The 72089-nt window shown below is 38.3% G+C and overlaps 4 protein-coding genes and 1 long non-coding RNA gene across 6 annotated transcripts; 3 read left to right on the plus strand and 2 right to left on the minus strand.

Moving 5' to 3' along the window:
- The first annotated feature begins 21065 nt into the window (after positions 1-21065).
- Positions 21066-22439, plus strand: LOC131001801 (uncharacterized). Its single transcript, XM_057928394.1, has one exon. It carries the CDS (start codon positions 21399-21401, stop codon positions 22365-22367), a length of 969 nt encoding a protein of 322 aa, XP_057784377.1. The 5' UTR covers positions 21066-21398; the 3' UTR covers positions 22368-22439.
- Positions 22440-36491: 14052 nt separating this feature from the next.
- On the minus strand, positions 36492-39392 carry LOC131001802 (uncharacterized). The gene is made up of 3 exons (XR_009094036.1): positions 39131-39392; positions 37346-37426; positions 36492-36721 (listed from the first exon to the last, which is right to left on the minus strand). It is a non-coding gene; the product is annotated as an uncharacterized LOC131001802 (long non-coding RNA).
- Positions 39393-41242: 1850 nt separating this feature from the next.
- On the plus strand, positions 41243-43867 carry LOC131001803 (cytochrome c oxidase subunit 6a, mitochondrial). Of its 2 annotated transcripts, XM_057928396.1 has the most exons (4): positions 41243-41501; positions 41815-41921; positions 42025-42067; positions 43587-43867. In XM_057928396.1, exons 1-4 carry the CDS (start codon positions 41381-41383, stop codon positions 43619-43621), a joined length of 306 nt encoding a protein of 101 aa, XP_057784379.1. In that variant the 5' UTR covers positions 41243-41380; the 3' UTR covers positions 43622-43867. The 2 variants fall into 2 exon arrangements, with proteins under 2 accessions (XP_057784379.1, XP_057784378.1); XM_057928395.1 differs by having other exon boundaries at positions 41262-41501; positions 42025-43867.
- Positions 43868-44575: 708 nt separating this feature from the next.
- LOC131001804 (uncharacterized) lies at positions 44576-47758 on the minus strand. Its single transcript, XM_057928397.1, has 2 exons — positions 47342-47758; positions 44576-46833 (listed from the first exon to the last, which is right to left on the minus strand). The coding sequence occupies exon 2, from the start codon at positions 46819-46821 to the stop codon at positions 44734-44736; it is 2088 nt and encodes a 695-aa protein (XP_057784380.1). The 5' UTR covers positions 46822-46833; positions 47342-47758; the 3' UTR covers positions 44576-44733.
- Positions 47759-67748: 19990 nt separating this feature from the next.
- LOC131001805 (cysteine desulfurase, mitochondrial) lies at positions 67749-69501 on the plus strand. Its single transcript, XM_057928398.1, has one exon. The coding sequence runs from the start codon at positions 67900-67902 to the stop codon at positions 69262-69264; it is 1365 nt and encodes a 454-aa protein (XP_057784381.1). The 5' UTR covers positions 67749-67899; the 3' UTR covers positions 69265-69501.
- The last annotated feature ends 2588 nt before the right edge of the window (positions 69502-72089 follow it).

The following is a 72089-nucleotide window of genomic DNA, read 5'->3' on the forward strand; positions in this document are numbered from 1 at the left end:
ATTGCCATACAGTTCGAGACAAATTTTTGCAAGGGGTGGTGAAACCTTTTCATGTCAAGAACACACTCCAGCTCGCGGATGTCTTAACTAAAGCACTATCTGCACCGGCTCTGCGTAGTATCATGGTCAAGATGGGTTTTGGGAGCATCTATCTTCCATCTTGAGGGGGCCTGTTGAGAATATTAGAATAAGGGTCATGCATGCTGCATGCACCCACTATTAAATAAGCCTAGCTGCATCTAGATTAGTTATGCTGAGCTGGCACCATGCGCGGTGCGTGTGTGTATTTCCTGTGTGTATTTCCTTTCCGATTGTATCTAGTATATAAGTGTTAGTTGTGTGATGTAAACTCTTGATCAATATGAAATACACTTTACTTTTGCTGCAAGCTTTCTTTTCCAGTTAATAACCAAAGTAAACGCACCATAATAATAGATACCGAGTTATTCAATATGTTGTAGTTGAGGAGCTTATTTCTTGATTGAATATATCACTACGGTCTCACTTCAATATGGAAGACGGAGATGGCAAACGGGTTCTAGTATAGAAAAATTCCTTTCTGGAGACGGTCCACCTGAGCTAGAGTTGAGGGGAGAGTTCAGAGCTAAACTAATATGTGTAGCTAGGGCTGTCAAATCTTGCGGGCCGGGCCAGCCCGGCCTAACCCAGCGGGCCTGGGCAATTTTTTGGGCCGGGTCGGGCCGGCCCAAAGTTTCAGCGGGCTTCGAAAAATGTAGCCCAGCCCAGCCCTATACGGGCCGCCGGGTAGGTCGGGCCTAAATGGACCAAAAAATTGATAAATTAATAAATATATTATATTTTTTTTTACTTCCAAAAATTAATAAATTAAATCAAATTTAAAGAAAAAAAATTGAAGACAAATTCGATGGAACAAATAACAACCTCCAAAATAATAATACAAAAATATTACTCCCTTTCAAGTCGAAATAAAGTAAAAGAACCACCAAAATGTTGAAAGCTTAATCACGTTCGTAAGATACTGAATTAGAAAATAATATATTTTTATAGTGATTAGTAAACTAAGAGTCTAAGACTAGCATAATAGGGAAATATAATTAAATGATGATTTAAAAATTCTAATTGGCTAATTATTACTTATAAGACTTATTTTAGTTATTATATTGGAAAAAACACCTATTTTCTATAAACTAACCGACCGGGCCAATTTGGCCCAAAAGCCCGGCGAACTTTTTGGCCCGCGGGCCGCGTGGCCCGACGGGCTGCATGGGTCGGGCCAGATAGGCCCAATTTTTTTGGGCCTAAAAAATCCTAGCCCAGCCCAGCCAAAACTACGGGCGGGCCCATCGGGCCGAGCCACTTTCGGCCCATTTTGACAGCTCTATGTGTAGCTAGGCTTGCTTGGAGAGTTCAATCAATATGAGTAGCTAATTTCAATTAATTGCATTTATTACTTGTTGTGTGATTTGAATAATGAGTTAATCAATTATCTTTAATTAAGAGTAACTTAATCACCAAATTTTTACATCTCAAAATAAAGGAAAAATAAAAGAAAGAGAATCCCCTACTAGTGATTCTTTTCCATTATTGAAAATAACAGCTATTGTTACCATTTCTCTTCATTATTTAATTCTATTTCCTTTCCATTCATCTACTTAAACCAAATAAGCACTTAGTTATTAACATGCCTTAACAATAAGTAGACCTATGTGATGGTTTAGTGGTAGAGTAATTAATATATGATATCAAAGATTTTGAGTTTGAATATATTGTGACCAGGGTCGGCCCTTGTGTAATTCAAGCGGGGCAATGGCCTAGGGGATTTAGACCCAATACTAATATTATGCCCTAATAAAAAAAACAAATTATTTTCCTATTAACTCCTAAGTCAGTGGCAGCAGCATGAAAAAAAAATTATATTCCTAATTCTTAAACGGTAATGTTCGCAAATGGCTCTCTCATCTTCTCTCTCACTCGACTCTCGTATCTCACTTCTGTGTTCTCTGACTCTCTCTCTCTCTCACTTTGTCTGTGCGCATGCCTCAGACCCCTTTGCCTCTTCGCTCTCTATCTCTCTTCGATGCAACAAATGATCGGAAAATAGTTAGACTTCTCTTTGTCGGCTGCCAGAGTAAACAAGTGGAAAGGGTAAATGTTTGTCATTAACAGCTAAAGAGTCTTTTAGGATTAATTATTTTATTGTTATAGTGGATATTGTTATTTTATATTTAAAGACTATATTTGAACAATTAGTAGTTTTTGAAAATATTTTTGCCTTTTCGTTTAATAATAAGATGCTATGTTCATTGTAAGAATACATTGCATAAATGTTGTGTTAAGCTTCAAGTCTCAAGATGCCCTGAAACACAATGATAAATGTGACATTGATGCTAAAGATTTATTTTCTAAATTAGAAGTGCTACAAAGGTCTTTAATTAATTAATTCAACTCAATTTAAATTTCATTGGTCCGGCGTCAAAAAATAATTCACTTTAATTTTACATAATTTTTTTCTTGATTGTCGATTATTAGTAATTTTTTTGCTATATTTAGCTAAACGGCCAGTCTCAGCTCTACAATTTTATGGTCTTTGAAGCTCCATACAAGATGATGCTTATAACAATTATGTGTATTTTAAGTTCCAGACTTCCAGATAAGATGATGCTCAAAACTCAGTTATAGTCTTTCAAGTTTCAAACGAAATGATACTTAGATATCAGAATTGGTCTGTTAAGCTCCAAATAAGATGATTCTCATCACTTAATTATAGTCTTGCAAACTCCATACGAGATTATGATCACAAGTTAGTTATGGTCTTTAAGCTCCAGACGAGATGATGCTCAGAAGTCAAATATGATGTTTTAAGTTTCAAACGAGATGATGCTCAAAGAAATATTTCTATTCTCCAAAAAAATAGTAACATTTAATAGATAAAAGTGGTCGAGATTAATACCATTTCACATATTGTACCACCAATTTAATTTGGTCAAAATCAAATTAATTGAAAAAGTAATTTATATACAAATGATTTCATATGTTACAATTATAAAAATAGTATAAGTAATTATAAATAAGAACGTAAATTGATTCTTCATCAAATTTCGACCAATAGAATAATATTTTTCTAAAGACCTTTTCAACCTTAACTTTAGGCGCATGTTTGGTCTACATCTAATTCTAGGGCCAGCCTGGTAAAAATGACTTGATGAGCTATCGAACAAATCTAGAGGAAGTACATTTGTTTCGCAAATGTACATTCGGCCGTTTAAATTAATGCGTACTCTAAAATTTAATTTTGCAAATGTACATTGCATGTGCCCATCAATAGTACAATCTCCATAATCTGATATTGTTGGGATCTAAAATTTTTACTAATTTAGAGAAATATCAATATATCCATAAATTTAAGAGCGGATTTTGAAAATACCTACTTTCCTTTAGTAAAATTAAAAATTAGTCACTAAAATAAAAACTTTAAAAAATACATTTACTATTTTATCCTTATATATAATTTTTTTACAAATATCCACTGTTCACTGGTTGTGAATTCAACTTGAATTCACAACTGAATTCAAGTATTGGTTGTGAATAACAAGTGTTGGTTGTGAATTCGCGTGAATTCACGACCAACACTATTTCAAGTTGTGAATTCACGACCAACACTATTTCAAGTTGTGAATTCACAACCGATAAAACTTGAATTCACAACCAACACTATTTCAAGTTGTGAATTCACAACCAATAAAACTTGAATTCACAATCAACACTATTTCAATTGTGAATTCACAACCAACGCTGATAATTCAGTTGTGAATTCATAAACCTGGTTGTGAATTCAAGAACATTTGTACAAAATTGCGCGATTTTCATCAATTTCTTCGTTACTTATATGTTTTTTCGATTACATTCAAATTGAATTAAACTTTTCCTCAAATTTCTCTTCATTTAGAATCTCAATCTCTTAAGAGGTGATAATTTCTTTGAATAAAAATTAACCCTAATCTTCAAAAATGCAAACTGCAATATCTTTTCATTGCTCGCCAGAAGTGGAAGGCCTGGGAGAATCGCTTCAGCAACCAGAAGAAGAAACGTGATGGAGGCGGCGGCGATCAGCCGCGAAGGACCGACTAGAGATGAGAGAAAGAGGAGAGAGAGAGAGGAAAGAGGCAAGAGGAGAGAGAGAGAGAGAAATGAGAAAGAGAGAAGAGAAAGAGCGAGGCGGCGATGGTGAGGCTCGAGATCTGATCACCGAGATCGATGACCTTCTCCGGAGCCTCGACCATGACGAGGGGGCGGACGGAGGCGGAGGTGCGTGTAGACAGAGGAAGAATGAGAGAGAGACGCCGAGATTGGAGATGAGGAGAGGAACGCGCAGCAGCAACGCCGATGTCGCCATGGCCGCCCTCGGCCGCCACCGCCGTGCTCTAGTCTATCTGCCGCCTCAATCGTCTCTGTGAGAGAGAGAGAGCACGCGCTGGTGGGGGAGAGGAATGAGAGAGAGAGAGAGGAGAGAGCGTGTAGAAAGAGAGAGAGAGAGAAATGAGAGAATGAGAGGAGGCTAGGGTTTGCCCATTTATATAGAAGGGTAATTTAGTCCTTTAACACAAAAAATGGGTATTTTTTTAAGTTTTTATTTGAGTGGGTAAAATTTATTTTTACTACATAAAAGTGGGTACTCTTATATATTACCACTAAATTTAATCCGTGTAGTTTTAATATCAACTAGTATGCAATATTATATACTATATTGTAAAAATAATATTTTATTAATAAATACAAAAAATCTAATTTATTACCTTTATTAAAGTAATAAAGAAATATAAAAATTATAAAAAGTATGCATGCATTGTGTGTGTGTATATATATATATTTTCAAATTTTATGTTTAATTTTGGTAAACTTTCTCGTCGTGGAGAATTATGTGGTCGAATGAAATCCACACCCGCCGCATTGGGCTCTCCCGGCCCGATCCTCCTCATCCTTCAGTCAATCGAACAATCAGCCCTTTTATCCCTTTCCACCTCGGTCAATCGAATAAATTATCATTTTTTAATATAAAAAATGTCATTTGCATGTATTAAAATGAGTGGATTTTGAAAATAGCCACTTTTATATAGTAAAAATAAATTTTACCCACTAATATAAAAACTTTAAAAAATACCCACATTTACCATTTTACCCTTGCATATAAATTTTTTACAAATACCCACGAATTCACAACCAAAATTTATTTTGGTTGTGAATTCAAGCTTTAAAACTCGAATTCACAACTGAATAACAAGTATTGGTTGTGAATTCAAGTTTTAAAGTTTGAATTCACAACTATAAATAGTGTTAGTTGTGAATTCGCGTGAATTCACAACCAACACTATTTCTAGTTATGAATTCACAACCAATACTATTTCTAGTTGTGAATTCACAACCAACGTCGGTAATTCAATTGTGAATTCATAAATCTAGTTGTGAATTCAAGAACATTAAATTGTGAATTCATAAATCTAGTTGTGAATTTAAGAACATTAACAAAACAAACTCACATCTTAACAATTTTTGGAAATTTCTCTAATTTTTACTGATCATCTATGCTCCAATTAAAAAACTCCCCCAAACACCCCACTGCTGTAAAAAAACATCTCCCACTCCAAACCCCACCAACCACCTCCTTCCATGGCAGAACACGTCTCCTCTCCCCCTTTCTTCCTCATAGGAATTCCATCATTATTTCACCGGAACAAAAATTCTATTTCGTCGGGCGAAGAATCAGGTTAACCAATAAACCAATTGTTGCCTTCCTCGACGATTTGAACCTGGTAATTGAAGTCAACGTCGGCGCTGAAGCTTTTGGCGGAGATTTGTTCGTCGAGGCGGAATCAGGCGAAGGCGGCGTAGGGCGGAATCAGGCGAAATTGTAGTCCATGGACTCAGGCGAAGGAGGAAGTGGTAAAATTGCTCGTCGAAGGCAGAATCAGGCGAAGGAAGAAGCGGCGAAGGAGGATATTTGCTCGTCGAATGCGGAATCAGGCGAAGGAAGAAGCAGCGAAATTGCAATCCATGGACTCACCGCCGTCTTCCGCCCTTGGTTGTCGCGAGATCAACATCGGCGCTGAAGCTTTTGGCGGAGATTTGCTCGTCGATGCACAATCAGGTGAAGGCGGCGCAGGGCGGAGCGACGGCAAGTACATCTCCAGCTCCGCCGGAATGAGCAGCGGTGATGGCAGAGGAAGATCGACGGCCGGCGGTGGCGACGCAGGAATGAGAGAGAGAGAGAGAGAGAGAGAGAGAGAGAGAGAGAGAGAGAGAGAGAGGAAGAGAGATGAGATTTGATGTGGGTAAGTTTTAAATTTTAATCATAGGGGCACTTTAGTCCTTTAACACAAAAAGTGGGTATTTTTTTAAAGTTTTTATTTGAGTGGGTAAATTTTAATTTTACTATAAAAAAGTGGCTACTCTTATATATTAACTCTATTAAAATTGTCATTTGTAATATATCATTGTTTTTTATATGTTTCATTTATTTTTATAAAAGAATACATATTAGTAAATATACTATATCATCCATATTTAAAAAAATAATTATTTACTTTTCTATTTTTATGTAGAGTAAGATTTAATAATCAATTACTTAGATGACAGTACTGAAAACTATAGGTATATATGCACATGACCTATCGTGGTATACCACGCAATATATATGAAGTATGTTACTAATCTAATTTAATAATATTAAAATTTAAATTTTATTATAATAAAAATTTTCTATTTTTCTTTCCATCTTGCAACATAAGTATTTATTTTTAAATTAGTTAAAACTTAAATTGATTATAATTTAATTAATTTTTTAAATTTGTTAAAACTTAAATTGATTATAATTTAATTAATTTTCTACATATTTTATACTAGTACCAAATTAGTGGAATTTTCATAACCTTTTATTTTAGACGCATATTGCAATTTTTATATCTACAATAAAATTATACAAAAATAGAAAAAAAATGTTCTTTATGCAAAAAGGGAATAAAGTCTAAACATTCCAAAAAATTACAATTATCATAAATTAGTATATTTCCAAAAAGTTGACTGTGGCAAGTTTTTTGTTCGTTTATTTATTTATAAATAATAGATATTTGTATACATTGGTTCATTTCTTTTCTTTTTCCTTTTTCTCAGTTTTTACATGAGACATATTTTTCTCTATTTTTAATTAAATATTGAATATGAATTTTAAATAATAAAATTTTGTTTAAAAAAATGAAAAATCGTGAAAAGTGCTTTAATGTGAGTGTATTGATTGATTAACATTTTTTTTTATTACATGTTCTTTCTTTTTCGTTGAAACTGCCAAATATATTTAGAAGTGATATGTATTTTTTTTTTAGAGAACAGACGAGCATAGTATTATTCCAAATCAGAACGAGCAATATTCGAAAGCCAAGTTGGAAAATCCGACTTCCAAATCATTACATCAGAAGAAGATAAAGCAAATCTAGCGAGCTCATGAGCCGCTCTATTAGCCTCACGACGAGCATGGTAAAACTCCAACACCATCTTCTCACGTGCATGAACAAAAGCCTCATAAAAATCATCGCATAACGAATCGGTTCCATGGTGAGAGTCATGAAGCAAGTGAATGGCCAAGAGGGAATCCGAGAAAAGGATAACCGGCCCCAAATCCTGTGATAAACAAAAACCCACCGCAATCCACATCGCATGCAACTCACCGAGAAGGACCGTTTCCGTGTAGCCAATCGGTTGAGCCCCGACTGCAACAATCGCACCATTGGCATCCCGGAGAATAAAACCCACTCCCAAGCGTCGGCCCTACTCCTGGTAAGCGACATCGACATCTAAACGCAGGACGTCCCGTGGCGGAGGATGCCAGAAATTCAGACCTTCAGGCGGTAGGACACTTTCCTCAATCTCCACGAACAGCCTAGCTTTTTGAAACTGTTCCAGCAGCTTACTACTGGAACTCACGTCCACCACACCCTTCTCTTTCGGATTCCCATGTTTTAATTCACAAAACCAACGCCAAACCATCCAAAGCATAAAGAACCACTCCGCCAAGCTGTTAACTCCCCCCTTATCTGCCACCTTACAGCTTAGATCCATAAGTGATAGGTATTTAAACTTCCCAATCTCATCCCAAAATACAGACTCCTTCCAAAATCCCTTTACTTTCTCGCACCATAAAAGAGTATGAGTAGTATTACCCCACCCTTTCCTACACCACGAGCAAACTCCAATCACTTGAACATGATGCGCGGCAAGATTTCCATCCGAAGCAATGAAGTCTTGGAGAGCTTTCCATGCAAAGTGCTTCACCTTAGGGGGAATATTAAGGCCCCATATTTTCTTCCACCAAGAACCGTCAGAAAAATTGGAAGAAGAGTTCTTTGGCTCATAGAAACGAGTCCCACATAAATATCCAGATTTAACCGAATACCGACCTCGCTCATCGAAACCCCAAAATCTCCTATCCTCACATGCGACCTCCGGGAGTTTAATAGAACAAATACTATCCACTGCAACATCAGGAAAACAGGCTTGAATCATATCTTCATCCCATGCATTATCAGCAGTAATCATGTTAGCCACCAAAAGAGTATCCGTAGCAGAGACATCCCAGCTGCCAAAACCCGGAATCCATTTATCCCTGTACGCCTTAATAGAAGCACCATTTCCCACCTTCCACCGCAAACCTTTCGCCAGCAATTCTCTCCCCCAGCAAATAGACCTCCACGTGTAAGAGGCATTAGAAGATACAGGGACTTCCATAATATCGCCGTCTTTAAAATACCTTTGCTTTAGAACCCTGGCAAGAAGAGTATTCGGGAATTGGATAATACGCCACACTTGTTTAGCCAAGAGAGCTTGATTAAATGGGACGAGCCTTCGAAAACCCAAACCACCACGCGATTTTGGCTCACACAAACCTTCCCAACGCGCCCAATGTATTTTTCTCTTCTCCTCGCTATCACCCCACCAAAATCTACTACAACTCTTCTCAATATCCTCGCAAATCTCCACCAGAATGCGAAAGCAAGACATAGCATAAGTCGGGACGGATTGAAGAACCGATTTAATAAGAACCTCTTTACCACCCGCGGAGAAAAATTTATGATCCCAAGAAGAGATTTTCTTCACCACCTTATCCCGTAAGTAACCGAATTGCATCTTTCTATTCTTGACAATAAACGTGGGCAATCCCAAATAAAGGGAATGTCCATGAGTAGCACGAATACCCAAAGACTCAGTAACTTCTCCCAAATGTCGTTGAGAAGTGTTGGGGCTAAAAAGGATAGATGACTTATCAAAATTAATGGTCTGACCAGAAGCTCTCCCATATTTATCGAGTATCACACCAAAATTATCAGCCACCTGCTTCGTAGCCTTAAAGAAAACCAGGCTATCGTCAGCAAAGAAGAGATTAGTAACCGAGGGGCAGTATCTAGCCATAGTAATGCCGCTAAAAAGACCTTGATTCTCAAAACTTCGAATAAGCGAAGAAAAACCTTGAGCACAAATAACGAAGAGAAAAGGCGATAACGGACAGCCTTGTCTTAAACCACGCGAGGGAGTAAGCCCTCCGTACACACGGCCATTAATAACAAAAGAAAACTCCACCGTACTCACACATTGCATCACCAAATCCACAAGGGAAATAGGGAAACGCATAGTGACCAACATAGCTTTCAGAAACCGCCACTCGACTCGATCATAAGCCTTGCTCATGTCAAGTTTTGCCGCCGCAAACCCCTCGCTACCACATTTTTTATTCCGTATCCAATGCATACACTCGCAACCCAAAAGAATATTATCAGAAATAAGACGGCCCGGTATAAAAGCACTCTGAGAATCATCAATTATCGAATTCAGAACTGATCGAAGCCTATTAGCCAAAGCTTTCGCCACAATCTTATACGATGTATTGCATAAACTGATAGGCCGGAAATCCTTAACGTTCTTTGGCTTATCAATCTTGGGAATAAGAACCATAAGGGTTTTATTCCATTAACGAATACTCCCTCCACCATTCAGAATATGAAGAACCTCAGAGGTAACGGTTCCTCCAATCTCACCCCATAATTTCTGGAAAAAGAACGGCGGATAACCATCCGGTCCAGGAGCTTTGTGGGGATTCATTTGGAACACGGCTTTCCTCACTTCCTTCTCAGTAAACGGAGAAGCGAGATCTGTTATCACGGCCTCACCAAACACCTTTGACACTGTGTTTGTCACCTCCTCGATCGCATTCTGCCCAGGATCACAAGCATGAAACATAGTAGAAAAATAATCATCAATCACCACGGCCATCTCCTCTTCTCTGAACACTTCAGTCCCATCAGCATTGAACAAACTCGAAATAAAATTCTTCTTCTTCCTGTGACTCGCATAAGCGTGAAAGTACTTAGTGTTTCGATCTCTGAGGCCCAGCCAATTGGCCCGGGAGCGCTGCTTCCAGTGAATTTCCTCAACTTCAGTGAGTCTCTCAATTTCCTTAGTAACTTTTTTTAGCTCTTCATTGTCACCCTTATCGCCCCTTAGATTTCCCAAGATCTGCAGCCGTCACTTCCTTAACTCCACAAGCTCTTTAGTAGGCCTTTCAAATTTATTTTTTGACCAAACTTTGAGGAAATCCATACATCCATCGAGTTTTTCATGTAAGGCAAGAAAATCCCAGGAGCTCCACTTCATCATCAAATCAGCAGCAAAATTTTTATCGAGAAGCCATTTCTGCTCAAAGTAAAACCGCTTCTCCCCATTGTCCATTGTCATTTTCTCATCTCTAGGCATCAATTTAAGCAGTAGCGGGAGATGATCCGACAAATGTGGATCCAACGCTTGAACTCTTTTCAGAACAAAAGCATCATCTGCTGGGCGATTAAACAAAAACCTGTCAAGCGTTAAAAAACGGGCTTCATCCCCCTTCCGTTGATTATACCACGTAAAAGTGGTATCACACACAAGTGATTTAAGACCACAAAACTTTATAGCTCTATTAAACGACTCCATCTGAGTCCACGACCGGCGACCACGACGGCAGCTCTCCTTTAAACACGTAATCTCATTAAAGTCACCTCCCACAATCCTTGGAAGGTCATGAAGTGATATGTTATTTTATTTTCTTTATTTTCATTTCCTTTATTTCTTTTTTTTTTCCCCATCATTTTTATACAAATAACATATTTTCTATTTTCATGTGATATCATTCTCAATAAAATATTAAGTATGCATCTTAAATGAAAGATTGTAAAAAGAGCTTTAATTTGATAGCATAAAATAATTAAAAATATAAATTTATAATAAATAAATATTTTTACTTAAAAAATTATGTAATTAATATTAATATGCTTGTGTCCAATTAAATAAGTATTATGCTTTGTTTCCAATTAACTACCACTAACTCAGTTTGGGTAGTCGCTCTAACGAAAAAAAAAACTCAGTTTTGTGGTAGAAAATGTTTTAAAAAATAATTAAATTAACTATTCATTTTTAATGATGGAATTCAGTTTTAATAATATTTATTTTGGAATTTATAATTTTCAATTTTACTCATTTAATTAAATATATTTACATTCACTTTTCTTTTAGAAAGAGAGAGAGAGAGAGATTTATAATAATAATAATAATAATAATAATAATAATAATAATAATAATAATAATAATAATAATAATAATAATAATAATAATAAATATAAACCATACACAGTTACATTATTAATTATTAGTTTAAAGAATATTCACATAATTATTTTACAATGCGATCGTTTTGTAATTTTATTCATAAAATACATTATAATTTGTAATTTGATGTCTTTCAATAGTAATGTTATTTTGTTCTATTAATAAATTATACTCCCTCCGTCCACAATTTAAAGCCCCACTTTGATGTGGGCACAGAGACTAAGAAAGCTGAAAATGGTGATGTGGATGAAATAAAAGGGTAGTTGACTAAAGTGATAAAGTAGTTGACTAAAGTGTTAAAGGTGTTGTGTGGTGGGTCCACTAGTGATAAAGTGTAATAAATATAGAATATAAAAATAATAAAGGTGTTGTAAGATGGGTCCATTAGTGGCAAATGGTAGTAATTTTAAATAAAGAGGGAGGGTAAAAAGGTACAAAAAGTAGAATAGGGCTTTAAATTGTGGACAAAAATTTAAGGGGAAGTAGGGCTTTAAATTGTGGACGGAGGGAGTATATATTAAATAAATCTAAATGCATAATATAATAATAAAAATATCACAAATAAAAAAGAAAGAGAAGTAATAAAAAAAAGTTAACATTGTTGAATATGTTTATAGATATATTTATAATTGAATTCGTCCTTTACAAAAAAAAAACAATTAGTTCGTCTTAGAAACACAAAGAAACATAATTTTCATTTAAATAAAAAGAAAAAATAATGCACGGTTTTGTGATTGTAGGAAATGATTGGCAGTTTTTTTTAACATGATTTTTTCACTCAATACTCAATTCCAATTATATACTTGCAATTGAATTTATTTACATTTACTTCTCCTTTTATATATATATATATATATATATATATATATATATATATGGTGTGGTTATAATGAGAACCACACTTATCGTGAGAACATAAGAACCATTAAAATCAATGCATCTGCTATATAAATTAATGCATTCGCTATTAAATTTAATGCATCCGAAAATAATAAAAATTTTGCTCCCTTCAGGATTCGAACCCAGGATCTGCATTCATCCACCAAGATGATGCATCCACCGTAGATCTTAATGATCGAATGACTTAAAATGGTTCTCCGTTCTAATTTTATTTAGTGGTTCTTATTTGAACCTCTCCATATATATATATATATATATATATATATATATATTAATTTTAAATCAAGTTATAATGTATAAAAAAGAATGATAGATGATGCTTTAATGTATTTTAATTAAATAGATTCATCCATATCTTTTTTTAGAATTACAAGTGGGAAAACTACCCGCATTTAGGCGGTATTGAACTCAAAACCTACCACAAAAGAGAGTCTTTGAGTGCCTCAACTTTGTCACTTTAACTAAGCCTTATTGGATTAGATTCATCTATATTTAATTAAATAAAATCATGTATCTATCAATTCAATATAACTAATTAAATATTTTTATGCATCTACGAAATCATTGTATCTACTTTTTCATGCATCCACAAATTGATGTATCAATTCATATATACATAATGATTAAATATATGCGTTATCTCAATGAAATCATTGAAATGAATGTCAATAATTTTTTGAATTATCAAGATGAAAATTATGAATATTTAAAGGTTTAGAGTTTACAGTTTAGAGAAAATTGTGGTTGAGATTATTTAAAAACTTATTAATGATAATTAAGCTAAATTAAGATTATTCAAGACGATCTTGCCCTTAAGATCTTATTTAGTATAAATTCTATGTCATTGCGTGACAACATTTACATATAATATAGAGTGGATTTTGAAAATAACCACTTTTATATAGTAAAAATAAATTTTACCCACTAATATAAAAACTTTAAAAAATACCCACATTTACCATTTTACCCTTGCATATAAATTTTTTACAAATACCCACGAATTCACAACCAGTGAAATTCACAACCAAAATAAATTTTGGTTGTGAATTCAAGCTTTAAAACTCGAATTCACAACTGAATAACAAGTATTGGTTGTGAATTCAAGTTTTAAAGTTTGAATTCACAACTATAAATAGTGTTAGTTGTGAATTCGCGTGAATTCACAACCCACACTATTTCAAGTTGAGAATTCACAACCGATAAAACTTGAATTCACAACCAACACTATTTCAATTGTGAATTCACAACCAACGCCGATAATTCAGTTGTGAAATCATAAACTTGGTTGTGAATTCAAGAACATTTGTACAAAATTGCGTGATTTTCATCAATTTCTTCGTTACTTATATTTTTTTCGATTAAATTCAAATTGAATTCAACTAAAGTCTCCATCCCAATCATTCTCATCTCTCTCTCATCATCAACAATCAACTCTCCCCCAATTCTCCCTCTCTCTCACAATCGAAAATTAGGTTTTAATTGAATTGAAATTAGGTTTTAATTTTAATTGAATCAACAACAGCAGTTGTTATGCTGGAGATTGGCGACGAGGTTGAAGCGCAGCTGGTCATGGAGGAGGATCACGTCGCCGGCTGATTTACAGAGAGAGAGAGAGAAATCGAGATCCGGCGGGCGCTGCAGATCCGGCGGCGATGCAGATCCGGGGCGGCGCGGCGCTGAGGAGGCGGCGTGGTGAAGGACGGGGCGGCGCGGCGGAGGCCAGGCTCCGCTGGACGCGATCGGAAGCAGAAATCGAGAGAGAGTGAAGTCCTACGGCGGAGGAGACGGGCGCCAGAGCCAGGGAGACGGGGGAGTACACGGCGGAGAAGACGAAGTGGGCGGCCGACGCCGCTGCACAGAAGGCCGTAGAGACTAAGGATGCGACGGCGGAGAAGAGAGAGAAGAGAGAGAGCGTGCAGAGAGAGAGAGAAGAGAGCGGGTAGAGAGAGAGAGAAATGAGAGAATGAAAGGAAATTAGGGTTTGCCCATTTATATAGAAGGGTAATTTAGTCCATTCAACAAAAAAGTGGGTAAAATTTTAAGTTTTAATTTGAGTGGGTAAAATTTATTTTTGTTATAAGAAAGTGGGTACTTTGATATATTAGCACTATAATATATTACGTTACAGTTATAGTGACTCACATTTTATGATAAAAAATAAATTTCATAGTTCTAAAAATCATTTTTTATAACATCAATTTTATTTTATTTTTTTAGATTTTTATTTTTATTTTTTCATAACATCATTGGTTGGCCTCAAACTAAAAATTTGCCAGTACTAAGTATGTTATGTATGTTGTTTCATTGTGTGATTGCAAGAATACATAAGGGAAATGGTTGGACCTCTAGCAAATATATTTATTTAATTTAAAATTTCAAGATTACTAATTCACTGATAAGATTCAATGACTCATGAATGATATACGGTTGACTTGAAATAGATACGAGTACGACCAATCAAAATTTAAATCACTTTAGACTAATAGAGATTAGAGCCTGTTCTGGGCCACTAATCATATTGTGAACTAAGTTAAAAACAATATCGTTTCATGAAAAATAGTTATCTGTAAATACACATGTAAGTGTGTTGTCGATCAGAATGAAGACATATGTATCTCCATGATTCCATCCGAAGATATAGATCAACAATTTTCATGGTATAGGTTATTATAAAATTTATATAATAATAATATATTTCGGCGCTGCTTTTATTGGATTTTAATTTTGTACATCTAAAGATGGTCACGCGAGTAATGAGGCGTGTACGAATTTCCCCTGCATCAATAAGTCTTTTATATAGTATCATCTTTGATTTTAAGATGGGTGATAACAATTTTTTTTTTTTTTTTAGGATACAATTTAAAAGTTGTGGTTTGCTCAATTACTGTACGTTAACCTCATAAGTAATCACAAGAAGGGTGCTACATTGCACTTGAGATTCAGTACACAACTCTCGGTGTCCCATTTTTATTTTTATTTTTTAAAAATTTCTTCAATTTAAATTTTAATGCTTTAGTTTAATTTTAATTATTATGATTAACTACGATTGGTACATAATTATTATTTTTATTTATTTTCACTTTTATTAATTAATAATTTATTGTTAGGGTTGATAAATTCAAAGTTAGTGGGGTATATAATTTTTTTTTAAAAAAATAATTTTTGGAAATATAAAATAAGTATAATTTATAATATTATAACAAAATTTATTTATTTTTTCAAAAATATTAGTTACAATAATAAATATAATAGTGAGATAGGATGACACACAAAATTATGACTCCTATTATATTGGTTCTTAGCTATTCTCATGTGACTTTTCCTTTCTAGCGGGTAATGTATTTATTGTATGCATGTGATATAACTTTTATTGACGTAGTCATTAAACTTAGTATTGTATTCGAATTAAAGCTTTGAAGGCTGATTCTAATTTGTAAGGTATGTAAATATGCAATGAAGCTGAAAAGGATTTAGTTTGTTAGAATGAATTAATTATGAGGCACACTTATGTTGTATGAAATCAAATACTTTTGACTACAATGTATAATAATTGAGCTATATATATATATATATATATATATATATATATATAGGGTGTGGTTCTAGAGAGAACTACATTATTTGTGAGAACGGGAGAACCATCAAATCTAATGCATTCACTGTAAAAATTAATGCATCCGCTGTTAAAATTAATGAAAAATGCTCCCTTCAGGATTCGAACCAGGATCTGCATTCATCCAACAAGATGATGCATCCACCGTAGATCTTGATGATCGAATGGCTGAAAATGGTTCTCCGGTCTTCTTTTATTTATGGTTCTTTCCTGAACCTCTCCCTATATATATATATATATATCATCACATATTTTCTTACATATTTCTTATATAATTATACTTGTGTAAAAAATGTGTAAGTTTTTTCACCAATAATCAAACAAAATTATCAACATTAAAGAGTCCATTCATATTAATTTAAGTTATAAAATACTTATTTGTATAAAAATTACAATATACACTTAAGAAAAATAGGTATTTTTACACATTAATACTTACATTAATTCCATTAAAATGAGTGGGGCGGTGCTACAAACTAGAGTAATGGAGGCCGGCGCTCCAAAGAACAAATACTTGATAAATTTTCAGCCATTATTATAACCATGGCGGCAACAACCGATCGTACAATTTCCATTCAAAAATCAAATATACTTATAAACAATTTAAAAATTATTGTTGAATGGAACCTGAAAACCTTTTCCTGGACCAACCATTATTCCTCAATTTTCAAAGCATATTTGTCACTTGTTAAAAAGGACATCACACGAAATAGTATTTGAAGGCCACAAATTAGGTCCACTTAAATTGGGATTAAATTAATAAATCTCAAGCATATTTTAATGATCATTGTCGAGGACGTTAGTCACAATGTTAAGAGGGTGGAAATATATTATTACTACTCCAAATGACATGTTTTACCTTAAGCGTGCGTTTACTTTAATGGAGAAATTTATCATGAGAAAAAGAGGAATAACAAAAATTTATATTTTGACGTAATAATTTTTTTTGAACATGTCGCATCAAATTATGAGCAACACTTTTTCCCTCAGGCAAATGTTAATTTTATATTCAAGAGAGTTATAATTTTATACCACTTTATAAAAAATAGATAAATATATTATCATTTAAAATAAACAAGATACAATAAATGTAATCCCTACTTTAAGTGACAAATATGTCTCATTATATTATCCCTCTATTTAAATGGATAAAAAACAAACGCACCCTAAATTTATAAAAAGAAAAGTAATGGAAATTAATGTTTACGTGCAAAGATTCTTTCCCGAGTTTGCCATTGACTTATTTTCTATGCTCCTATTTAACTTAATTAAGTAGAATACGTAAACCCATAATTATCATATTATAAAGATGTTTTTCCAATGGGCTTACATTTCACATTTAGTGTATTGTAGTTACTTAATGAAATTGAATAAGTTTATGGCGATGTCTATGGTTACGGCTAAACTAGTCTCAACTTGATTAGATTAAGATTGGTCTTTATAAGTGGTCGAAACCTTCCTTTAATGATAATAACTCTGTACAGCGAAATTTGAGGTTCTGAATTTTAAATTCCACATCAAATGTGTGGGATTCATTTAATGTTATATTGATTTATTTAATGTATGAGTTTGTTCTGGTTGAGGAGGTAGTAATGCATGTGTGTGCCTTTTGTTATCACAAAAACAATATCTGCATACTGCATTTGCTTGAAAGATTTGGATAACTTCATTGCGTGTTTGTATATACAAGTATTATACTTGATCCAGTTGTTAATTGTACACTATCGGTAACTAGCTCAGTTGATTAGAAAGTCGGTATGTTTTTACTATTAAGAATGTTTAGTAATGATTCTTTATTATCCGTGATAGTAAACTTTTAATAAGCATTTGAGATTCACAAAATCTACTGTACATTCAGGTGTGCAGTACATTCGGGTCATATTCGACCCGGATTTTGATTCGAATCTAGCTCAACTGGACTATCTTATCCGAATGACAAGTGTTAGCGTCATTTCGATATAGTGTTAGTGTCATTTACATGTAATGCTAGTGTCATTTTACACTCAGTGTTAGTATCATTTCAATATAATGTTAGTGTCATTTGTAAAACAAAATAGTGTTAGTGTTATTTTTGAAATAATGTCATTTGTAAAATAAAATAGTGTTAGTGTCATTTCAAGATCGTGTTAGTGTTAGTGTCATTTCAAAAAAAAATGGATCAGGATAGTTCAACTAGGTCAAGATCTGGGTCGGGTACAACCCGAGTGTACGGTACATACTGGTGTACAGGAGACCACCTCTTTGAGATTTAGTGTACTAAATTTGATGTTTTATGTTGTATTTTACTTTCATTTTTAATTATTTTATTTTTTATCTCTTTGCTTCAATTAGATGTCTTAGGGGGGTGTATTAGTTCTAGACTTTAATAGATTTCTGCAGACTTTTAAAGTCTGGGTGTATTAGTTCAAGACTTTTAAAAGTCTATGAAAATCTGGGTGTATTCGTTGAAGACTTTTAAAAGTCTATAAAAATCTGGGTGTATTCGTTCAAGACTTTTAAAAGTCTATGAAAATTTGGGTGTATTCGTTAATCTATGGACTTTAAAGTTAGAATGACTTTCATTGATTTCGTTGAAAAAATAGGCATGAACAAATCCGAATGCACACCACGAGAATTCACAAATTCGGCAAAACTCTGCGCTCGCTGGGTGCCAGCATCCGCGGCCAAGAAGCCAGGGGCCGCTGGACCCTAGCGCTTGTGGCCAACAAAGCCAACGCTCGCTGGGGTAGTTTCTCTTTCTTGGTGTGCAGTTTATCTTTCAAAAATTAGTAATAGTGATTCATAGTTGTTGTTAGTAGTGTTCATCAAGCCGATTGCAATAAAGTGAGTAATGATTCATAGTAATGATTGAAGATTCCTGCCATGCAAAAATTGGGAATAGGAAACAACATTGAGAAGAAATATTAAATTTTCTTACATGACTAGCAAGCAGGATTCAGGAACCATAACAAGTACTCCCTCCGTCCACGAAACAAGTACCTACTTGCCTCTAAATTTTTGTCCACGAAACAAGTTCCCACTCTGCTTTTTGGACATATTTACCCTCCCTTACTTTTAAAATTATTACACTTTTTACCAATTGGAGCCACCCATTTTTATTTAACATCACTAATCCAAATTTTCAATTACTTACATGTGGGCTGCTGCTTAATTAAGGCTCCTTAATTTTTTTGCCTTTTTCGGCCCAACCCCATCCAACCTATTTCAGATTTTTATTCCCTAAAGTGGGAAAAAAACATTCTCATCCGAAAAACCCTAAAATATGTTCCGTTGCTTCTTCTTCTTGGCCGATTCTGCTTCGCCGATTCATCTTCTTCTTCACTAATTGTCTTCCAATGGATGTTGCTCCTACTTCTCCTCCCAATTGTTCATGGGATTTGGAGTTTGAATCGGTTGAAAACGCGGTTGAATTCGGCCTCCCCTGCATGAAGGATGTGGCCATGTCTTATGTGGCGTTCGTGTCGTCCGATGCGCCGGAATCAGTGGCGGTGACGGAGACGGAATCGCTGGTGCCGGAGGCTGATTCGTTCGTAGATCTGACGCCTGCCTCTGAATCCATGGTGCCGGAGACCGATTCGTTCGTAGATCTGACGCCTTCCACTGAATCCATGGTGCCGGAGACCGAATCGTTCGTAGATCCGACGCCTTCCACTGAATCCATGGTGCCGGAGACCGATTTGTTCGCGGATGCATCGCCGGCGACTGAAACTCCCATTCGTGACAGTGGAGTCTGAGCTCTGTGCCCGCCGCCGTCTTCAAACCCTACGGATTTATTTCCCTATGTTGTCGGATTTGAGCTAATAAGGTGATATCTAAACCCTATGTTTTTTTCTCGTTGTGGGTTTGGCTGGTGATGCCACTTGGTTCATGTTGGTTTGGCTGGTGATGTCATTTGATGGGTGTTGGTGGCTGGTGATGCCATTTGATGGGTGTTCTATAGTTATATTGTGTTGGTGGCTGGTCACTTGTTTGTGTTCTGTGTTATCGAATAAATAAAGAAAATAAAATTAATGTTAAAACTAATTTTATGTAACCTGCCACTTTCAAATTTTATGGAAATATATTACCAGAAAATAAAAGAATAAATAAAGAAAAGAAATAAAGTAAATAGAGGAATACTAAAATTAAATTACAAATAAGTTAAATTGAAGTCAAAATAAGTAAATGAATAAAAGTAATGTTAAATGCCTTTATGCTAATGAAAAATTAGTAAAAGTCATTAACACTACCCTTTTAGTATTTCACAACACCTTTTCAGCTTTCTTAGTCTCCGTGCCCAGCACCAAGTAGGTACTTGTTTCGTGGACGGAGGGAGTAGTAATAAGCTGCACCAGCTCATGTCGTTTCTGCAAATTCGCTGGGTATTGCAGTTTCAAGTAGCCAGCGGTCGCTGGGCTTCAGCGAGCGCTGGGTCTCAAACGCTCGCGTGAACCCAGCGCTCGCGGGGCCTGTAGCGCTCGCGAGGTCTCTACGCCCGCTGACTTTGTGGATTTCAACTCCGAAAAAATCACGACAAATTCTTGCTAATTCATTAAAAATCGGACTAAAAATTCATTCAAAATCATGAAGAATCCGTGAGAATTCTATAGACTTTTAAAATCCACGAACTTTTAAAATCTACATAAGTCTTGAACTAATACACTCCCCTTAGTTTGATTTTGTAATTATTAATTAGGATTTGTTGATTAAGGTTATATAGTTATTTTTTCTATTATTTAATTTCACTTTGTAGCTAATAATTTAACTATTAGGAATTCAAAGTTAGATTATATAATTTTTTTAATTTCAATTTTTAAGATAAAATTAATATAGTATAATTTATAAGTATAATAAATTTTATTTTAATAGAAAATAATATTATTAAAAGAAACATTTGTCCCAAGTGGTAAAGAAGCGATTAAAATGGGAAATAGTTTGGATTAGGTAGTGAGGTAATATTAAAATGATTTTAAGAAAATCAAAGATAAAAACAAATCCAACGGCCAAGAGAAGAGACGGAGTCAAAAACTTCGTTTCTATATTCCAATCCTCTAAGCTCGATCAAGTCAAAATGGAAGCCGATTTTCCTCCCGCGAATACTTGGTTTTGAGTCGAGAATCTGAGCTCTCCGCCAAACACGCCCCAAATACATATCTATACTATATCTATATATATACAGAGGCGAAACAAAATCCAATTCTCTCCACCACCACCACCACTATATGTGGCGATCACAATTCCGATGGCGGTAGCGGTGGTAAACCACATGACTCTCCCCAACCCAAAACCCTCTCTCAGAGTCTGCTTCTCCTACGCGGCCTACGCCAAGAACGTCGTAAGCTACCTCCACTCCTCCAATATCCCCGTCGACGCCGGCCTCTCCGACTCCGAGTTCGCCGCCGTGGAGTCCGCCTTCAATTTCTCCTTCCCGCCGGACCTCCGCTCCATCCTCCAGGAGGGCCTCCCCGTGGGCCCCGGCTTCCCCAACTGGCGTTCCTCCTCCAATCAGCAGCTCGACATTCTCACCAATCTTCCCATCCTCGGAATCTGCAAGGAGGTTTCTAGAAACGCCTTCTGGCTCGATTCTTGGGGCCACAGGCCGCCCGACGCCGACGCCGATCGCGCCGCCTTATTGGCCAGAGCCTTCTTGAAAAACGCGCCCCCTCTCGTCCCCATTTACCGCAACTTCTACATTCCGTCATCGCCCTGCGCCGCCGGCAATCCGGTTTTTTACGTGCATGGCGCCGACGTCAGGGTGTGGAGCTTCGACATCGCCGGATTCTTCCAGCGGGTGGAGTTCGGAAGTCCGAGGAGGACGTTTTTCCCATCGCCGGCGTGGGCGGCCACGGAGGCCAGGAGGATAGAGTTTTGGTCGGAGCTGGCGGAAAAGAGGGGGGAGGGCACGGCGGCGCGCGGGTGGTGGAGCGGGGCGCTGGGCGGGTGCTTGGAGGAGGTGTGCTGGAGGCTGAGGGATGGCGGGTGGAAGGAGGAGGATGTCAGGGAAATGATGAGCGGCGACGCCTGTGATGGGCGGCCGCTCGATGTGTCGATGTCGGAGAGAATGCTGCGTGCGGGCTGGAGCACGGAGGATGTGGTGGACCTGCTCGGATTTCCACTCAACGGTGTGGATGATGGAGACTATTGCTTTGATTTCCGTCGTAGACAAAGTTGTGATGATAAAAAGCATGCTACTATTAGCCTTACATTCTGATTTTCTTCTCCTTATTTTTCTGTTTTTTTTCCTTATCATCTGACGATATATTGATTTTTTCCCCTTTTTTCAGATTGATTACCTCTCCAAATAGTTGTTTAATATTTGTTGGTTTGAGTGAGTTGCAATCCTTTCAATCCGTGGCTTATTGGCAATGAAACATGTAACCCCGAAACCGGTAGGTCGTTATTGGAGATAACAACAAAGTTTCGACATTTTTGTATAATTATTTGACTAGATGTAAGTAAACATGCATCACGCCGCAATATAACAAGATCGCCTAAAAACATCTCGTGAACTTTTTTTTTTTGATAAGGAAAGTAAATATTATAGAACGAAAAGGCACCAGTAGTACCAAGAAGATTACAAAATCATCGGTGATTCATCATTCGACATCCACCTATGAATCCCAACTCCATCATTAACAAAACCAAAAATTCTACCCCAACTCCACACTCTAGCTTTGATTTCTCCAAACAAGTTTGCACTCTCCCATATTTTGTTCTCAAATCTACTCTCATTACGCATTTTCCAAATAAGCCAAGTAGTACAACACCAAAGAGCCATCAAGAGCTTCTTGTTTCTTTTCCGCCCACTCAAACTAGTAAAGAACTGAAAGTGCGAGGACACGTCATATGGCTGCGCCATGCTAACTCCGAGCCATTGAAAGATTGCTTCCCATACCTTTGAGGTCTTTGGACAGTGGATCAACAAGTGGTTCGTGGATTCCTGCCGATGAAAACAGGCGTTACATCCCATCTCGACTTCACACAACATCACATTTCTTCTCGAGAGATTGTCACACGTTGGAATTCTGTTCTTCAAAATTCTCCATGCGGTAAGCTTGACTTTGTTTGGAATAGGGATCTTCCACACCTTCGTACTCATATCAGTTTCCTCCACCGCCTCCGTAGTCTCGTTTGCTTGATCTTTAATAGCTTCATAAGCGGACTTGGTTGTAAAGCCTCTCCCGATGTCGCCACTCCATGTCCATCCGTCCTTGTTACCTGCACACAGATTAGTACCAGAAACAAGGCTAAGCAACTCCGAAACTCCTTCCCTCTCTCTCTCAAATAGCTCTCTTCTCCACCTTAAATCCCAACACCATCCAGTATCAGTCCATTCCCCAACTTCACAGATTGCAGCTTCTTTATTAGCACTCAACTGAAAAAGTCTAGGAAAAGTAAACTTCAACGGCTTTTGTCCAACCCACCACTGACTCCAGAATTTAAAGGTCTTCCCATCCCCCACCTTTGGCTTCAAATTTTGAACAAACCAAAAATTGCTCGCCCCTCCCGCCGCAGAAACGATCTTCGGCCACCACCCATCTCTAAATCTACCTTTCCCCGCGTTTTCCAGACCTGTCTCTCCCCACTCAACCTCACCATAAATGGACCTAACAATTTTAGCCCAAAGCATGTCTCTTCCAGTAAGGTACCGCCACAACCATTTAACGACAAGTGCCTGATTAAACCACTCAATATTTTTAAGCCCCAAGCCTCCTTCATCTTTTGAAGCACAAAGCACCTTCCATTTCACCCAAGCAATCGCACTTTTACTAGAACCCCCTCTCCACAGAAAATTACCAAGTAAAGCATTTAGAGAACTCACAATTGATTTTGGTAAACAGGTAAAAGAGAGCTGGTAAATCGGTATAGATTGAAGCACAGCCTTCACCAAGGTCACTCGGCCCGCGAGAGAGAACTTCCCATTTTTCCACGAATCGATTTTCTTTCTCACCTTCTCAACCAAGTATTTCCAATCAACAACCTTTTTGCCCTTGCTACCCACTTTAATACCGAGGTAATTGAAAGGTAAGGAGCCTACATCACAACCCAAAACAGCCGCCATCCTCTCGATCTTATCCTCCTCGACCCCAACTCCAAAGAGACAACATTTTTTGAAATTCACAGCAAGACCTGACAGTAGCTGGAACACTCTGAGAATCCTTTTAACTGCCACTGCATTTCTTTCATCATCCTCCATCAAGAAGACCGTGTCATCGGCGTATTGGAGGTGCGGAATTGAAATGTAATCATTTCCTACCTTTACCGGCTTAATCAGCTCCTTCTCAACAGCTCTCGTGATCAAAGAGTGGAGCCCCTCCGCTGCAATAAGAAAGAGAAATGGGAAAAGCGGATCCCCCTGCCGTAATCCTCTTTCTAAACATACCTCACCAGATGGAGATCCATTCACCAAAATATTCGTCGTCGCCGAGGAGATACAACCTCGGATCCATTTCCTCCATAATGGTTCAAAATCCATTCTTTCAAGCATTAAATCCAAGAAATCCCACTCGACGGAGTCATATGCTTTCGCGAAATCCACCTTGAAGATAATCCTCCCTTTTCTCTTCTTAGTAGCCTCCGCGATTGCTTCATTTAGAACCACGACCCCATCAAGGATGTAACGGCCGCCAATGAAGGCACTCTGATTATCCGAAATAACTGAATCCATGACCTGTTTCATCCTATTCGCCAAAACCTTCGCAATGACTTTGTAGAGGCTACAAATAAGTGAAATAGGCCTAAACTCCTCAAGTGAGCAAGCTCCTTCTTTTTTAGGAATGAGAACGATGAATGAAGAGTTACATCCCCGAGGGATTTTGCCATTGGAGTGAAATTCAGTCATCACCTTTAAAAAATCTTTCTTGATAATCTCCCATGACGCTTTCCAGAACTTGAGGTTAAAGCCATCCGGTCCCGGACTCTTGTCACCGTCACAGCTCCAAATGGCCTCTTTAATTTCTGATTTTGAAAAAGTTTTGATCAGCTCCGCATTATTCGCTGCAGAAACTCTCCGAGCAGTGAAATCTCCCGGTATCATAGGTAGGACGCGCGGCGTCTTCTTGAAGTGATTCTCGAAGAACGTTTTGACGTTCTCCTTAATGGTCTTTGGATCCTCGATCCAGCAGCCCCCAACATCAAGCCCTGCAATTTCATTCTTCTTTCTTCTCCCAACAATTGCTTTGTGATAAAAACTAGTATTCAGATCGCCCTCCTTGACCCATTTGACTTTCGCCTTTTGTTGGAGAAGACTACATTTTTCTTTGGATTTAAGGAAAATCTTTGCTCGTAATTCATTTCTCCTGATTGTCTCACTCTCCTCAAGACCAAAGGTGTCATCAAGAATGTCCAGCTCATGAAGTTCATCCTTAAGATCTGTCAATCCGTGCTCAATGTTGCCATAAATCCTCAGATTCCACTCTTTCAATGCACTCTTCACCAATTTCAATTTCTCTTTGAACACAAAGCAGCTCCATCTTTCAATCTTAGCTTCATCCCAAGATTTCCTTACCAACGCGCAAAAATCTGGGTGGGAGAGCCAAGAATTGAGGAACTTAAAAGGTTTGGGTCCCCAGTTCTTGGTTTTTGTAGTCAGGAAGATCGGACAATGATCCGACACTGATCTCTGAAGCCCCCTTCCGACTGTGTCCGGCCATTCCTGCATCCATTTCTCGTTGACCATAAATCTGTCTAGTTTGCTCTTACATCCTCCACCAGGTTGATACCACGTAAACTTTCTCCCCTGTGTTCTGATTTCCAGCAGATTACTTTGCCGAATAAAAGCGTCAAAGACCTTGCATCTGCTTGATTAAAGACATCACCTTTCCCCACCCTTTCTCCCGGATCACGCACTGCGTTGAAGTCGCCAAGGAAACACAGGCATGAGTCTTTGTTTTGAAGAGCAATGAGCTGTAATGTATCCCACAAAGATTCCTTTTCAGTGGTTCCCATGGGCGCATACACATTAACAAAACAACAATGCAGGTCCTCCTTGTAGCCAAATCCCATTAACAATAACAGCCCCCGTCACGTTCCATTTACTAGTTGCCACAAACTTATCCTTGCTCCAGACCGATAGTATTCCACCCGATCTGCCTTCTGACTCCCTCACAGCCCAATCAAAATTACTCCTCCCCCACCACTTATCACACATTGAGGAACATAAAATTTCCATTTTGGTTTCCTGAACAAAATAAAAATCTAAAGCATTTTTCCTAACCAATTCTCCGATATCACTCTGTTTAATGGAACTCCCCAAGCCTCTAATGTTGTAAGATAAAATATTCATTAAAAACCTGTTTCAATATCACCCACGACCTTCGGATGTCCTGCCTTTGCTCTTTGCTCCTTCAATTGCTCGATCATGACCGCGTCTTGGTGATTGCTCGACAAACCCAAGTTCTTGGCAAAGAGCCATGTTTTTGTATCTTCATCTCTCTCCGAATTCTCCCAATCCGCCTCAGTAGATCGCGAGCCACTTCCATTCTTGCCCATCTCACCCTCTGATTCAATATCAGCAATGAAATTGCCCCAAACTTGATGCTGATTTTCGGTGGCTTTTGATTTCTGAGTTTTTTTCCTCGAACCTCGTCCTCGTCTGTTCGCCGTTCCTTTCTTAGAAACAACCCCCGCAGTGAGAGAATCTGGTACCCTCGAGGGATCGCACTCCTCCCCCTCAAGTTCATTTTGAAATTCCTTCTCTTTCTCGTTTCTACTCCCTTCATTGATCTCTCTACCTCTAGTCTCTGGCTCATTTGAAGGCGATTTATCAGTCCCTTCGGAGGAAACCCGCTGGACTTGGCTTCCTTTATCTGTGTCAGAGTAATGTGAGAACGGGCCATTAGTTTCCACAACCTTCCTCTCGAGTTTCGAGACGCCGTTTTTTTGAGTAACCGAATCGTTTCCTTCACCGTCCTCTGTTTCCGACTCGACGATAAAAGCCTTCGCCGGAGACTGTGAGATATCTTGTAAAGAACATTCTGAGTCAGCATCTTCGTCCAAAGACCACACCTCCTCCTCCGGGGAAACGAAATTATAGGGCATTTCTTCCACCCGGATTTGGAACGAAGCACCGTCGATTTTACATTTCAGTATGTTTCCGATGGAGTTGAACCCAGTAGACATCTGTATAAAAGCCACGTCCAGCCTCTCTTTCGTTCTTGTTTTTTCTTCAATTTTCAGAAGCAACCCGAACCTCGCGCTTGCCGTACTGAAGAAACGGGAATTCCAAACATGTAGAGGGACTCCGGTCCATTTAGTCCAGACAACTCTCTGATAGTTGATATCAACAGATTTCCAAGGCCTCCACCACTGCAACCAGAAGTCTCTCCATTCATTGAGCTTATTGAGATTTTCCTCGGTCGTCTGCTCGTTGCTGCTTTGGATTAGGACCATGTTGCCACCGAGGGAGTTCAGCTTAAAACAACCTGCGCATTCACTATTTATTTCCTCTCGAACTTCCTCCCAGAGAAACTCAGATTTAATGTAACCTGTAAAAGCCCCATTAAGCCAAACCAAGTCTTCTTCCGTCGTTTGGAACTGTAACGTTTCATCATCAAGTTCTTTATCATCTTTAACACCTGTAAGAGCTTCCTTAAAGGAGACACCTGCGTGCCTATTATACACCTTCATGTTGCATGGCTGTATCTGTTCCAACTTCTTTTCTTTGACGCTATTCTGCTCATTCCTTCTCTTCTCATCAACCCTTTCGAATTTAGGTTTATAATCCCTTTGGAATTTAGGCTTATAAACTCTAACCTTATAACTGCCAATCCAAAGTTTGTTCAGGTCCACCAGTAAAGTCTCAGACCTCTCCACCTTTTCAAATCGAACAAAGCCGAACGGTCTTCCCCAAAGATCTCTCTTCCTTGGGCAGTATACATCCACCGTCTTCGCAACCGTCTCGAACTTACGTCTGAGAAAATCAAGGCTGCAATCCTCTGGGATGTTGTTAAAGAAAAAGGTTGTAGTGTCATCACGTTCATTCGAACTCCAATCTCTCCTCCCATTCAAACTGCTCCGATTCCAGCTTCTTGCCTGTTTTCTCTCGACATGTTTTGGACCAATCCCTCTTCTTCTCACCACTCTCCACTCTCTCTCACTCTCTCTAGGCTCCATGGTAGAGAAAATCACCTGTTTTATGAAGTAATCAACTACAACGAACAATACATCAATCTAACCAAACAACTGTAAGATAAGCTCTGTCCTTAAACTTTGCTAATTTCAGTTCAAGTCTTGTCCATTCGTTTCACCATGGCACATTCAATTCATTACAGTTATCCTACAATACATTCACCCCAACAACAACCCATCTGCTTGAAAACCTTCAAGGTAATTTGCTGTCTCAAGTACTAAATTCAGTTCGCATCCATATCAACTGCACATCACCCGAGATAAGGAAGTAGAACTTAGCTTTTGAATAGGAAGGGCTGACTTGCGGATCTGAACGCTGATCTTTCAAAAAGAGTCGGAAGGCCTAGCTGGATTGCGCGTTCTCGCCGGACTTGAGGGCTGCGTTGTGGCCTGGAGGCGTGGTCTCGCCGGAGTGGATAGTCTCGCTGTTCTGGAGTCGAAGGTAGCTACCACAGGTTTCGCCGGAGAAAGGTGTCGCCAATCTGGAGTCAAAGGCAGACTACTTCTGGGCGGCGGATCTGTAGGCGGATCTGGCGAAGGTGGCTTGCGCAGCTAATCCCTCCACCGGGCAGCGCCGCGACTCGCGCCTGGGCTTGGAGAGCAGCGCAGTTCCGAAGGGCAAAGCGGCGCCTGGGCTGACTGGCGTGGGTAGAGCCGGTCCAGCCGGAGAGCAGCGGCGCGCGGTTCCGGAGGGCAGAGCGACGCAAATTACTGTAAAGCTGCGCCGGTCGAGCTCGCTGTCTGCTCGCTGTCTGCACCGGATCTGGAGCTCCACCTGGTTGAAGCCACCGAGAAGTCGTCTGCAACGGAGGCTGTGCCGAGATCTTCCCAAAGTTCAGGCGGCGGCAGGTGAGACCACTGCCCAGATCCAAACCAGACGGCCTGGGTCGACGGCGACCGGATGCTACGGAGGCGAAAGGGAATCGGGCGGCGGCAGCAGACGGAGGCGAAAGGGAATCGGGCGGCGGCGGAGTTTAGAAAAATAAATCTATTAACATCTCGTGAACTAACCAAATTTATTCTTATTATATCAGTATTTTCCCATTTTAAACGACATCTCTTTTCAATAATATAATACTTTTTCAATATCGAAAAGTTCATATGACACTTCCGATGCGGGCATGGAAAAGCAACTTGAGTAAAAACAACTTTGTGGATATCTTTAGCTTTACAGTTAAAACGACGCTATTTTTATGATTTACTTCTGAGATAAAAAGAAATTAATGACTTTTTTTTTATCTGTACACAACTGATTCTTTAGCAACGCATATAAATATTTGTGGCACTCTTTAACTAATCAGATTTAATGTATCGGGAATTAAGGTAGCTACGATTGGATTGAAAATTGATAACAATATTTACAAATTTAGAGCTTTAATTATACAGCTCATATGTTATTAAACTGAGAAATTTCTTTGAGATGAATCACAATTCAATTGGTAAGATGTGTACTCTCCAATCAATAGATTAGAGGTTTAAGTTACCTGGAGAGTGTGCGATTGAATATATATATATATATATATATATATATATATATATATATAAAAGAAAATCCCCCAATTCAAAACAAAACTAAGTTTTTTCTAAAAAAATAAAATAAAATAAAATAAAATAAAAAATAAACAATTGTGGAAATGAAGGGTGGACTGGTGAGGTTTGAGTCACGCATACTTTAACTTTACTAACTTGATGTTGGGTGCACTTAGATTTTCTCAAATTGCTAAACTCGTGGGCAAAAACTAGGATATCAATTCAGTCTAATCCAGTGTGTTTGGCTAAAATAAATTGATAATCTGAAATGATTAGGATTAAGATTGAAATTTTTTAATTTAATAAATTTTCATTTTGAATGCTTCGTAATTGAATAGTTTAACAATTCAATATGATTTATTTAAACATATATGTTTCCAGTCCTATAGGGTTAATTCGAAAATAATATGTTCACCTGATTATATGAAATTTTTTTCTTGTTGTTTGATTTTCTAATTCATTATATATTTTGCTTATGAAAGTTAGAATATTAAGATTTTTTTCCAAAGGCTTGTGAAAAGTATATTTTAATTCATAATAAAAACTTATACTCATCATTTTACTTATTTGCATTTTTAATTTAATTTTTAACATAAAACGTTTAGATGCAAAAATTAGAAATAATCATTTAAGAAAAATATATGCATCTATATCCCCCCGGTAAAGTTGCATGTTTTACGTAAATCATTAATGTCGAAACGTCATTAATTTATGTATGTATGTATTTGTTTGTTACATAATTGTCAACATCAATATATGTCACACCCCAATTCTTGAATGAATAAATATAATCGAGGTATAAATAGTTCATAGAAATAAACAAGGAACAACCTTGTAAAAACCCGAAATAGGATAGAAGGTCGGGCTATGCCCCTTTGGATCACAAGTTTTGTTTCATGCTTCTGACAACTGACATTCATTGGCATAAATTAAGTAGTGAAGAGTCTAAGCTCGGTCAGGTATATCATTTGAAATTTAACATGAAGATCTTAAGTTGGGAAAACAAAAGACTGATATGAGTAATTGCTACAGCGGAAGTCTAACATAGGAATTTATCTCTAGCCTCAGCTCCGTCCCGTCAGCACCGGCCAGCCAACCTGAAAACATTTGAAAGTATTTTTGGGCTAAGTACTAATGTACTTAGTGGGCATGCATTTTCATAAACATTTCATTATTTTCTTAAAGACAGTTTATCCAATCATACTTGACATGACTTAGAAGGTTTTAAATTGAAAGAAGTACTTCTAAGCATGTTAAAACATTTTCTTTCATTTGTGCGCACATGTCACACTCCCTTTCTGTTACTCGCTGTGATCCCGGACCTCTAGCCACCGACGGATCTCTGTCTCCCGCTGACACTTGCCCTGAGGACGTAACTCAGACAAGTTGAATTGACCTCGGGACGCTACCCAGGCAGGCCTGATATTTCTCATGCTCCGGAACACATCCAGCCGAGCACCCTTATAACGCCTCTGGTTAGAGCCCGATGGAGATCAACCCACCGAGTCAACTAACAAGTGTACACAATTCTCAAACAACGTATTAGGTCATAAGATAACCTCAATTGATTAACTGCGCGAGCCTTAAACAGAGCAGAGTGCACATAAACATTTTATTGGATAAACAGTTTTCATTACATTAAATAAACAATTTGCATTTCATTGAAACATTTAGAGCTTAATAACTCAATCATACTTTGTACATTTGGAAAGTAAGCCCACCTGGTTAGGCAAAGCCTGAAGATCATAATCACATATAAACCTGTCTTGGGAAAGCAGCGCTAATCCCCCTGGTCACAAAGCCTACAAGAAATTCTATTCTTAATAGGTCTCGTGAAGCTAATCTTAAGTCATGGTGTAGTGCTTAATATTCTATGATTCACTTAGCCGGGTTTTCAAAATTTAATGAATAAATAATTGAAAACATTTCTCTTGAGTTAAGAACACCAACAATATTCTTACTCGTCTTTATTTAATAATTGGAATTATAAATAAAACCAATTAAATCATAAATATTCTTATTGCAAAATATAATGCAAATCATGTCATGCTTAGCATATAATAAGAAATTTACTTAAAATATGCACATAATAATAATATGATATTATTATAAAAATTTTCCTTTAAATAAATTAATCAAACTAATAATAGTTCAATTAATTAAAAATAAGAAAGCCCAATTTAATTAATTGAAGGCAATCCAAAGTCTTTAAAAAAAATAATTAATCAAACTAATTAATAGTCTAATTAAATAAAATAGGGAAGCCATTTAAATAGATGAAATAGAGCCCATGCTTAAATAAATAATAGCCCATATAAATTTAAAAGATGAGGCCCAACTAAATAAAATATGAATGGCCCAGACTGAATAAAATAAATAGGCCCAAGCTTTTAAAAATCGCAGCCCAAATCTATTTAAAAATCGGAGCCCATCACTCATAAAAATCGGCCCAAATACTCGGCCCAAATAAAATAGCCCAACACTTGCCCTAACCCCTTCTTGCTTCTCTATTCAAACACACACACACACCTGGTAAACACACATACACGCAAGAAATTCAGTCCCTCTCCCTCTCCCAGGAGTTCCGCCGCCGCGGACGCTCGCCGGAGGAGCAACGGCGAAAAGCCGCGCCATCCTCGGCTCTCACAATCCGCCCAGCTCCCTCTCTTCTCCGGCGAAGCAGCACCAGTCGCCGCCCATCGACTCACCCTTCAACCTTCCTCTCTCTCAAACCTCGGTCACCACCACACGATCTTACTAGACTCAACACCCACACATCTCACGCTGCACCCTCCTCTTCTTCCTCTTTCCCGGCGAAGAGCGCCGGCTCTCCGAGCAGCAGCAACCGCGGAGAACCCACGGCCGCCGCAGTCAGAAACAGCCACCACCACCTGACCTAGCTTCCCTGAAACCACCGATTCCCTCCTCCTTCCGGCGACAACAGCTCGCTGCCGCCGCCAGTCTCTCTCCCTCTCGACTGCTCTCACGGCCGCTGGAGCTCGCCGGAGCAACGGCGACAACCACTGTCCCTGTTCTCTCTCCTCTTGGCGACGACGAGAACGCCGCCGCCTTCCTCAGTCTCTCTCTCGGCGACAACAGCCCATGGTCAAGACTCACACACACACCCATCGAAGCAGTCGCCGACGGTGAAGACCACCACCGCCGCCTGAACTCCCTCAGAAGACTTCCGACGACAGCGGCCAAGCCACCATCACCGACAATACACCCTCACCCTTCCCGACTCAACGCTCCAATTACTCAGATCGACAGCAACAATCAAAACTCAAGACTCCATTTTTATCATTCTTCTTTTCTAATTCATGCTCTGATGTATGAATATATATATATATACAAATTGTATGCAGATTTAACATAAAGGGAAAATCATGCTTCAAGACTCATCTTTTATTGAAACATTGAAGCTTATGCAGTTCAAACTTGTATTTGTTGGTTTTCTAGTGCGATTTATAAAGCTAAAGTAAAACATAATTTAAGTTGGTAAACCTTGAATGAGAGGGCTGATCGTTTGCTGCTGAAACGTTGAATGAGAGGGGTGTTCATTTGTTGTTGAATTGTTGATGGAGATGAGCTTGGAATATATTTTGTATAGGCTTATGAATCTGAGATTCTTTCTTGCGAAGTGATATGAAATATGTGGAATAATTGTGTAGGATGAAAGATGAAAGCTCGGATCAACCAGCTATAAAATTTTGCAAAAGTTTGCAAAAAGAATGGAGTAGGTGTAGTGGATGTATTGCAGTAGTGGAGTTGGTGGTGTGCTGCAGTAGAGGAGTTAGTGGTGGGAGTAGGTGTAAGAATAAAAATTAAAATAAAATAAGATAAAATAAAATAATAAAAAAAATCTTCTAGGTTGTACTATGAAAACTGTAATAATCTTCAGGGTTTGCTAATTAAAAGCTCGTGAAAATACTTGAATGCTAAATTAAATAAATATGCAATGCATAAAAATTTAATTACTAAATTTACAAATGCTTTTGTAAATCATTTTTGTTGGAATAAAATAAATTCATTTTCTTTATATCCGGCGTGAATCATCTTACTTCTAAGTTCGAAAATAAATTCTAAATTTAACTCGGAGAAACGGGGTATTACATCCCTCTCTCCTTAAAAAAAATTTCGTCCCCGAAATTACATACCTTGATAATCTAGCTGGGGATACTAGTCTTTTATTTCATTCATCTCTTTTGTGGCCTTTTCCATCCTGTGATGGTTCCACTTCATGATGAGAACAAAATTATTGTCTCATAAAACTTGAACCTTGCGATCAAGTATCTGGACTAGTTTCTCTTCATAACTTTAGTCCTGGCTAGGACTACTTTATCTGACTTAATCAAATGCTTTGGATTAAACACATACTTTCTTAACTGAGAGACATGAAACACATTGTGTATGTCTCCAATACTGGGCGGCAATGCCAACCTATAGGCTACAGGGCCTATCTTATCTAGGATCTCAAAAAGTCCTATATAACGGGGTCGTAACTTGCCCCTCTTTCTGAAACGTATAACTCCCTTTGAGGGAGAAACTTTGAGGAAAACTCGATCCCCAACATTGAATTCTAACTCCGATCGGCGTTTATCGGCGTAAGACTTTTGTCTATCTTGAGCTTCTTTGATTCTTTGCTTGATGTGGTTGACCTTCTCAACCATCTGTTGGACCAGTTCAGGACCTAACAACTTTCTTTCACCCACTTCATCTTAGTAAAGTGGTGAACTACATTTTCGGCCATACAAGACCTCGTCTGGATTATTCAATGTGGATTTCTAAGATTCCATTGTGGTGGCGTTCCAAAATTTATTCTTTGGGCTGATGAGGTATGTTCACGTTTTTTGCCGTTTAAAACGATCATTTGCTCTATTCGGACATTCTTCTTGATGGAGCTTCTGGCACTTTTGCCAAAGCGTCCACTCTTTTGGCTTGTGCTTGCTAACCTTAGGGTTGGGTTGTACCTTAAGTTAAGTTCCATTGCTTTCCTTCCATTTCCTTTTTCTTTACCTCCATCTTGAGGTGGTGTACATATCTTGTTTGTGCATGAACTTTTTCCTTCTCCATTTGTTGTGGTGACTCGGTGGTGAGGGTCTCGCTCATTGTTTGTTCCTTCGTACTATCTCCCTGGTTTACTAGGGAATTGAATATCTCATGACGCGATTCATTTACGAACTCCTTTACGCATTTCTCATTATTGTCCACCATGTGGACCACATATTGACAGCTGGTTGAAAACTTCATCATACTCACTACCTGCTCCAGTTCTTCGCTTGGGATTCCAAAAATCGCTTTGATTACCAAAAGACAACTTGATACTTAGTGCATCGTTCTAATGGTTGAAAACTAACGACAAACTGAGTAATTCTAATCGCTACTATACTTATCGTGATAAAAGGATATTCTATTGTGACAACTATATAGTGCGAGTCTCTATATATTGTGATGATGCTCTACCTCGAGATTAAAAATCTTAATTGACAATCACCGAGATCTTAGTCATGTGGGCTGGCCAGACCCAACAAAACAAATCACTCAGTCAAATGGGAGCTTCGCTCTCAATCATGTCAAGTTCTTATTCATGTAAGGCTCTGGTCAAACTTCTAACTTAAAACGCTTACTAACAAGTACTTCATCATCAATTACTGATACCATGAAAGTCCATTCTATGCCGTTCTAGCAAAGCTATCACGACTATCATCATAATCATAAGCAACATAAGTTCTTATGTGAAAAACTTAATCTCACCGCTATTGAAATAGCTCAAGTGAATCCTTAATCTTAAGGCATTGCCTCTATGTTGTAACATATCTATGTTAAACATTTCTATTTTACCAAACCTTACTTAAATCGATCAAGCGGTGCTATCACAATTAACATTCTTAAGGCATTCTTGGGTGGTACTCAAACGGTTTGTAAGAGGACCCATCATTTTAATCGTATATGCAGCTAGCCTAAAACGACAACATAAAGCTTTCTCATTCATTCATTCATACTTACATACATACTTCTGTTTCTTTTGAAACCTTAACATCTATGGACATTTAAAGTCCCTTTCATGAAAACTTTGCTTGTGCCGGAAAGATTCAAGGAATCTAACTCGACCATACATACATTGATTCGTTAAGGGCTCGGGTAGTCCCAAACACGAAATAACATTCATTGAGTCGTTATGGGTTCGGGTAGTCCCAAACACGACACTTATCGTTAAGGGTTCGGGTAGTCCCTAACACGATACTTAACTGGTTATATGGGTCGGAGACCCAAAATAACAATATGAAAGCGATTAGCAATTCATAACTTATAGCATATGGAAAGCGGTAAGCAATTCACATAGCATCATTCATTGAAAGCGCACACTTTTTCTTGGAAAGATTCATAACATCTGAAATACATATATGTATATTTTGAAACTATTATCGTACCTTGGTTGCGGCAGTGTGACGGTGAGCTGAGGGCTACTGACATTCTTAGAAGTCTAGAGATACTATTCTAGACTCGACATCAAAAGCTTATGGTTATCAGAGTCATGAAAGAAAACTCATGCTCTGATACCATTCTGTCACACCCCAATTCTTGAATGAATAAATATAATCGAGGTATAAATAGTTCATAGAAATAAACAAGGAACAACCTTGTAAAAACCCGAAATAGGATAGAAGGTCGGGCTATGCCCCTTTGGATCACAAGTTTTGTTTCATGCTTCTGACAACTGACATTCATTGGCATAAATTAAGTAGTGAAGAGTCTAAGCTCGGTCAGGTATATCATTTGAAATTTAACATGAAGATCTTAAGTTGGGAAAACAAAAGACTGATATGAGTAATTGCTACAGCGGAAGTCTAACATAGGAATTTATCTCTAGCCTCAGCTCCGTCCCGTCAGCACCGGCCAGCCAACCTGAAAACATTTGAAAGTATTTTTGGGCTAAGTACTAATGTACTTAGTGGGCATGCATTTTCATAAACATTTCATTATTTTCTTAAAGACAGTTTATCCAATCATACTTGACATGACTTCGAAGGTTTTAAATTGAAAGAAGTACTTCTAAGCATGTTAAAACATTTTCTTTCATTTGTGCGCACATGTCACACTCACTTTCTGTTACTCGCTGTGATCCCGGACCTCTAGCCACCGACGGATCTCTGTCTCCCGCTGACACTTGCCCTGAGGACGTAACTCAGACAAGTTGAATTGACCTCGGGACGCTACCCAGGCAGGCCTGATATTTCTCATGCTCCGGAACACATCCAGCCGAGCACCCTTATAACGCCTCTGGTTAGAGCCCGATGGAGATCAACCCACCGAGTCAACTAACAAGTGTACACAATTCTCAAACAACGTATTAGGTCATAAGAGAACCTCAATTGATTAACTGCGCGAGCCTTAAACAGAGCAGAGTGCACATAAACATTTTATTGGATAAACAGTTTTCATTACATTAAATAAACAATTTGCATTTCATTGAAACATTTAGAGCTTAATAACTCAATCATACTTTGTACATTTGGAAAGTAAGCCCACCTGGTTAGGCAAAGCCTGAAGATCATAATCACATATAAACCTGTCTTGGGAAAGCAGCGCTAATCCCCCTGGTCACAAAGCCTACAAGAAATTCTATTCTTAATAGGTCTCGTGAAGCTAATCTTAAGTCATGGTGTAGTGCTTAATATTCTATGATTCACTTAGCCGGGTTTTCAAAATTTAATGAATAAATAATTGAAAACATTTCTCTTGAGTTAAGAACACCAACAATATTCTTACTCGTCTTTATTTAATAATTGGAATTATAAATAAAACCAATTAAATCATAAATATTCTTATTGCAAAATATAATGCAAATCATGTCATGCTTAGCATATAATAAGAAATTTACTTAAAATATGCACATAATAATAATATGATATTATTATAAAAATTTTCCTTTAAATAAATTAATCAAACTAATAATAGTTCAATTAATTAAAAATAAGAAAGCCCAATTTAATTAATTGAAGGCAATCCAAAGTCTTTAAAAAAAATAATTAATCAAACTAATTAATAGTCTAATTAAATAAAATAGGGAAGCCATTTAAATAGATGAAATAGAGCCCATGCTTAAATAAATAATAGCCCATATAAATTTAAAAGATGAGGCCCAACTAAATAAAATATGAATGGCCCAGACTGAATAAAATAAATAGGCCCAAGCTTTTAAAAATCGCAGCCCAAATCTATTTAAAAATCGGAGCCCATCACTCATAAAAATCGGCCCAAATACTCGGCCCAAATAAAATAGCCCAACACTTGCCCTAACCCCTTCTTGCTTCTCTATTCAAACACACACACACACCTGGTAAACACACATACACGCAAGAAATTCAGTCCCTCTCCCTCTCCCAGGAGTTCCGCCGCCGCGGACGCTCGCCGGAGGAGCAACGGCGAAAAGCCGCGCCATCCTCGGCTCTCACAATCCGCCCAGCTCCCTCTCTTCTCCGGCGAAGCAGCACCAGTCGCCGCCCATCGACTCACCCTTCAACCTTCCTCTCTCTCAAACCTCGGTCACCACCACACGATCTTACTAGACTCAACACCCACACATCTCACGCTGCACCCTCCTCTTCTTCCTCTTTCCCGGCGAAGAGCGCCGGCTCTCCGAGCAGCAGCAACCGCGGAGAACCCACGGCCGCCGCAGTCAGAAACAGCCACCACCACCTGACCTAGCTTCCCTGAAACCACCGATTCCCTCCTCCTTCCGGCGACAACAGCTCGCTGCCGCCGCCAGTCTCTCTCCCTCTCGACTGCTCTCACGGCCGCTGGAGCTCGCCGGAGCAACGGCGACAACCACTGTCCCTGTTCTCTCTCCTCCTTTGGCGACGACGAGAACGCCGCCGCCTTCCTCAGTCTCTCTCTCGGCGACAACAGCCCATGGTCAAGACTCACACACACACCCATCGAAGCAGTCGCCGACGGTGAAGACCACCACCGCCGCCTGAACTCCCTCAGAAGACTTCCGACGACAGCGGCCAAGCCACCATCACCGACAATACACCCTCACCCTTCCCGACTCAACGCTCCAATTACTCAGATCGACAGCAACAATCAAAACTCAAGACTCCATTTTTATCATTCTTCTTTTCTAATTCATGCTCTGATGTATGAATATATATATATATACAAATTGTATGCAGATTTAACATAAAGGGAAAATCATGCTTCAAGACTCATCTTTTATTGAAACATTGAAGCTTATGCAGTTCAAACTTGTATTTGTTGGTTTTCTAGTGCGATTTATAAAGCTAAAGTAAAACATAATTTAAGTTGGTAAACCTTGAATGAGAGGGCTGATCGTTTGCTGCTGAAACGTTGAATGAGAGGGGTGTTCATTTGTTGTTGAATTGTTGATGGAGATGAGCTTGGAATATATTTTGTATAGGCTTATGAATCTGAGATTCTTTCTTGCGAAGTGATATGAAATATGTGGAATAATTGTGTAGGATGAAAGATGAAAGCTCGGATCAACCAGCTATAAAATTTTGCAAAAGTTTGCAAAAAGAATGGAGTAGGTGTAGTGGATGTATTGCAGTAGTGGAGTTGGTGGTGTGCTGCAGTAGAGGAGTTAGTGGTGGGAGTAGGTGTAAGAATAAAAATTAAAATAAAATAAGATAAAATAAAATAATAAAAAAAATCTTCCAGGTTGTACTATGAAAACTGTAATAATCTTCAGGGTTTGCTAATTAAAAGCTCGTGAAAATACTTGAATGCTAAATTAAATAAATATGCAATGCATAAAAATTTAATTACTAAATTTACAAATGCTTTTGTAAATCATTTTTGTTGGAATAAAATAAATTCATTTTCTTTATATCCGGCGTGAATCATCTTACTTCTAAGTTCGAAAATAAATTCTAAATTTAACTCGGAGAAACGGGGTATTACAATATATTAGTTGAATTTTTTTTATACCTTTTTTTTTAAAGTTGGAATTGTCTGCTAGATTAGCCAGAACTCAAAAGTTTAAAATTAAAGTCGAAAATTTATAGATGAAAAAAAGGTTAATTATAGTCATTTTTCCATTCTGCACATGAACTTTGAAACTTACATTTTTAATCATGAACTTTGCACTTGTTCCAATTTTTCCATAAAATTGAAGTCCGACAGCCGGAAAGCTAACGTGTCTTTAAACATGTCATGCGTATGTAACACATCATTAATTAAAACGGCGTGGCACAGAAACGATGTTGTTTTAATATTGATTGTCAAAACACTCCGTTTCGCTATAGATTAGAATGGAGCCCGGTGCTCCGGCGAGCAGAGGCCATGTCTGTCGCTCCGACGAGCTTATTCTGTCCGACGGCTGGCGCTGCATCCGCTTTTCAGGCGTCTGCGGTTGGGGATGCTCCGTCATCCCTTACCAGCTCGACAGCCGTGCAGTGATGGCAACACTGGTTCTATGAGCGGTGGGGTGCGCGGTCTTGCAGCCACGCTTTTTGCGCGGCGAAGTCCGGCGGTCTGGAAGTCGATGCTCGCCGGAGGAAAAAGAGGCAGGGTCTTCGACGATTTGGGGCTAGGTTAGCTCCGACAAACCTTGCCAGCCCAACTGCCGTGGAGGACTTGTGCATCGTTGCATTTTTTGAGGCAGGGTTGCGCACAGACGGCCTCGCACACGCGTTCTTGCTCCGGCTAGGCATCACTGGAGTTGCTGCTGTTGATGGTGAACTTGATCGACGAGGGGCGAACGACGTCGTGGAGGGATCGTGGCGACGCAGAACCCTAATTGCTGCGGGTCAACAAGGAATGAGTCAAAGGGGCCTGGGCTGGAGTGTGGATCTGGGCCTGGGCGCGCCAATTCCGGCCCAAAGGCTGCTTGGGCTGTTTTTTCAGCAATTTTTGAAGCAAAACGACGTCGTTTATCACTTATAAAAACGACGTCGTTTAATTTGTCGGACGACGGTTTAAATGGCACACTTTCGGCTGCCACATTTGCGCCACATCATCATCAAATTGGGGGTAAATCAATTTTATGGAAAAATTGAAACAAATGCAAAATTTGTGTGCAGAATGAAAAAATGACTATAATTAATATTTTTCATGCAATTAACCCTAAAAAAGAAAATCAACCCAAACAACTCACAATCGGTACAATTTGCAACATAGTAAAGCTGACCCAAAATTATCCCTAGAAAAACAAATACTTAGATGGAAATTCTCAAGAGGACACCAAGCGGTGCGACCTTCTGTCTGTGAACAGTGAGGTCCCAGTTCAAACCCCACTGCTCCCCCTCCCCAATTCCCCCAAGTAAAAAAAAAGATGGAAACTGTTGGTATGGAACTATCGATGCCATTTTCTAAAATTGTGTGGGGGGATTTTGTAAATAATTGAAATGTAAGGATGGTGAACGGAATATCTGATTTTCAATGTAACCAAGTTAACGCTTTTGTCGCGTTTTTCATGTAGCCCTTCAACGACTTTCGGTTCTCAACGAGAAACGTGTTATTAGGCGTATCTGCGGGATTAATTATACTGGCATTGAATCGGCACACACACAACGCACAGACACAAGGGAAAAATACACAAAAATGGCGACGGCGATTGTGAGATCTACCCTCCGGTCCGCCCTACGCGGTGGCGCCTCCACCCCTCGCGTCTCACCGGCGTCCAGACGCTCTTTCTCCGCTTCATCCGGTCACGACGAAGCTGGTATGTGATTATAGGTATCTTAATTAGTGAAACTTTTGTCTTAGGAAATTATTCTGAATATGTTGTATGGTGGTTTCCAATTTTTCGTGCACGCCTTTTCGTGTCTGTGGAATCTAGGGTTTTAGTTTCTGTCTGGAGGAAATGGTTTTAGGGTTTCAATGGCATTTGATGTTCTATTTGTAGCTTTTGTTTCCATTGCGGTATCGCTGGTGTTTGATTTGAATGTTTTGTTGTCGATTGAAAACCGTCTACTCAATTGATTTGATCTGTTTGTGTTATTGTTTATTTTTTTGTTTCCTCGTGTTGAATGTAGCTGAGGCTTCCAAGTGGGAGAAGATTACATATTTGGGAATAGTGGCATGCTCTACTCTCGCTATCTTTAACCTCTCCAAGGGCCATCCGCACTACGACGAGCCTCCTGTAACGATCTATTTATCTGTTTTATTTTATGACAGTCGTCAAAATTGTAGATCTTGTGGAGAAATTGTCAGTGGTTCTTATATGATATAACTTTTTGTTGCAGGCATATCCATATTTGCATATCCGCAACAAGGAGTTTCCTTGGGGTGAGTTCCCCCTTCTTCATATGATTCATTTTCATGATATTTGTTTTGTAAATGCTTGTTTATCTTATTTGGTTTTGGTGTGTGTTGACTTTTGTATGTGTATGGATATTTAATTCCTCACTTGTATAAATGTATGAATGTAGCTTGTCATTTTATCTCCTTGATAGAATTTTAACTTCTAAAGTTGAAGCATATTCAACCATGACAAAATATTACTAAAGTACTTCCCTAAATTTGTTCACTTAGAAAGTAGCAGAGATTCTAAGTAGTGGGCTGTAAGCCTGTAACTTTTCTATCACCTAAGAGTATTTATGTAATTGGAAGTTAGTTTATATTCTTGATGGATTGGAGATGTTGAATCCATGTAACTGAATCTCGGGATGTGTACTTGCTTAATGAAAATTTATACTCCCTCCGTCCATGAAATGAGTACCTATTTGTGGGCGGTACGGGTTTTAAGAAATGTATGAAGTGTAGTGTGAATAGTTTAAGGGTCCCACTTTTTGAGTGTATTAATTAAAGAGATGTGTGGGGTAAACTTGCCAAAAATGGAAATGGGTACTCATTTCGTGGACGGACGAAAAAGGAAATATGAGTACTCATTTCGTGGACGGAGGGAGTACTATTTATTCCTGGTCTATGTGTTCATCTATTTGTTGTTGTTGACTTGTTGGGCGTAAGTTGGTATAATTCCTAAGCAATAGCTCTCTAATCTACTTAGGGGGTGTGTACTTTGCGTGATTGATAAGATGCATGATTGAGTATTTTTATCCTTAAGTAGGATTTCTCCAATCCCACCTTTAAGAATCAGGCAAAACTAGCTTAAATGATAAAAATAATCAAGGGCCTTGGGATATCCCAAAATTTCAATCCGTCAAAGTAAACAAGTGATTAACCTTACTATTTTTATCTATCAAGGCTAATCATTTAAAGTAAACGTCCCCTTACTAGCTGTTAAGACGGAATCCTATTGTATAGTATATTGTGATTTTTCAATACTTTTTTTTTCCCCAGGCAATATTGTTTAACTCTATCAAATGGCCGTGATCTAATTAGTCTGGGTATTTACCTGAGATCATTTTTGTTAATTTAAGCTAAAATTATTAGAGCTCTCAAGTTGAGGACATATGCTTTTTCCCTAACATGCATCTCATTTCAAGCTCAAAAAGTCAGTTATTTGCATTTACTACCTAGTACACTGCACACCTTTTTTATCTACTGGAACTCAGGAATAACTTAGAAAGTTGAACGAGTTAATATGTATATCTGATATATTTGAAAAGACCCGAGGTGATTATTGTATGAAGTAAAGTGATGAGGCAAACTGCAGCGAATAGAACGTACATTTGTGTGGATATTCTTGATTCTTGAGCACAATCTACCAACAATACACCTAGAGTACATTATACAACTTCACAGATTAGTGCAACATCTATCATAAAATCTTGCTATTGATTTTATCTTCTTTTTTCAGATTGATGCGATAGAAATATATTAACTTTGGTTGCTGATGATGCAGGTCCAGATGGCCTATTTGAGGTAAAGCATCATTGAGTTTTTAGGCCATCCAATGAGAAGGCCGTTGCAATAATCGGTGTTTTTTTAGTTTGTTTCTTCTACACATTTAAACTTGTCTGTTGGAATGTCCTTAGAATTCCATACAGTATGTTGTGTTGACAATTGGCAGTTTCTGGAACCAGAAGTTTGGAATGCGGTTTGGCTGATTTCGCCTTTATAAGTTTGATCTGTTCCCTTAAAGCAAACTGAAATTGAGGAATAAATTAAGTGCATTTCTTCCTACATCTGTGCAGCTGTATTAAGATTACAATTTCACTCAAAGCCAAGGTGTCTCCTGGGTTAAGTAATGAATTGAAGTATATACACATTAAGAAGCAAATTAGAATTACTATTGATGTTAAGTAATGTATTAAAATACACGCTCACTTCGAAAGGGGTATTGGGCTACTAGCACCACTATGTGCCTTGAGAATCTTATATGATGGCATTTTGGATTTGTTGAAATACTAGTATTTTCTCCTGAAGTTTCATCTTCAGTTACAATTTAATAACCTATCTTGTTTACTGCTCTTATTATAGGAGGGGCATTTTAATCCTTTTAACCCATTTCCACTACTATATCTTGTAATTATATAATTATTGTGTAAGCCTTTGTCCGACAACCTAATTATTCAATGTATTCATATTGCAATTAAACAAAATTGCCAGTTTCATTTACTTTGAATCAAATCGGATACACTTGTGAAGATGGTTTTAGCATTTCCAAGTGAAAGCAAAGTTATTAGTTGTCCCTTTTCATTTTTATTTATCACATGATGGACTAATTTCTTCACTTACAGTATAATCAATTATCATTATTTACTTTACTTTATAAGTGAGACTTTTCTCTATTGACAATACGCTAACTATTTTTATTAAAACACATATCTAGGACTTTTTTAGGTGGATGGAACAGATAAGAGACAATATACTCAAAATGTGAAAGAGAAATTGTTGAAGAGGTGAGACATTGTGAGTTGTTATATTGAGGACATAAAAAGAAAATGAATGACAAGTCTGAGGCAGCAGCAAGTAATGATACAAGTAGTACAACGATTGGTTTTGCAACATATAACAAAGAATCTAAAGCAAGAAAACACAAACTAGAATCACTTGGCAGTGGCTTCGTGGTTGTTGGCTTCACCCCCTTGTGGAAGGGTGTCGAGGTCCGTACGAGCCTCTTTCTCTTCTTGAGGAAGTATAGATGTTGGATCGGAATTGGATGAGTTCTCCGATTTGTTTTCGCCTGCATCATTTCCGTTGCTGTCGTTGTACGAAGTTGTATTACTCTCTTCAGAATTGGCACCTTTGTCTTCCTTTGCTTCTGTCTCGCCCTCTGCCTTTGTTTCTTCACTCTTGCTCTCTTTGCTTCCATTATCTCCAGTTGTTTCTTCACTTGTCATCTCTTTCCGCTCATTATCACCACTTGTTTCCTCACTTTTATTTTCGGTGCTCTCATTCTGCCCTGTCGCTTCTTCACTCTTATTCTCGGCGCTCTCATTCTGCCCTTTCGTTTCTTCACTCTTACTCTCGGTGCTGTCATTCTTCCCCGCTGTTTCCTCACTCTTATTCTCAGTGCTCTCATTCTGCCCTTTCGTTTCTTCACTCTTACTCTCGGTGCTCTCATTCTGCCCTTTCGGTTCTTCACTCTTACTCTCTGTGCTCTCACTCTTCCCTGCTGTTTCCTCACTCTTATTCTCGGTTCTTTCATTCTGCCCCGTTGTTTCCTCACCCTTATTCTCGGTGCTCTCATTCTGCCCTGTCGTTTCCTCAGTCTTGTTCTCCGTGCTCTCATTCTGCCCTGTCGTTTCCTCAGTCTTGTTCTTCGTGCTCTCATTCTGCCCCGTTGTTTCCTCACTCTTATTCTCGGTGCCCTCATTTTTCCCTGTAGTTTCCTCATTCTTATTCTCGGTGCTCTCATTTTTCCCTGAAGTTTCCTCAGTCTTATTCTCGGAGCTTTCCTTTTGCCCTGTCGTTTCCTCAGTCTTATTCTCAGTGCTCTCATTCTGCCCCGTCGTTTCCTCACTCTTATTCTCAGTGCTCTCATTCTGCCCCGTCGTTTCCTCACTCTTATTCTCAGTGCTCTCATTCTGCCCCGTCGTTTCCTCACTCTTATTCTCAGTGCTCTCATTCTGCCCCGTCGTTTCCTCACTCTTATTCTCGGTGCTCTCATTCTGCCCCGTTGTTTCCTCACCCTTATTCTCGGTGCTCTCATTCTGCCCCGTTGTTTCCTCACCCTTATTCTCGGTGCTCTCATTCTGCCCCGTTGTTTCTTCACCCTTATTCTCCGTGCTCTCATTCTGTCCCGTGGTTTCCTCACTCTTATTCTCGGTGCTCTCATTCTGTCCCGTGGTTTCTTCACTCTTATTCTCGGTGCTCTCATTCTGTCCCGTGGTCTCTTCACTCTCATTCTGTCCCGTAGTTTCTTCACTCTTATTCTCGGTGCTCTCATTCTGTCCCGTGGTCTCTTCACTCTCATTCTGTCCCGTGGTTTCTTCACTCGTATTCTCGGTGCTCTCATTCTGTCCCGTAGTCTCTTCACTCTCATTCTGTCCCGTAGTTTCTTCACTCTTATTCTCGGTGCTCTCATTCTGTCCCGTAGTTTCTTCACTCTTATTCTCAGTGCTCTCATTCGGCCCCGTTGTATCCTCAGTGCTCTCGTTCTGTCCTGTAGTTTCTTCAGTTTTGTTCTCCTCCGTGGTGTCGTTGTCATTACCTTCACTATTGTTCTCCAAACTCACATTCTCCTCCAATTTGTCTTCACTTGTAACCTCTTTGATATCCCCTTCATTTTTCTCCTCATTACTACTCACATCTTCATTCTCCCCATTTTCTTTCTCATTCTCATTCTCATTCTCTTCACCTCCCTTGAGTCGATTGTCTAGGCCATCACTCCGACTATCTCCTGCTTCGTTGTCACTCTGCCAGCGGTCATCGGGCTTGTTTTCGTCATCAAAATGTGCTTGTTCTTCCTCTCTTGGGTGGAGATCCTTCCTCCCTAGCTTGATGCTATCACTTCCATCTTCTATCTTTCCTGAAACACCGGTGCTGTCTAGAGACGGCTTCTTGCTGCGAGATTGCTGCACCTGGTAAAGCAGCCAGATGCCAACTCCAAGCAGCAGACTTATCTGCAAAACATGCTTCACTTTGATCCCTTTATTTCTCTGGTTTCTGCGAGGCGATTGCTTGAACATCATTCACCACCAATTCTAACACCACAACAAATACAAATTAAACAAATACCACTCATATAATATCTACAATAAATGAAAATCATCAGTTGATACAAAAAACAATATTCTTGCATCTGTTTCGTTCAATTATTTTCTCATTAGATCTAACTACATCACTGTTTCATTAGATCCAAGTAGAGCCTATGATGATTCCGATTTCCAAACAAGGAAAAGAATAAAATACTCCAGCATCTTAAACTAGACATAATATTCAAACACAATCAGGAACATGTGAAGTTCCCTTGTAATACAGACATCTTAGTTGGGGGGGGGAAATTAACTCAATTTGGAAATCCCACAAAAGAAATCTGAGCAAGATTAAAGATTAAAGAGTAACTTTTACGAGCGATCAAAAAGGGCAATGATGATTAGGACAAGCCAATAATAATTTTCCATAAACAAATCTAAAAATCACGAAACGATAACCGAATCAAACAGATCCACATATATTTCCAAGAAAAATGGAATCTTGAAAAGGGCAAACCTGAAGCAATTGATTTGAGCGGCGTAGAGATCCCTGTTTAAGGATGCAAAAAATGTGTGCTTATTTGCAGCAGTGAGCTCCAAGAAAAGGTAATGTGTAGTTGATGGACAGATTTTGAGAAGCAATTGGTGGGTGCCGAGTAAACCTCCAAAGGTCATATGAGATTTTCAGAAAATAAATTAGAGCAATGGGAATGTGATTTCGTGCCAAATGCCTCAAATAGATCTTAAATCACCCACATGTGTGTGTACTACTCAACTCACTCACTGTGTGTAACCATTATATTGTGTGTGTGTGTGTGTGTGTGTGAGACTATGAGAGAGAGAGAGAGTGTTGTCCATGGATTTTGGGAAATCCCATGTTGTCGCCACGCACTTCCATGCGCGTTGAAAATCTCGGAACCGACACTTTGCGATCAAAACAATTCTTCCCATTAAAAAAACAATTCTTCCCATGTGTGAATTGTAATTTTATTTTATTTAAATGTTGATTTAGCTTTATTAGTTAATTGTAATTTTATTATATGTGAATATCAATCTAGGTTTATTAATTTGATTTTTAAGTACTGTGCATATTATTTTTAAAATATGTTCAAATTATGGTGTGTAATATGTACTGAAAAAAAAATTACTAGTATTATTTATTACAAGGGCAAGTGGAAGCCAAACTATAGGGCTCCTCTTTTTTCTTTTTTGACCTTTTTTTTGATAAATTTTCTTTTTTGACCTTGATTGTATTTATTATTGCTGTTGGTGAATTGTCAACTTTTCTAATTTAATTGTCGCGATGAACTTTTGACACTACCGAGTTTCCGTGTTCGGCATGTCAAGAGAGAACAAAATGCTATTGCTCATCATTAATTTAGCAAAAATCGCGAGAGATTTTAATTCATTTCATGTTTAGAATGAACCTCTGTCTATTATGGTGGATCATTTCCATTGCCCATATTCGTGTGATCAATAATATCTTCTCTCGTTTTCCCTAAAAAAAAAAAAAAGAAATCATACATCTGCTTTATTTTCTTTGCATGATGCATCTCAAATTTATATTATGCTACATATGATACGAGTTGATGCTAATATTTTTTATTTCATACATTTAATTATTTTGATTTTAATACTTAAAAGTTATTATTGCTATAAATTAAAGCACATTTTGTTCTTTTATTTATTTATTGAAAAGTTATAGGGTTAAATGAACATATCGAGCTTTAATTTTATGTAATATGTGACACTGATAATAATTTTTGAGATATTATAATCAAAATAAATATATTAAAATTTAAAATAAAAATGCTAACATGAATTGACAAGAGCGATACTCGGTATAAACATAACTCATCGGCCATAAGAGCATCTGCAATGGGCTTACTTGATAGCATACTTGATAGTGGGGGACCATATTGAGTAAGTAGTGCTGCATTGGGGTTACTTGATAGCATACTTGATTTTTTTAATTTTGATTTTTATACTTTTCATTTAAATTTAATTGCTCAAATTTAATAACACAATTTATTTCAAATTAAAATTGCATTAATTATAAAATCCTAAATGTTACATAAAACTTTAATAAAATAAAAAAAATTCTTAAAATTGAAGGAGGAAGAAGGAAGTAGAAGGAGTGGATTGTGATGAATGAGGGAAGGAGTAGTATTTATAGAGAGAAAAGAGAAAAAAAAAAAAAGAAGGAAAAAATGCCAAACGGCTAAAATAGCCGTTGGATAAAAAAAAGCCAAAATAGCCGTTAACAATTTTAAAATTTAAAATTTATAATTTTTATTATTATTATTATTATTTTGAGCGCGTGCTGTGCACGCGCTGCTCGAGTGCTACACGAGCACTCGAGTATGGCTCGAGTAACCCCCCGCAACGCTCCTACACGAGTGCAACGCTCTACTCGAGTAAGCCATTGAGTAGAGCGTTACAGATGCTCTAATCTTCATCTTTCAATTTTTACTAATGAAAGAATCATTTTTCCGAAGAAACTACGAAAGAGACATTTTTAAATGCATAGTTTTTTTTTTTTTTTTTTTTGACGGAACGTTTTAAATGAATAGATACTTATGTTATGTTAGAATACGACTCATATAAGTCACTTCGGTAATTTTTTGCATGTCAAATAAAATTTTCATATAGGTCCCAAATTACTCATCACATGACAAGTTTTCATATACACCAATTAATTAGTAAAAACTTTATGTGAACGTCCGTCTAACGCAAATACAAACACACATTTTAATAGGCTATTTGTGAGTATTTTATTAAAATATGTAATAGGATATTTTGTATGTATTTGTATGGAAGTCCTCTTTGTTATTTAGCTGGTTTAATAAAAGAAATAAATGTATAATTTTGTAAGTTTGTATAGGAATTATGCAACCTTTGCTGCTTATCTTTGAGTTACTAATTTTTTTGTCGACACTTTGATTTCTGTTTGGAATTTTATATCATCCTACGGCACAATTTGTGGATTGTCTATTTTATATATATATATATATATATATATATATATATATATATATATATAGGGAGAGGTTCAAGAAAGAATCATAAATAAAAGAAGACCGGAGAACCATTTTCAGCCATTCGATCATCAAGATCTACGGTGGATGCATCATCTTGTTGGATGAATGCAGATCCTGGGTTCGAATCCTGAAGGGAGCATTTTTTTTTATTTTTTTAGTGCATTAATTTTAACAGCGAATGCATTAATTTTTACAGTGGATGCATTAGATTTGATGGTTCTCCCGTTCTCATAAATAATGTAGTTCTCTCTAGAACCACACCCTATATATATATATATATATATATATATATATATAAAAGGTTATTTTACATATTATATATTTATAAGAATATATTAATTTATTAGATATATATTACACTTAATCTATGTGATATATATATCTATAGCTATTGATAAGGCTTATTGATAAATATATCCATTCAATAAATTATCTAATAAAAGTAATGAATTAATAGATTTTCTAAAGTGTAAATAGGTAAAATTGCCCATTTTATTAAGTGTAAAATTAAAAATGTTCACTTCTTATAAAAACTTGATCTTATGTCCAAATTAAAGTGAAGAGCCGAAATTGCCTTTAGATGTTGATGGTTTTGCATCACTTTTTGTGTAAAGTCTTACACTTTTTTGACACAAGTACAAATATGTAAGAAAAAGTAGTCTACTGTCGGAAAAGTAGGTTGCCACCTGAGGTTGCCGTCCGGGCAGCAAGCTACTTTTCTGGTCAAAAAAGTAGCTTGCCGCCTGGGCGGCAAGCTACTTTCCGACAACTGACTTTATTTTGTTTTGCAAGTACACTGATTGAGACATGAAGGGTAATTTAGGTATTTTGGGCATAGAATCAAGTTTTTATAAGAAGTTGGCAATTTTAACTTTAAACTTAACAAGTGGACAATTTTAATTTTCTCTCTTTTCTAAAATAATAGATTATCAAATAAAATAACATTAATTACACGTACAACGTACATTCTTTCTGCTAGTTAATAAAAGTGCAACGATAGAAATATAAAAATACTGCAAATTTTAACAAAAAAAAAACCTCCAAGATCACAACATATACATTTAGAGCACCCACACTGGGGCGCGGATGTCGGCCCGGGCCTGGCACGCGCCACCTCCTCCCCTCCAATGTCGCACCCCTCCCCTCCGCACCCACTATTCCCCTCCGCGTTGGGCGCAATTCTTTTGATTGGGCGCGTGATATACACGGCCCAATCACATAATTTTCGTCCATTTAAAAAAAAAATTGCAGACGTTTTTGACCGTTTGATGTATTTTTTTTTCTTTTTCTTTCTTCTTTCTTCTTTTAATGCCGTTCAAAGGCTAATTTAGTTTCTTTTTTCTTTTTTTAATTCATCTCCCTATAAATACTATATCTCCATTCACTTCTCTACCATTTATTTTCTACAATCTCTTCTCTATTCACAAATCGAACATTATGTCATCATCAAACAATTCCTCCAAAATTGAAAACAAACATTAAAATTAAATACAAATTAAAAATCAAATTTTAAGAGTCAAGGAGTTGGCTCTCCAGTGTGGGGTGTTGGCTCTTAAGTGACGGGGACCACTTTTAAGAGCCAAGGGGCTCTCCACTGTGGATGCCCTTATCAAAGGATGTGAATAGGTCAATCTGTTCGGATTCGGGCTAATGCTATTATGTTGTAGGGCTATTTGATTTTAGATTATTTGAATTATAATTTTTTTTTTCAATTTTAGAGTTTCGAGCTAACCAATTGATGTAACAAAAATTAACGGGATAAGTCAAACAATGACGAACACGAGGATTTACGTGGTTCGATCATGAAGATCTACATCCATGGTGGGTTTTCGAGATTTTCACTATGTTTTTGGAGGAGATTACATTTTACATAGTTGAAGAAGAATGAATGAAAGATCCCCTAAACTAATAATCGAACTCTTATTTATAAGCACCAACATCAAACTCCTATTTATAAGCTAATAATGTGCCTTTAGGCCCATTAATTCAAGTAATTGTGCCCAAATCCCTATACTATTGATCTTTGTCCTTGAGCTGAATTGTCAGCGTTGGAAATTAAGTTTGGACTATCCAAGTCAAAGTAGAGCCGAGTCGTCGAAGCTGGGAGCCAAGGCTGGGTTGCCAAGGCGAGAACATGGTTAAGCTATGAAGATATCGCAACACCAAATATTTAAAATAACGGTAATAATAGTAATAATAATTGAGAGAAATATTTCAGCACTATTAAGGACAGCGCTGGTGCATAATTTAGTCCTCATCACCAATCATATCCGTTGGTCTTAGATTTTTTTTAAAAAAATTAATTAATATTTTTATCTTAATAATTCTAAATTTGTATCAAACAAATACTTACATTAAATGAATATTATTTCAACACCGACTTACATAATAACTTATGAGTACCATTTTAATATTGACTTACATTGTAACTAATATATAACTCTTAGACAGATAAGACACACACACATATCTATATATATATATATATATATATATGTGACAAACATGGTTTTCATACCTCAATTCCACATGTTTTGTTGTCATTTCCCTTCATGTTTTGCTTGTGAATGCTTGTTTGTGCCCGAATATTTAGTTTTATGAAGATTTGATATCTTGGTGTAGTTTTGGAGTAATTTCAGGAAAAATAAAGGATTAATTGGAGCATTTTGAAGATATGAGATTGAAGTACGTCTCGAGAGGAATCCGTGAGCGCAAACGGCGACCAAATCCGAGTCCGAACGAGGGAGAACGGAGCAAAACGAGCGGACTGTGCAAAACGCCCAGTACCCCGCGGTCACCACCCGCGGCCGCGGGGTGGGACCGCGGGTCTGCTGTTCCCAATTCCAGGGGTGTACCGCGGTCACCACCCGCGGCCGCGGGGCGGGACCGCGGGTTCCCTGAGTTTTGCCCACGTTTGAGCACCACGGGCGCGGGCCATGACCGCGGGAAAAGAGCGGAGTCGCGTTTTTCAGCCCTTAAACCCCTTTCTCCCCCTTTTCCTCACATTATTCATCTTCCCCAACCTCATACTCACCCATTTCCATCTTCCCCAATTCATTCACACCAAACCCTAGCTTCCATTACCACATCTTTTTACCAAGATTGAAGGCATTGAAGAGGAGAGAAGATTGAAGAAAGCTCATTAATAGGATTTGTCACTTCTTACTCTCTCTTTCATTTATGTATTTCTTTGATTTTGGTTTGTTGTTTGTGAACATGTTTGGATAAAATCCCCCATTGGTTTGGGGATTAGGCTCATGGATGATGTGATAGATTGATTATTATGCTTAATATATGTATTGATTATTTCCTTGTTATTATCTTTTCAAGCCCTAGCTTTAATTCTTGTATGGATTGTTGGCCACTTTCTATGCATTTCTAATTTGTGATTTGAATCGGGAGAGGATAATCATAATAGATTAGGAGCTTGAAACATATTGACTCAATAAACCGGGAGGTTGAGAGTTGGGTGAGAGTTTACCGATCATTTGTGCTCTTGGGAGTTATAGGTTAGAAGTTGACCGGGGACGGCAACTATGACCCGTAATCTACAGTTTTAGTCGTCCGGGAGGGGGCTAGAACTAGTGGGGAGATCACTCTAGATAAATAGGAATATCAAGACTAATATTGAGCTAATTGAAGTCCATTGCTAATCCATCGTTGCCTAATCCCTAAACCACCTTCATCACTTAATTAATCCACTTTATTTGATTGTTCTTATTTTGTCTTTGAATTTGTTAGTTAATCAAACCACTCACCTCCTTGTTTAGTCTAAATAGCTCTAGCATAATGACTTAAGGTAATCACTAGAATTTGACTACTAATCCTTGTGGAATACGACCTTGCTTCCCTATGTTGCAACTACACCGTATACTTGCGGCGTGGTGAAAATAATAGCGAACAAGTTTTTTGGCGCCGTTGCCGGGGATTAGTTTAGTTTGATTACTTGTGATATTTTGAATCATTGTGTTTAACTACTTTAGACATTTTACTTGATTTATTTTTGTTTTCTATCTTAAGATGTTTGTTTTGACTCGTTGTTTTTGTTGGTTGGTAGGGTGATGAAAAAGAAAATTATTACACAACACCAAAAATATTAAATGGATGATGGAAGGAATGAGTTGGTTGAGCAACTCGAACTACAATTGGCGATGATGCAACTTAAGTTGCGAGTTTTAGAAGCAAAAAGAAATTGTAGGCAACCATTCATCCAAGAAGCCTTCCAACCAACACCTTCCTATGGTGAGTATTATGACATGGGGTGCAATGCCATAGAGTGGCAATCGCCATTGGAGTATGAGGACCACTTCAATAGTTGGAATTATGAAAATTCTTATTTCACTAAAGAAGGCTTTCAAGGGGGAAATTGGTACTATCAAGAGGAGAATCTGAATGTTAGAGACGATCTTCTACAATGCTTCATAGCTACACAAGCTTGGATAGAAAAAAGTATAGCAAACTCGGATGTTATGCTAGAAGAGCAAATAAGGTCTTTGGCTACCACTATGGAGAATCAAAAGCGAATTGATGATTTGTGCATGGCCATTAGCCTACAAAATGGAACCTTGTATGAGGAACCAATGTCAATGCTAAGTGAAGAGCCTCAAGAAGTTGAAGAAGAGTATGAAGAAGATGACGATCAATTCTCCAAATCCCTTGAAGTCGAGAGCCCAACTTTTCCAATGCAACCTCTACAATTCCAAAAAGATGAAGACTTCACAAGCTGTAAAGAATGCAAAGTCAAAAATTTTGTCGATCCTTACCTCGACACGGGCGATTCTATGAAGGCTTGCTTCTTTCACTTTTATTTATCTTCATCTTTTGATTTTCACTTTGATTTGTCTAATAAAGAATTGTTTGAGTGTAGTGGTACTCTAGATGGTGAACGAGATTACCATGACCCCCGGGATGTCTCAAAGATTGCTAAGCCACCATATTTTTGGGTGGCAACGGATGGAGCATACAAATTTGATGAAAAATGGCCACCGCCTAAGCCTCCACCTCGTTTGTGAGTACGAGACAAGTAACCATATTCTCCTTCATCCAAACTTATTTCTCCTTTGTGTGAAATAAGTTTGGGGGGAGGGGAAAGATGGATTAGTGTCTCATCTATCTTTTGCTTTACTTGTTCTTGTTTGTTTTAATTTTATTGTCTTGTTTTTGTTATTGTTGAATAAATGAAAGCTTGAGAGTTAGTTGGGTTGATATTTTTGTTTTTGTTTTGCTTGGGATAATTGTATCAAACTTTGTGATGTTGATTGAATGTCATTGGGCTTATGATATGAATCGTTTCTTGGAAAAATTGTGTGTATCACTTGTGGATTATGCATGAAAAGTTTGAACTTGTGACAAGTGAGTTAAATGTTTTGCCTCCAAGAACTTGAAAATGAGCTTGTAAGAATTGAGCCTTTGATTGTCATACATTTACAATCTCATTTTGTTCTTGAGTGTAAATCATTTGAGCATGTGTGTTGATCTCTAGAACTTGCCATGAGTCCTTTCTTGAAAATAAAAGTAGATGTGTTGTTAATATTGAAGTGATTTAAGGCCATCCTTGTTAGCCACTTAACTCAAATTGTGTCCAAATTCTCATTTGATCCTAGTTTACCCCTTTCGTGCCTTGTAGCCTTTCTTTTAATGAACCAATGATAAAGGGGTAGAACTTAGAGTGTTAGTGGTTGCTTTGATGAAAATGGTTGGAAAATGATTGAAATTGCTTGTCAAACTTCGATTGAGTGAAAATCACTAGTCTCCTATAAGCTCAAAAAGAAAAAGAAAGAAAAATGAAGAGACATGTGAATAAAATAGTACAAAGGGGAGTGATTTTCCTTTTGAATCATGGTCTTGATAAGTATTCATAGGGTGAAAAGGAAGAAAAGTGGGGATATTGGTTGATTGATTAGAAAAGAACAATGGTGAATATGACATATTCAATTTGGGAATTGTATGGGATATGAGTCACTTTGCCTATAAACACCTCACCTCACCAAAGAGCTCTCATTGCAACCTAAATAGAAGCCCTTTTTGATCTTTATTTGTAACACATTGAAGTATAGAGAGTTAGGATAAATGGCAAGCTTATGGTAGATTGCATACTTGTTTCAATTTGAGTGCAAACACGTCCATTCTAAACACTTGAGAGTTGAGTGCGTCATTGAAACATCCACTTTGTTAGGATTCAAGCTTGGAGGTTATAATATTGAACTCATTATCACTTGTGACTTCTTGGAATGCATTTATACTTGTGATGCACTTTTGAAAGATTTTTTGTAAAATTTGAAGCCCTTGAAATGACACCAATTCATGCTCACATGTTTGTTTACTTTTATTTCTCTTCTCTTCGTCGTTTGGGGACAAACAACACTTTAAGTTTGGGGGGTTGACAAACATGGTTTTCATACCTCAATTCCACATGTTTTGTTGTCATTTCCCTTCATGTTTTGCTTGTGAATGCTTGTTTGTGCCCGAATATTTAGTTTTATGAAGATTTGATATCTTGGTGTAGTTTTGGAGTAATTTCAGGAAAAATAAAGGATTAATTGGAGCATTTTGAAGATATGAGATTGAAGTACGTCTCGAGAGGAATCCGTGAGCGCAAACGGCGACCAAATCCGAGTCCGAACGAGGGAGAACGGAGCAAAACGAGCGGACTGTGCAAAACGCCCAGTACCCCGCGGTCACCACCCGCGGCCGCGGGGTGGGACCGCGGGTCTGCTGTTCCCAATTCCAGGGGTGTACCGCGGTCACCACCCGCGGCCGCGGGGCGGGACCGCGGGTTCCCTGAGTTTTGCCCACGTTTGAGCACCACGGGCGCGGGCCATGACCGCGGGAAAAGAGCGGAGTCGCGTTTTTCAGCCCTTAAACCCCTTTCTCCCCCTTTTCCTCACATTATTCATCTTCCCCAACCTCATACTCACCCATTTCCATCTTCCCCAATTCATTCACACCAAACCCTAGCTTCCATTACCACATCTTTTTACCAAGATTGAAGGCATTGAAGAGGAGAGAAGATTGAAGAAAGCTCATTAATAGGATTTGTCACTTCTTACTCTCTCTTTCATTTATGTATTTCTTTGATTTTGGTTTGTTGTTTGTGAACATGTTTGGATAAAATCCCCCATTGGTTTGGGGATTAGGCTCATGGATGATGTGATAGATTGATTATTATGCTTAATATATGTATTGATTATTTCCTTGTTATTATCTTTTCAAGCCCTAGCTTTAATTCTTGTATGGATTGTTGGCCACTTTCTATGCATTTCTAATTTGTGATTTGAATCGGGAGAGGATAATCATAATAGATTAGGAGCTTGAAACATATTGACTCAATAAACCGGGAGGTTGAGAGTTGGGTGAGAGTTTACCGATCATTTGTGCTCTTGGGAGTTATAGGTTAGAAGTTGACCGGGGACGGCAACTATGACCCGTAATCTACAGTTTTAGTCGTCCGGGAGGGGGCTAGAACTAGTGGGGAGATCACTCTAGATAAATAGGAATATCAAGACTAATATTGAGCTAATTGAAGTCCATTGCTAATCCATCGTTGCCTAATCCCTAAACCACCTTCATCACTTAATTAATCCACTTTATTTGATTGTTCTTATTTTGTCTTTGAATTTGTTAGTTAATCAAACCACTCACCTCCTTGTTTAGTCTAAATAGCTCTAGCATAATGACTTAAGGTAATCACTAGAATTTGACTACTAATCCTTGTGGAATACGACCTTGCTTCCCTATGTTGCAACTACACCGTATACTTGCGGCGTGGTGAAAATAATAGCGAACAATATAGAGAGAGAGAGAGAGGCGCGCTCCAGTGAGATCCCCTATTTTTCGTGAAACACTAGGACAATGAATAAGACATATAATACTAATGAACAAAACTTATACCTAACGAACAAGATGTATATACTGGTGAAAAACAAAATTTAAAAAATTGTTAATGAATAAGACATATATAGTGATGAACAAGGCAGTATATGCTGATGAACAATGCAGTATATACTAATGAATAATAAAATTTAATATATTTTGCTCCCTCCAGGATTCGAACCCTGCAAAAAAAAAATTCTCCCTCAAGATACAATATCAGCCATAGAATTGATAAAATAAACGCACCAGATCATCCTAGATCTTACTAAAATTAGGGGGTCTCATTGGAGCGGCCCCCTATATATATATATACTGAAATGGTCATTATTTTCTATTTTTTAGTATGAAATCAAAATACACCACAAATATTTAATTAAAACAAAAAAAAATCTTTTTTTATTAACTTTTAAAAGTGAATAAAACTAGATAACAAAAATAAATTTCAATTAATTGGACCAATTCACGCATTTTTGGGTCAGCGCTATTACGCTCGAACTATTCTCATGCCAATCCTATTAAATTACGGGCTATTTGATTATAGGTCATTGACATTGTAATTTTTTTATCCAAAAATTTTGAACCCATGATCTTATCAGGATCAACTCATGAATTTCAGGCTGAAAAAAAGGCATCCCTATATTTTCCCAATCGTTTTAGGATTACTATTAACTTATAGTAAAAAATTTGATAAAATTTTCAAAAATATCATGATTCTCAACAAATAATAATAATAACTCTTTATTTAACAACAAAATAAACACATTTGATCCACATTTAATTCAACATCAATCACTCATTTCATACAATGATATGATCATTTAACCAGTATACATAATTCCCCTTTCAAAAAAAAAAAACAAATACTATACATAATTCATCAAATATTGCATTAAAACTTGTACCGGATAAAAGTGTCATAGTTTTCATGAACGGAAGGAATAATATTTAGTAGTGTTTAGATGTGAATTTCGATATGTCAAACAAATCTTAACACGTCATACTTCGAGGTATCAAATTCGAAAGGACCCAAAATTCTATAAGACAAGACTAGACTAGTTTGAATTCTCTATATATCTCGTAGCATCAATTTGAACCTAAAAATTATGTCATGTGTGATGAAACAAGTATGAACACCTTTACATAAAATAATAAATAACACAAGGATTTTACGTGGTTCGATCGAATGATCTACATCCCCAGGAGGCTATCGAACCATTTCACTATATTTGAGAGAGTTTACACTTTACAACTTTTCTGCTCTTGAGAAAGAGATGACGGAAAAAGATAATCGCCCCCCTCACAAATTAGTACAATTCCCTATTTATATGACAAACACACAGAGGGGGAAAACAGTAAATCTAACAATATTCGTGTACACTACGTGTTGATGTCTAACTACCTACGTTTATCAAGAGCACTAATAACTTATCCTTCAAGTCCTTTGCTATGTGGATCAAGCCAGCGCTGGCACGACTTCGTCTTGCCTCAGTCTCTTGTAACGATATTGACGGTCAGCGCTGGCGTAACCTGGCTTCTGATGATTACATTAACTCCCTATTCTCATGTATATAATCCGTCAACGTGTTCAACCTAAAGTATACCTCTAGATTGCTCGCAAGAGAACGAGAACAATCATAGAGTGATAAGTTGCCCAAGTTGTATCCACGAAGAAGGCTTAACAGGGCTAGCAATATATATGCCACACACGGAAAATAAATACTTCATAAACATTCTATCCAACTAGTTCAATGTTTGTTTCTAGAGAATCAAAAGTAAATTCAAAGCAAAGACAAAAATGATTATAAATCGAATAACAAGAGGAAAAACGAGTCTAGGGTCCAGGATTATTCGTCTCAAGAGTTTAACACGTTAGCAAAAGATGAGCACAATTTATCAATTCTAACAATGCATTCACGTAGTAGCTCAAGCAATAACTTTCGTATTCATGCTTTGAGACTATGTTAATTAATTAGAACTATAAATCAATTAGATTATACGTTTACGATCAAATCCAACGTTGATTAAACCATGATCCAACAATAAATTCATCTCTTGATCTCATTCATCGTTTACAAAGATTAATCAATGGCCAATTGATAATAATATCAAGAACAATTCAATCAACTAGCACAAATCAATCACAAATAATTTAAACTCATCAATTTGAATATCCTGAACCCTAGAATAGAAATTTAGTTCATAATGCTGTAGAAATCAAAGTAGGAGAAAAAGTAATTCATGTAATTAAAGCACAGAAGAAAGATAAAGAAATTCTAACTAAATTAAAGTGCAAATCCGTTCCCAATGCGTAGAGAAAGTGAAATTAAATGATAACCTAAACTTTTCCTAGGAGTCAGGCATCGCCAAACTATAGGGCTGATCTTCACGTCCAAGCAACGCCAATCTTCACGTCTCCTAGGAGTCAGGCAGCGCTGATCTTCACCTCTCCTAGGAGTCAGGCAACGTTGACTGCCCTCAATCTCTCCCTGAATCGTTTGCTGCTTCTGAATTCTCTCGCATTGGATTCTCATACGTATTTAAGAGGAAATATGATCAATTAATCTTCTAGTATTATCAATGTCGTATATTTCACTCCTCATCAATGTGCCAATGGTATGAGAAAGCCTATAGTTTAAGCGACCATCACCTATCAATTCGAATGAGTTTTTATTCAAATCATAAACCTAAAATTATGTCATATGACAATGATATAGAAAGTGTTCGAGATATTATTTTCATTATGCCGCAAGTGCATAATGTAGTTGCAATAAGTGGAAGCAAGATCGTATCCCACAAGGATTAGTGAACTCGAACTTCTAAATACTATATTTATAAGTTGTTCTCAACATATTTAGACAATCAAAGTTCAAGAATTGATGATTAACTAAAACAAAGTAAGCAACTAAATAGCAATAAAATAAACTTAGTTAATAAATGGGGGAATGACTTGAAGAAACTTGTCATACAGACTATATTTCAATGGATTGTAATGAACCTCAATCTATATTAACTAACTCTTGGATGAATCCTAACTATTTAGGGCGATCTTAAAACTAGCTTTATCCTCATCTCGGACGACTAAAACGGTAGATTACTGATCATAATTATTATCCCCGGTCAATTTCTAACCTATAACTCCAAAAAGCACCAAAGATCACCAACGCCGTTACCCAAACTTTGAACCTCCCGATTTATAGAGATGGCGTGCCTTAAGCTCCTATTCTAGCGTAGATTCTTATCTCTTAAGTTCAAATTAACACAATAGACATGATTAGTTGATCAATCATTCAAGTAAGAAACAAACTTAGAGCTTAAGGGGATAAAAACATTCAAACAATAGTTGAATTAAAATAATCATCAATCCATTACAAACTCATCTAATCTAATCCTTAATATAAGGAATTTTAGCCAAGCATATTCACAATAAAACCAAATCCCAAGTCATAGAACTAATAAGACATAATCAAGAATACAAAAATGTTAGGTCCCGGAAGGTCTAGAATAGGTGTATGGGGGGGGGGGAAATACACCTATAGGCTATTTTCAAAACACAAAACAGAACAACCTTTGAAGTTAACTGAAAGAGAAGACTTCAGTTAAACAAAGGTTGAAGACTGATACTGAAGATGACTTCAGTAAAGGGATATCAGTTAAGCACGAGACTTTAACTGATATTCGTGTAGAGCTTCAGTCTTGATTTAGAAATAGAGGAGAGTTATGAATCTTACTAATTATCCGAAGATTGGTCGGTTAGACTAATAACACTAGCAGCGGAAAAATTTTCTTTTGTAAAAGCCTTTAATAAACACGTTGTCAGATTAAGGTTTCACTTTGCTATTAATCAGTTTCAGTTAAGAACAGGTTTGAGCACATATAAGAAAGTAAGAACTGAAAGCGATAAAAGACAAATGAATTTTTACGTGGTTCGAAATAATTTCCTACGTCCACGGTCAGTTGATCACACTGACAAACACTCTGGGCTTGTGCTTATGGGTGCACAGCAAACTGATGATTTCAGGATGCTGGATTTCAGCCATTGGAACACAAATATTCTAATTTATATGTCATTTTTGGGGATTCTTACAACTTTTAATCGATGAAATAAATGTTTAGAACAACATTGTTGCTCAGTAAAAGCAAGCACAGGATAAGCAAATTTGGGGAATGATTTGAACAAATATGGTAAATACCATAATGTAAAAAGGGTAACCCACTAGTAAGTGGTAATTCAGGTACTTCGCTGAACTCTATCAATGAGATATTTTATCACTTGGGCAAAATCATGATTTATATGATCTTTGATGGGATTTGTAAATTTTAATGAATTCATCGGTATATGGATATGGGAATCAAGTTGTGGCAATGGATTATATAATCTAGGAGGGTTCGAATTCTCTTTACAGCCCTGTCTCAAGGGGCTCTCATATTTTACTAATATTCTCGTTCAAGAGTTCTTACATCACATGATAAACAGCCTTGGGAAAAAACTTGAACAAGTATGGTAATCATCATAACACGAAAAGCTAATCCACTTGTAAGTGGTAATCCAGGTACTTCGCTGAACTTTATTTCGTGGAAGCATGTAAGCATGATAGGGATTTGGGAAATATTCTACTTCTTTACTTGGGCAAAATCATGACTTATATGATCTTTGATGGGATTCATGTACTCACAACATCATCTTGGAAGCTTCACAACTTCTGTATATGTGCTTAGACTTGAAATATGACATTATTAATAAACGAAGCTGCACACCTTCTGCATATGTGCTAGGGCTTGAAATGCAACTTGAATTATGTTACTTGGGAACTGTAGTTATGCTAACTCTCTCACAATTATCACAAGCATGAGCACCAAATACATACACTTAACATGTTCATGCAGAGCATTGCACATGTCACCAGAGGGGGAGTAGGGTGTATACCCGTAGTCCCCAATTTACAAATTCAAAATTGCTTCTCAGCAAGTCAAGGGAAAAGCAGAGGAATCATTGCTATCGTAAGCCGCGAAAGTTGGTTGCACCCCCAGGGTCCTCCATGCTCCGCGCAGAGGGATCATTGCTATCGTAAGCCGCGAAAGTTGGTTGCACCCCCAGGGTCTTCCATGCTCCGCGCAGAGGGATGCTATCGTAAGCCGCGAAAGTTGGTTGCGCCGGCCAGGCCCTCCATGCTCCGCGCAGGGTGTTCTCTTAACCGTAAGCCACGAAAGTTGGTTGTGCCATCCGGGCCCTCCATGCTCCGTGCAGGGTCTTCTCTTAACCGTAAGCCACGAAAGTTGGTTGTGCCATCCGGGCCCTCCATGCTCCGTGCAGGGTATTCTCTTAACCGTAAGCCACGAAAGTTGGTTGTGCCATCCGGACCCTCCATGCTCCGTGCAGGGTGTTCTCTTAACCGTAAGCCACGAAAGTTGGTTGTGCCATCCGGGCCCTCCATGCTCCGTGCAGGGTGTTCTCTTAACCGTAAGCCACGAAAGTTGGTTGTGCCATCCGGGCCCTCCATGCTCCGTGCAGGGTGTTCTCTTAACCGTAAGCCACTCCATGCTCCGTGCAGGGTGTTCTCTTAACCGTAAGCCACGAAAGTTGGTTGCGCCATCCGGGCCCTCCATGCTCCGTGCAGGGTGTTCTCTTAACCGTAAGCCACGAAAGTTGGTTGTGCCATCCGGTCCCTCCATGCTCCGTGCAGGGTGTCCTCTTAACCGTAAGCCACGAAAGTTGGTTGTGCCATCCGGGCCCTCCATGCTCCGTGCAGGGTGTTCTTTTAATCGTAAGCCGCAAAAGTTGGTTGCACCCCCTGGGTCCTCCATGCTCCGCGCAGAGGATTACTATTTAATCGTAAGCCGCGAAAGTTGGTTGCACCCCCCGGGTCCTCCATGCTCCGCGCAGAGGTCACTACTTAATCGTAAGCCGCGAAAGTTGGTTGCACCCCCCGGGTCCTCCATGCTCCACGCGGAGTATTCAAGTTTGGATGGGAAGCAGCAAAGGAATGCATACAAAGGAGGGAAGCAGCAAAGGAATGCTCTGCCACCGTCCGTGATTCCTATGCTCTGCCACCGTCCGTGATTCCTATGCTCTGCCACCGTCTGTGATCCCAATGCTCTGCCACCGTCCGTGATTCCTATGCTCTGCCACCGTCCGTGACTCCAATGCTCTGGCATGATTTCAATGCTCTGGCATGATTTCAATGCTCTGGCATGACTCCAATGCTCTGGCATGATTTCAATGCCCCACCGTGATTTCACTGCTCTGCCATGATTTCAATGATCTGCCGTGATTTCAATGCTCCACCATGATTTCAATGCTCTGCCGGGATTTCAATCCTCTGCCGAGATTTCAATGCTCTGCCGGGATTTCAATCCCCTACCGGGATTTCAATCCTCTATCGGGATCTCAATCTCAATACTCTGCCGGGATTTCAATCCCCTGCCGGGATTTCAATGCTCTGACGGGCATTTCTCTGTTCTGAAAAGGCATTTCTCTGATCTGACCGGGCTGCTCTGAGGGGCGTTTCTCTGTTCTGCCGGGATTTCAATCCCCTGCCGGGATTTCAATGCTCTGACGGGCATTTCTCTGTTATGAAAAGGCATTTCTCTGCTCTGACCGGACTGCTCTGAGGGGCGTTTCTCTGTTCTGAAAAGGCATTTCTCTGATCTGACCGGGCTGCTCTGAGGGGCATTTCTCTGCTCTGACCGGGCTGCTCTGACGGGCATTTCCCTGTTCTGAAAGGGTATTTCTCTGCTCTGACCGGGCTAGGCATTTCTCTGCTCTGACCGGGTTGGGTATTTCTCTGCTCTACCATACTCTGCGGGATGCTATGTTCTACTCTACGGGATGCTATGCTCTACTCTACGGGCTAAACTATTTTGCACCTCTACGCTATGGGCTGCTTTGATATTATAATCGCTGCTCAGCGAGAAATAAGCCGCCTTTTGGCGTACTATTGTCATCCATCGGTCTTCTCGCGCGCTGGTTTTCTTACGCGCGGATTATCTATTGGTCTTCTCACGCGCTCAACAACAGGGTATATTGTTCAGACTCGACAAATATTCATGACGGGTTTTCTCACATGATCAGAGTATCATATTTCTCAACTTTGACATGGGTCTTCCTATGTTATTCGGGTATTCTTGCAACGGTCTTCTGATTCATCCAACACAAAGTATTTATATTGCTTATCTATGCAAAGTATTCAATATGGGGTATTCTCAGCGCTGGTCTTCTTATGCGCCCAAAGAAATGTTCATATTAATCTTTGTCAACATTCAACAAACAAGAAGGAAATCTAACTTGGAACTACAATTCCAAAGTCAAGGGGAAAATGCTTATCTTTGTTTTCTTACAGTATTAAAACTCTTATGTCTTCATGATTTGCAGGGATTAAGGAAAACAGCACAGCGCTGGCTTTAACAATACTTCGCTGGCTGAACACGAAGAATACCCGGTTCAACCAGACTAGGGGGGAGTAGCTGATGAGGACTGAAATATGCACCAGCGCTGTGCTAAACATAACGGGAATATTTCTAGTTATGATCATTATTATTATTATTGTTAGTGTGATTATTTATGATATTTGATACAGGATTGCCCTGACTTTCGGCTGGGCTCAGCTCGGCTCCGCTTTCCAGCTCTGATGGCTCAATTTCAAGATGTAGATTAGAATAACGGGGCTTGGGCTTAATTCAAGGGGCTAATGGGCTTTAGGGGTCTTAATGGGCCCAAGGGCCTTAAGTTAATGTTCATGCTTATAAATATGGCCTTGATGCATAGATTAGAATATAGTCATTTTTCTAGTCCACAACTTGTAAAGTGTAAAATACTCTCTCAATCATAGTGGAAAACCTCCCAACACCCCGTGGATGTAGGTCTTCTCGACCGAACCACGTAAATCCGGTGTCGTTTACTGCTTTCTAGTTTAGGTGTTGGTTTCTCGTTTCACCACAAACCTTACAACTGAAAATCAAATTTTCAGTACCAACTCGTTGGGTTGGATTTCTCGCTCACTCTTAGCACGCTAAGACACCACAATGCCTTTGCTAGCGCTGGCCAAGATCTCTTGGAGTCAGAACACTGGTCTGAACTCCGCTTACTCAAACATACTTTTCGCTCAGTTGAAAGGAGGTTCGAAATACCAACTAGATCACAGAGAACAGGCTCTCTGTAATCGGAACTTAGGCTTTGGATATTACAAATATTTGCCTAAAGATCTAAGAGAATGTAGGTAATCAGTAGTCTGATTTTGGCTTTGTGCATTCTCTTCTTCGATTCAAACTTTGATGGCTTTGAATCGCTGTGTTGCAATTTTGGCAGTGCTTCAGCTTGTACTTTTGAATCGATAAAGATTGAAGTGATCCTCAAGCTCTATTTATAGAAGATGTCTTGAATAGATCCGTTGGCGGAGATGGTCTTCAAGAATTTATCCGTTGTGAGAGTAATTTGGATTTGGGCTGTGGTTTCAATCTTCGAGGTTCCTTGTTTGGTGAGAAACGGCGTCTCAGGTACATGAGGTAAGACGCCTCTGAAAAGTAATCACCAAAAAGGAATGATCTGCAGAGAAAGGACGATCATCTGTATCTCTGCATTTAATGCGGCTGTGCTTGGAGTGCGTGGCTTCCTTTAAACTTATGGAGATTCAGTCCGATGAAGAATGTCAACTAATACTTGACTTTAGTATCAGTCCGCTGAATCCACGTAGCCCGCATTGATGAATTAGTTATGACTGATCCTTCAGTTGGGAAACTCGTTCAGTCGTTCCATCCAAACATCCACTTGGCCTTTCTTTGCAACTTCAGCTGAGTTCTTCAGTCTTCAGAACACTAAACAAACTAGAAGGAGAACTCCAACACTTGAGTTCGAAAGGTTCCAGTCTATTACAAAGAAAACCTAAGGATTTTGGTATCATCAAAACTAAGGCTAGAATATTTCATTAAGTTCCCAACAAAAAAGATAGAGATTTATAGACAAATCCTATAATCTTGATCTTCAATCATGTAATTTTGATGAACTCATTTCCAAGTGTTCTCATTCTTCCTTTGATTGAGGTGTTGTTTTGTGTGCGGAAGAGAAAAAATGGTAGAGAAAGATGATTGGTTGGAGAAGAAAAATGGAGGTTAGGGTTCCTTGAATCCCTCTTTCTTTTTTTTTTTCTTTTTTTTTTCTCTCTATCTCTCTCTCTTCAAAAATGAAGACTTTTATAGTGTAGGGGTGTAAAATCATGTTTGGGATCCACAAGTGCACAAAATTCGTGTTTTTCCCGTAGTCACGCCATGACAGCGACATATGAACGTGGGGGAAAGGCGGGCGTGGGACTCACGATTATGGCACACTATCGTGGGGGTGACTGCGGAAATCCCCTGGAGTGCTTCAACAGTGGTAGCAGTCCCACCCGTTGTCGCGGCCCATGACCGCGGAGTGTATTGCACACTTGACTTTGTCGGGTTCGTTCGAGCTTCGATACGTACATTGTTTTCACTCACAAACTCCTATCGAGGTGTACTTGGATCCCATTAAATTCTTTTTTTTTAATTTTTATTTGATTTTCCCTGAAAATTCATCAAAAACTATCATCAAGTATCATCTCATCAAAATAAATAACAATACGATACAAATACACAATTCATAAGTAAAATACGAAGAGAATGACAATGAATTAATATGAAAATAAGGTACGGAAACTATAATGGTTAAAAAAGCTATAGTTTAAACGGGCCATCACACCCTTTAAAATAAGCTCGAACGAGTTTTTATTCGAATCCATCCATTTACCCATTAGGCCGGTCCAACCAAACAGTTTCGATATCCCCAAAAAATGCATATTGCGTAAAAAAAAAGTAATATTTAGGCCCATTATTAGCCTAAAAATATGAATTGGGCTATAAACCTCGTGTTTGGACTCCCGGACCATCACGCAACGAATCAAAAAGTCATAAATCACAGTAAAGGCGAGCGCAATAAGGCGACGTGGCATCATTTCGAGCGCACTTCATATTCCCACGGGTTGGTGACGGTGATTTTAGTCGGTCATCGTATTTATATAGGAGTAGTAAATAATTTCTCATTATTTTTATCGAATATATTTTCCTACAATCTGAGTGTTGAGGTTTAACCTCACAGCAGCAGCAGGTTTCCCCCAAATCGAACGGTATCCGATAAGCTAGGGCCACCTTGAAAATGTTCTCGAAGCTTCTCTCCACGGCCGTCCGCCGCAATCTGCTCCAGCCAACTGCCGTCCGACGCCTCCCCCAACCTTTCTCCACCGCCGCTGCCGCGGTGGAGCCTCTGGAGGAGGATTCGAGCGGAGTAATGATGAAAGGAGTGAAGATCTCTGGCCGGCCCCTCTACCTCGATATGCAGGCGACTTCACCGGTCGACCCTAGGGTTCTCGATGCCATGCTCCCCTATTTGCTCTCCCGCTACGGAAACCCGCACTCCCGCACCCATCTCTACGGCTGGGAATCCGAGAAAGCCGTGGAGTCGGCGCGGGCGCAGGTGGCGGCGCTGATCAATGCGTCCCCGAAGGAGATCATCTTCACCTCCGGCGCCACCGAGTCGAACAATATCTCGGTGAAGGGGGTTATGCACTTCTACAAGGAGAAGAAGCGCCACGTCATCACCACGCAGACGGAGCACAAGTGCGTGTTGGATTCGTGCCGGCACTTGCAGCAGGAGGGTTTCGATATTACTTATCTTCCGGTGAAGAGCGATGGGCTCATTGATTTGGAGAAGCTTCGTGCTGAAATCCGGCCCGATACCGGTCTGGTCTCGGTGATGATGGTGAATAACGAGATTGGTGTGATACAACCGATGGTTGAAATTGGGAAAATATGCAAGGAATTCAATGTGCCTTTGCATACAGATGCAGCGCAGGCGTTGGGGAAGATTCCAATTGATGTGGATAAGATGAATATAAGCTTGATGTCATTGAGTGGGCATAAGATTTACGGGCCCAAGGGGATTGGGGCTTTGTATATGAGGAGGCGCCCTAGGATCCGCGTCGAGCCCCAAATGAATGGGGGTGGGCAAGAGAGGGGTATAAGGAGCGGCACAGTCCCCACGCCTTTGGTTGTCGGGTTCGGTGCTGCTTGTGAGCTCGCCATGAAGGAAATGGAATACGATGATAAGAGGATTAGGGCGTTGAAGGAGCGAATGTTAAATGCTATTAGAGGGAAACTAGAGGGTGTTGTGGTTAATGGAAGTGAGGAGAGCCGCTATCCGGGAAATTTGAACTTGTCCTTTGCCTTCGTTGAAGGGGAGAGCTTGTTGATGGGGCTGAAGGAGGTGGCTGTGTCCAGTGGTAGTGCCTGCACGAGTGCGAGTTTGGAGCCATCGTATGTTTTAAGGGCGTTGGGAGTGGATGAAGATATGGCCCACACGTCCATAAGGTATGGGATAGGGAGGTTCACAACTGAGGAAGAAATCGATAGGGCCGTAGAGCTCACTATAAGGCAGGTGGAGAAATTGAGGGAACTTAGCCCTCTGTATGAGATGTATAAGGATGGCATTGACATTAAGAGTATCCAATGGTCGCAGCACTGAGTAATTGGCAGATTATGGACTTCTCTTATAGTGACGATAATTTGTAAGAAGCCCATGGAGTTGCAGGCCGATTGTATGGAGTGCTCACACACAACATCTCGCGGGATCTAGCAGGTCTTATATCTCTGTACATATTCAACTTGGATATGTAGTTTACGCATATGCTAAATGTGTTACTAGAGGAATTTTCCTTTTGTGTTTTACTCCATAACAATGAACAAATAAATTATCCTTCTATGAGTGTTGAGCTTTTGTTTATTTTGATAGTAGTGGAGGATTAGAAATGTTCCTGTCTCTTGTTATCTGCTATTTGCTTATGCTCCTTTGCATCTTTTTTCCCTCAAACAAATGGGTAGCTTATGAGATAGTGTGGTTGCACTTGTATTTTAAATGTGTTCATGACTGTGATTTTGCAATGAAGCTGATTAGTTATAATGCTTATGATAATATGGTTGCATATGATTGCTAAAGTCTAGCACTTAATATGCTTATGGACTTAAAATCATGATGTTCCCGGAGAACTCGTCCTGTCCCATTTTTAAAGTTTAAGTTGTGCATTTAAAGAAACTGTTGATTTCATTCCGCTCTTAACTTAGAATGTTTTACAATTCAAAGGGACTTGCAACAATTCTTTAAGTTATTGATTATGTTCATTCTCCCACTACCTAGCACCATTATATTCTTGAAATTATCTTTGTTTGGATAACTCTCCAGTTGTTTAAAGATTTTGCTGTATAATAATTAACCTCTCATTTGCTTTCAATAATTAACCTCTCGTTTGAAGCTCCTAACTTCTACATCATATCCAACAAAAGTTATTCAAGACTAATTCAACAGATGCCAGATAGATATTTCTTGATGTTGGACTTCTCCTTTGAAGTTTTTTCATTGATTGAGCCATCTGCTTGTGAGTTTGTATTTTCACTAATTTGTTCCGCTCCATGATTGCTCTCTCTCACTGGGATCTGTTGTTGTTTACTGGGTGATTAGACAAGCTTGTTTTCCTGCTTCTTTGAAGTATTCCACTAACTTGTTCCGCTCTATAATTGCTCTCTCTCTCTCTCTCTAAATTGGGATCCGTTGTTTACTCGTGAATACACAAGCTTGTTTTAGTGCTGCTTTGAAGTATTTCCACTAACTTGCTCCGCTCTCTAATTGCTCTCTCTCTCTCTCTCTCTTTGAACTGGGATCCATTGTTGTTTACGGGGTGATGACGCTCTATAGTTTCTCTCTCTCTTTGAACTGGGATCTGTTGTTGTGTACAGGGTGAATCCGCTCTACAATTGTGCTCTCTCTGTCTCTTTGAACCTTGAGTGGTTGTTGTTTACGGGGTGAATATACAAGCTTGTTTTAGTTCTACTAATCAACTTTTGATTGCTTACTTATTACCATTTAGGTAATTCAGTGATATATAACTGAATAGTTAGAAGCCATTTACCTGTTGAGGTTCAGATAAGTAGAACATTATCCATTTCATTGTGGTTATAGAGTCAATCAAGTTTTTGTTCTAATTTCTGCCCAATACTAAACAGGTGAGTGAGGACTGTCAGCAGGAAAGAGTGCATTGCTTGGGTTTGCATGATCACAATCAGGTGTTGATTGGAAATAGGGTTGTAATTTACTCTTCTCTTGTTTTTTGGCTTAACTCTAATAATATTCATTAAGGGGATAATAGAATTAAGCATTCCATCTTTAACATTGACTGCTGAAATTCTTGGCCCTCTTCTGGGAGGGGATACATACTAGAAACTTATAGTTGTCCGTCTTGGTCACAGGATCGTTCTGTATTGATGGAAAGAGAACTACCATATACTCCATAGCATGTCCTTAACACTGCCATCATGTTCTGAGGTGGCTTGACTGGTGATGCTTGATCCAGAACCTAAGTTGTCTAGAAAGTTGGTGGCTTCTTCTCCTGCTTTAAAGTTGTAGCCTTGAATAGTTTTATGCTATTATCCATTAAGGTTCCTGATATCTCAGTATAGACTTGTTAAGACTGGCACCTTATACAATTGGGCGATACCGCTAATCTAGAAAGTTGCTTGTTTTGTGGTTTAAACTTTGGCTACAAAATTGAAATAATGAGATGTTTAACCATTCAATTGATGTATGAAAATAGCGTTGAGGAATAGATGCTAGTCACATAATGGTCATAACCTAGAAGTTTGTTGTGTTCTCTAGGCAATTAGCAAGCTATTTATAACTTATGTGTCATATGAACGCATGAAATGTGCTGACATTTTGGTGATGCTGCTGTTATGTTTGCTTAAGATCAAACTTAGTAGGTTAATGATATATTTTTAGATGCTGGAGTGGTGTTTGAAAATGTTTAGTAGTTTCAGACTTAGAGATCAACAATGGAATTACTCTCTCTTTTAATAAGAATCGAATGTGTAATGAGACGTGCTGCTTTAGGCGGCCAAATGAATGTGCAATGTTGCTTACTGGACCAAATATATTCTTGATTCCTCTCTACATGAATAAGATATGGTTTTATTAGAGTGGGAATTAAATATAAGACCACACAGGCATATGATCTTTTCTTTTGGTGTAGGTTGTGTAGAGAATGAAGGTACTAGAAATCTCTTGTTCTTATTAATATTAATATGGCTTTGAAGTTGGTTCCCGAGGAATAATTATGGGCTAGATGAATATGATGATAACTATAGAGGAGCATATGATTCCGAGGATAGGATAGGATAGGGATGGGATTCTGATTCTTGATGTGTAACTGCACTTTTGGTACAGTTTGTTCTTTTTCTTAAAGGGATTGTGAAAGTTCAACTGGATGACCTCTAACATCTCTCCTTCAAATAATTTTGGGA

This window comes from Salvia miltiorrhiza, chromosome 8 (assembly GCF_028751815.1).
Source record: "Salvia miltiorrhiza cultivar Shanhuang (shh) chromosome 8, IMPLAD_Smil_shh, whole genome shotgun sequence".
NCBI lineage: Eukaryota > Viridiplantae > Streptophyta > Magnoliopsida > Lamiales > Lamiaceae > Salvia > Salvia miltiorrhiza.

Bases quoted from the DNA above. Each gene is read 5' to 3' on its own strand.
- LOC131001801 (XM_057928394.1), top strand. From the start codon at position 21,399: ATGGCGGTAGCGGTGGTAAACCACATGACTCTCCCCAACCCAAAACCC.
- LOC131001803 (XM_057928395.1), top strand. From the start codon at position 41,381: ATGGCGACGGCGATTGTGAGATCTACCCTCCGGTCCGCCCTACGCGGT. The intron at 41,502-41,814 runs GTATGTGATTAT...TGTTGAATGTAG, and splicing joins ATCCGGTCACGACGAAGCTG to CTGAGGCTTCCAAGTGGGAG. The intron at 41,922-42,024 runs GTAACGATCTAT...TTTTTGTTGCAG, and splicing joins CGCACTACGACGAGCCTCCT to GCATATCCATATTTGCATAT.
- LOC131001804 (XM_057928397.1), bottom strand. From the start codon at position 46,821: ATGATGTTCAAGCAATCGCCTCGCAGAAACCAGAGAAATAAAGGGATC.
- LOC131001805 (XM_057928398.1), top strand. From the start codon at position 67,900: ATGTTCTCGAAGCTTCTCTCCACGGCCGTCCGCCGCAATCTGCTCCAG.